Source organism: Pelodiscus sinensis, chromosome 10 (assembly GCF_052426305.1).
Source record: "Pelodiscus sinensis isolate ZL-2025 chromosome 10, ASM5242630v1, whole genome shotgun sequence".
Lineage (NCBI taxonomy): Eukaryota > Metazoa > Chordata > Testudines > Trionychidae > Pelodiscus > Pelodiscus sinensis.
In genome coordinates, this window is record NC_143061.1 from 5,749,525 (window position 1) to 5,819,712 (window position 70,188).

General features: G+C 55.3%; 1 protein-coding gene across 3 annotated transcripts; it reads left to right on the forward strand.

The window, feature by feature from the left end:
- Nucleotides 1-23,104: 23,104 nt before the first annotated feature.
- On the forward strand, nucleotides 23,105-53,080 carry B3GNT7 (UDP-GlcNAc:betaGal beta-1,3-N-acetylglucosaminyltransferase 7). 3 transcript variants are annotated; one of them, XM_075938159.2, is made up of 3 exons: nucleotides 23,187-23,251; nucleotides 35,709-35,849; nucleotides 48,716-53,080. In XM_075938159.2, exons 2-3 carry the CDS (start codon nucleotides 35,842-35,844, stop codon nucleotides 49,902-49,904), a joined length of 1,197 nt encoding a protein of 398 aa, XP_075794274.1. In that variant the 5' UTR covers nucleotides 23,187-23,251; nucleotides 35,709-35,841; the 3' UTR covers nucleotides 49,905-53,080. The 3 variants fall into 3 exon arrangements, with proteins under 3 accessions (XP_075794273.1, XP_075794274.1, XP_025045351.2); XM_075938158.2 differs by lacking the exon at nucleotides 35,709-35,849 and having other exon boundaries at nucleotides 23,105-23,251; XM_025189566.3 differs by lacking the exons at nucleotides 23,187-23,251; nucleotides 35,709-35,849 and adding an exon at nucleotides 23,775-24,351.
- Nucleotides 53,081-70,188: the final 17,108 nt, after the last annotated feature.

Below are 70,188 nucleotides of genomic sequence, written 5' to 3' on the forward strand. Positions count from 1 at the left end.
TTAATCCATTTAAAAATCAGCAGCACAGTGAGGGGCCTGGCGTGAGCTGGAATCCACTGTCCTGGCTTCCACTGGGTCCCCCCTGCTGCGCTTTAGCCTTTTAAATGTATTAAGAACCTGCAGGCCCTCTGCTGCGGCTGCCCCACTTAACGACTAATCAACAGAAAATCCATCAACTGGTTGATTAAACTAACTTGAACATCCCTGCTATTAGGATGGCGTCGGTTCATTCGTTGTATCCACTGCGCTCCTGGTTCTGCTCTAAGCGAACCATTTGGACTCTGTCAACTGGTCTCCACCCCTTGGGGTCTTTCTCTCTCCAGTGTGCATCTCCCAGGCTTGTTTCCACAGAGACATTGTCTCGCTGTGATTGCTCCTCTGGGGTGAGCAATGATCTCCCGGACCAGCGCCTGCCCGCTGCCAGCTTGTTGGGCCCCCTGTTGCAGAGAGCAGAGGTAGACGACCCAGTACGTAAGACACTGGCAGCTGCCCTGTCTGGACCAGAGCTCCCATTATGGCTCTCACTGTTGGGGCTGAACGGTTGGTAGTAGCCATGGGCGGTTTTAGCCTGACGTGACTCACAGCAGGAATTGGTTCCATACATTGTCCATTGCAGCCGACACTATGACTTCACTGCGAGGCCAGGCCAACAGGAAACATCCTACCCTGGAAGCCAAACCTCAGGAATGCAGATGAGTGTGGCGCCTCTGTTCTCCCCCCTGCCAGGGCTCCTTCACGGCTGAAAGAACGCTAGACAATCACAGGCTAGTGAATTGTCACGGCCACCTCCTTCGAGGATCCACTAGGACATGCCGGGAGCTTCCTTATCACAAGTACAACCTCCACCCCACGCATGGAGGGTTCACCTACTTGGAGGGACGAGGGTTGGACAAGGAAGGGGAGTTGTCCCCAACCTCCAGGACTTCAAAATTGTAGCTTGTATGATCACTTGGAGGATCTGACCTTCCTCCCTACTTTTGGAGACCCTCCATTTGTGGCCGTGAAGGAAAGATCTCCTCTTCCAGAGTACTCTCCTCTGTTCTGAGAGTGACCATTTCAAAGACTTTGCCCCCAGTGGAAGGCCCCTCTTCTTCAATCCTAAGTGGATCCGTGCCACTGCTGTTCTCCAGCTCCAAGAGCAATTCAAACATCCGCAATCTAGGTCCTACAAAGACACGTGACCATGCCAGTTGAGGCTGGAATCCATCTTGAGTCTGGTATTTTTGCAGACGGAAGGAGGAATGTTAAACAAAGGATTCCCACTCTAGGGAAAGTCTAAGAAACAGAAAGTAATCCATCTTTTGACTTCAGCTGGCTTTTGAGATTGCCACCCAACCCTAAGAGATACACAAGAAGAAACTTCAAAACAAAGATCTCGAAGGACACAAGGAGCTGTAGACCCAAGCCAGAGAGAAAATGACATCCTTATATTGAAGGATGTTGCCAGGAATAAGGACTAGGGGACAAATATCTTCATAATGTTTGTCTGTGTAAAACTTTTATGCAGAATAAGATGGATTTATTTGGGGCTTTGGTCCTTTTCTGGGGGGTTGGGTTCCTGGATGCTGAGCCGGTTCAGTGTCTGCGTTGGTCTGCTGGGGGCGTTACCCCAACTCTGTGCCTTGGCTGGGGAAGTCCAGAGCTTCTGGCCCAACAGGACAGGGCAGTGGGGAGCCCCAGAGGGCAGGTAGGCAGGCTCTGCAGTGTGACCTGCGCACCGGGGAATAGCCCTAAGGGGACCCCTGTGATCTGACCCGTCAATACCTACTTTGAGTGATGGTCCCTACGTGTATTTCAAATGCAGGTGAGTACAAAGCAGTGATCTGCTCAGAGCAGGGTGTGAAGATGCAATAGGTCGAGCCCACTGCAGGATGGCACAGCCCACGGTCCCAGCTGCGGCTGGCTGCTGGCATAGTGCACTGTGAAGATGTGGACAGAATGCCAGGTTGACACACGCCAGGTTGACACACGTGCAGCTGATCTCATGCCAGGGTGCTGGAGGTGGTTGTTTGGGCCCTTGTGGAATGGGCTGTGATCCTGCTAAGTGGTGTAGCATTTGGATATGGGCTGGGAGGAGAGGGCCTGCCCTGCTGACCACGCCACAGTGGCCACGAAGAGGCGTGGAGAGGCGCAGAATGCGCTAGTCCTGTCCAAGGAGAAGACCGGTGCCTTGTGGCCTGGGAGTGCAGAGTCCTGTCCCTGGGAGGAGCCTGCGACTTGAGAGGAAAGACCAGGAGATGGATGGACTCAAAAGCAATCTTTGGGAGGAATGTGGGGAGAAGGCACAGCAAGACGTTGTCCTTGTGGAAGGTCGTATACGGGAGGTCAGCCATCATGGCCGCCAATGTGTTGACCCGCCAGGCAGAAGTGATGGCCACAAGGAAGAAGACCTTCATGGATAGGTGGGTGAGGGAACATGTGGCCAGTGGTTTGAAGGGAGATCTGGTGAGGGAAGATAGTCTGAGGTGAAGGTGCTGGGTGGGGGGATAGAGGGGAGGACCAGGAGAAAACATTTGGTCAGTCCCTTCAAAAAGCTGGCTGTGGTAGGGTGGGTGAACGCCAACTGTCTGTCTGTGGGAGGGAGGTTCTAAGTCAGGACTGGGCAATATATGGCCCACGGGCCGAATCTGTCCCATCAAGCCACTGCATCCGGCTCCCCTGCTTGCCCCACATGCTGCTCAGAAATGCGGTGGCCGGTCCCCATTTATGTTTCAAAACCGGAGGGGAGGGGGCAAAGCTTCAGGAACTGCTTCCGCCCCCAGCACAAGCCCATTGGCCAGCCAGAGACTGGCCAATGGGAGCTGCCTGTTTGAATAACAGGCAGCCATGAAGAACCACACCCCCTCTCCTCGCCTCAGTTATTCACATAAGCACATGGCCAGGCAGGCTGGCTGACAAATGTTTTAAGCTCTGCAGGCAGGCAGACTGGTTGGCTGCTGGCTGGTAAGTCTCTTGGCCAGAGCCTGCCCCGGCACTCCGGCCCCTCATTGCCCCAACCCTCTGCCCCCCATCAACATACCCAAACCCTGTGCCCCCCTTCCAGATCTTGCCCCCCAATCTCCTGCCCCAGATCGCAATCCCTTCCTATCCTAGGCCACATCCCAAATTCCTGCACTCCAGTCTCCTGCCCTAGGTCACAACCGCCTCCTTCACCCAAATTCCCTCCCACACTCCAGTCTCCCTCCTGTACCCCAATTCCTTAGCCCAAGCTCCCTTCTGCACCCAACCTCCATCCCAGACCCCGCACCTTCTCCATTGATACCATGGAAGAGTGCAGCCCTCGACCACTTTCCAAATTCTTGGAGTGGCCCCCCAACAAAAATAATTGCCCACCCCTGCTCTAAGTGCTGGGAGGGGGACTCACACCGAGCTACGGGCAAGGTCTGCGTTCTTGAGCTCCAGGAGGTGGTCTAGGATGACAAGCCTGGAAACAGCCAGGAAGGGAAGGTGGACGGGGGACAAACAGGCTGTCTCCATGCAAGCCCCATCCAAAAACCAGGCCTTGTTGGGGTGGGGGCTGAGGGCTCCAGGGTGGGGTGGGATTTGGGGATGAGGTGTTTGGAGTGCAGGCAGGCTCCCCTAAGACTAGGGCCAGACAGGACAGCCCCCCCCATTCCTCGCCAGCAGGGGCTGCCTTCATACGTGCACCTCATCCCCTGCTGCTCCCCTTCACTGTCACCTTGGTGGGGGTGGGGGGACTCCCTCAGAATCGGAGTTGCCTCCTGGTGGGTGCTCAAGGCGGGGGGGGGGGGGATGTGGATGCCATCACATATGGGCCCCCTCCCTCTGCAGGCGCAGCAACTGCCTCAGCCTGCCCACAGAGAGGGCACGGGGCCGGCCTTACCATGAGGAGAACTGAGGCAGCCACCTCAGGTGCCAGACTGTTGGGGGGAGGGGGCGCCTCTAGGACCCAGAGAATCGAGACCTTTCCAAGTTTTGGCCCCAGCGAGGGGGCAGGGGGGCGTCGTTTGAGCTCCCCCCCTCAGGGGCCAAAATGTTGTGGGCCGGCCCTGGGCAGAGGGGTGCTCCAGGGGAGGTGCTTGGGGGCAGCACTCAGAGCAAAGGGAGAGTCCCGCCCCCGAACGTCGGTGAAGCCAGGCCCTGAATATTGCTGGAGCGTGGGCCCATGCAACTCGCCGCCTCTGGTTACGGTAGGTAACCCCCTGCTGTGGTAGTGGCCGTCGTGCCGCGGGCACTAGGGGGCTGCCGGCACGTTGGGTGCGAAGATACTTCAACGAGAGCGGACCCTCCCGTGCGCAGGGGAAGCCGGAGGGTAAGTGTGCGACAGCCCAGGCCGACAGCACTAAGAACAGCCGTATGTTCTGCTCGGGATGGAGCCTGCCTACATCTCTCGGCACTGGGGCCCCAGCTCCCTGCCAGCAATGGCTTCACGGCTCTATTTTGTGCCGTAACGCAAGCTCCAGGCTCCGAGACATGCTGCGGCGCCGGCTTGCCGCCATGTGGCTGCACCCCCGCGAGCGTGCGCCTCGCTCTCAGATTGTTCTAGCCAAATAAGGAAACGGAGGGTGAGTATTTCTGTGCCTCGGGAGCGGGAGGGGGCCCAGCCGTGAGCCGCTGGGGCCCGGCCAGCAGTGGCGCTCTGCCGTGGCTGTCTGTTTTTCCGTGTAACCAGCAGAGCTGGCTCGTGCACAGCCGACCGTTGGTGCGCAGGTGACGTGCGAGCCCAGCTTTCCGTCTGACTCAGGAGAAAGTTGCACGTTTCCCCCAGTCCGATGGAAATACATCATTGGCCCTCCCTCGCTCGGCGGGTCCTTGCCAGCCCGGGAAGGGAGCGCCCAAAAGGCAGCAGCGACTGGCAGCAGTTCAGTGACATGCCTGTAATGAGTGTGGTAGGTCTCGGGCCAGTGTCAACGGTGAGCTGACACCCCAAGAATCCCTCAGCCACAGCGGCTGGCAAGCTCAGAGAGAGGGCCCAGGAGCACGGGGATCTAGCAAGCGATTCCTCCTAGCGTCTGTTCTCCCCATCCCACGAGCTTGTTCTGTGAGGGGGTCAAAAATGAGAACCCCTGTGGCTCCTTGGGCTAGCCCGGAAGACCAAAGTCTCAGACCTTAGGGCATTTTTTTTTCTCCCACTTCAGTGCTGAGAAATGGGGGAGGCATAATCCCTCACATTGCTGGGGATCCCTAGCATCTTCCTGCCCTGTGTGCAGCAAGTGCTTTGGCTCCTGCGATTCCTTGGATCCCACAATGTCTCAGGTGGGGGAGGCACCGGACGTCGGCACTACCGGCAGGGATAGCCTGGCGAGCCGATGAGACGCGCCGTTGGGAAAGTAACTGAAATACTTTTCTAACCCAGCCTACCCTCAATTCTTACCTCCTCCTACCTTCACTGGCAGATCTGCCTGATTTCCATAGCCGGTGCGCGGCGTCGCTGTCCATGGGTCACGCACCCGCGTAATGGGGTGCGAATCACTAAACGGCCTTGTAAAATGCATCCCCCTAAAGGCGGGTGATTGCTGATTATGCGCCATCTGTATTTTTGACTTTTAAAACAAGTGTCCGATGTGCAACGCTGCATGGACAGACACACTTTGCTGGGCCTGGGTGTTAAGTAACTGCTTACCCATTGCTTCGATAAAATGTTTAAATTTTAACTGCTCCCAGGCCTGCGGACGCAGGGGAGAATCGCACCCGGCACCCGACGATTCCCAAGGGACCTGGGACTCCCAGCCACCAGTACTGTGGCGGCGGTGGCCAGAGTCCCAGGTCCTTTAAATTGTCACCGGAGCCCTGCATGGTGCAGTCTGGCCAGCGTTGAAGAGCTGGTGGGGGGATGCCAGCCCCAACCCTGCCCCTTGCAGGAGGGTAGAGCCAACTTTCCCCCTACTTTGCCCAGGGGTCTGGCAACTCTGTGGTCCCCCCCGACAGAGCCATCCCTGTGCCTGGAGGCGGCAGTGTCTTTGTGTCCCCCTTTGGTGCCGGGGGGGGGGGAGGATTCCTCGAGCTGGGCTGCACAAGCTGTGGGATGTGAGATGCGCCCCAGGGACATGCCTGGCAAAGCTGAAGGGCAGGCCCGGGGGAGGGGCGGGGGCCTAGCCCTTCCTCCACATATCCCGCTATTTTAGCAAACTTGATCCGCGCTCGGGTGGGTACGTGTCCTTGAACTGGGCCCCCCCAGCCCAAAGTATCCATCTCCCCGGCCTGCAGAACAGGGAGCAGGTGGGACTCTTGTTGCAGGAGGCTCCAGACAGGCAAAGTAGCTGAAACACAAGTCCGAGGCCTCCCCTCCACAGGGTGAAAGAGTTTTTACGTTGTCCCACGCGTCACCTGGCGCGAGCACTTTCCTCCAGAGGAGCTCCAAGCACCTTAGCAGCACCAGTCAGCTGGGCTCACAATTCAGCCCAGGGTTGCAGGCGCTAACCTTGTGGGGAGGGGAAACTGAGGCACGCAAGGGGCCCACGAGGTCACACAGCAAGACGGGGACAAGCGCACGCACAACCCCTGGCTCCAGTCTTTCACCCTGTGTCCATTCTGCCCTCGACACTGGGCCTTGCCGGCATCCAGCCCTCTCGCAGCTGCTCTGAGCCTGGGACCCCTGCAGCCTGCCCACCGCACCGCGTTACTTCAGCACAGGGCTGGTTTTGATCTGCCCGAGGGGAAATGCTTGCTGTGTGTGCTCCAAGAGCCAGTGTGAGCCCAATTTCCCCTGCCCGCGGCAGCCAGGCGCTGGTGGGGCTGTCTGCGCGCGGCTGGAAAATGAAGACAATGACTCGGTAATGTATGCTGCCAGGGTCACGGGCCGGCCCGGCTGAGGATTTAAAGAGACAGCTGTGCCAGGCTGGTGTTTCTTCAGGGCAGCGAGAAGCCCCTTGAGAGAAAGCCAGGAATGCTGGGGGGAACCCTGACAGAGCTACTGTTGGGAGGGAGCCCTGAGGGGGGAACGCAGGGGAACCAACCCTCACAAGAATCCATGCCCTGAGGAGGAGGCCAGGCAAACTCAGCCCTGACTCTCCCTTGCTGGAGCAGACCTCGGCTCAGGCGAGGTTTCTGGGCCCTGCAGTGTTGTGCACCAAGATGCTGGAGTGGGCGAAACTCATTCACTGGGAATCCCGCAGCCGCTCCAGTCACGTTCTGGGTACGGACGTTAAATATCAGTGAATTGAAGAGTCGAGTAACCACGTGAATTCTTATCGGTTACTCGATTATTCTATAGTTCCCTTGGGCGGAACCGGCAGCCAGTGCGCTCTGGCCCCACGAGCGCCCTGAGCCACTGCCTCTGTATCGGGCAGCAGCGCGGGGTGCCAGGCGGGAGCTGGTCCGTGAGGGGAGCCTGTTTAAAAACTGGCTCCCCTTGCAAATTGGCTGCCTGTCATACAGGGGTGGCAGCAACCCCTGTCCGGCGGGGACAGGGGGGGCGAAGATGTCTGAGCTCCTGGACTTGGCCTGAGCCAGAACTGAGCCGGGCTGCCTGCCCACCTGGCTCCTAATACACTTAAAATGCAGAGCCGCAGCGGGGGCAGGTCCCGGACCCATCGCAAGCCAGGACTGAGACAGGCTGCTGGCCAGCCTGCTAAAAAATGCACTGGCGAGGGAAGTGGGAGAACGCGTGTAGTCTAGAGCAATAACTGATTAGCTTTTGCTTATCGGTTAATCTGGGTGCTGAGCAGCGTTCCCTGTGAGAGATTCAAATGCCGCCCCGCTGATTAGCAGAGCGCCCACTGCTGACAGCGTGCGCTTCTGTCGGTGGTGCACATCCGCACATGTCTTGGTGCATGTAACAACATGTATTCCGCACACGGATGGGAAAAAATGAGGAGGAACGTTGGTGCTGGGGAATCTGGGGTTTAGCCACAAAGGCTGGGCTGGGTTTGGAGGTTTGCACATGGCTGTGCTGAACCAGCAGAGTTTGAGGGAGATTCCACGGCTGCCCTGGTTTGTGAGGAAACATGTGACACTCGGGGGAGAGGGGGGGTTAATCCCAAAGGGGGAAAAACATGCTGGGTCCAGCTAGGTTTTGCTCTGATTTCCTGCAGGCCGCTAATGCAGCTTGAGGAATTCAGCGCGACGTGGAGCTGGAATGGAAGGCAAACAACCCCAAATGCATCCCTTAGCACCCTGTGAAGGGGGAGAACGCCGTGCCAAAGCCTGACAGGAAAGGGCCCTGACAGTGGGGCTGTTGGTATGTAACAGCCCTTTGGTTCTGCTTGACGGAGCAGAGAAGAAGGTTTCGGTAAAGATGCTCTTGACTGTCATAGAAGGCCCCACGCCAGGGTGACGTCAGCCCAGCTGCCGGGACAATGTTATTCCAAGGAGTCTGTTACCACGGCTCAGTCAAACCAGAGAGAGTACTTACGCCGCTGAACACTTAGCTAGGGCTGGTCATCTATTGACAGAGCCCTCCTTACCCATACGCGGAATATGCAGAAACGGCAGCTGCAGTGTAGGGCACCCAAAAATCTGGGACACTGCTGGGTCTTAATGTCCACCCATCTGCCTCTTCCACTCCCTGTGCTGTGGCTCGGCTTCCTCCGGAGAGGATCTAGTTAACTTTACAGTGGAGAGGCCTGCCAGACGTGTTAGCAGCGCGCCGGCCCTGTGAAAGAGCCATTCAAGTGGTCATGAAGCCAGTTCATAGGCATTTCCCAAGCTCAGCTATATACTCCGAGCGTCTGAATTTACTCACGAAAGCTCATGACCTCATAAAGCGGCTAGGCTCCAAGGTGCCACAGGGCTCCTCGCTGGTTTTACAGTTCTAGACTAACATATCTGCCCCTCTGAATTGACTGTGAGAGTTGACGGGACTTTTGTTTAAAGTTGGCTTTAGCGCTGATTCATCAGTGTGTTGCTGGAGATTATAAAATCACATCTCTAAAAAAATTCCCCCTCTCCTCCCCAGCACCCTCAGCTGCCTTAGCAGGCATGCGGGCACCGGTTTAATAGTACTGCGTAGGGCCCCAGACATCCTAAGGACAGTAGGGATGTAAAAATAGATACAAATATTAACCATGTAACCGATAAAAATTCTATCGGTTACATGGTTAACCGCAGGGCTCGGTGGCTGGCTCTTTGCCCTGAGCGGCTGCCGGGTCAGCTCCCAGCCCTGCCGGCTGCCGGTCCCAACTTGCGGCACAGTTTCCCCGGCTGCCCACCAGCGGCGCGGGGCCAGGCGCCAGTTAACTGGTTACCAGTAAGCATCACCCAGTAAGGATGATGCTCACCAGGTAAGCTGTTAACCAGTGACCCGTTTACATCCCTAAAGGACAACTCTGTGTGTTGAGCTTGCAACTGAAGATGAGCACTACTAGCCCCTACTTGCAAATGGGGAAACAGAGTCACAGAGCGGCACCTGATTTGCCCAAGCTCACGCAGGGAGTCCGTTTTCGGAATTGCGGGAATAGACTGCAAATTGTCCGATGCCCAGGCCTCAGTTTGGATGGAGAACCTCGGGTCCACTGAGGCTTGTAAGAAACTGATACAAGTGTGATTTTAACGGGCAGTGTGAGGTGTTGCCTCAGAGGCACAAAATTGTAAAGATTTATTCTTGTGCTTTTAGCATGGATCTGTCACTGCTGTGACTGACCAGGCATCGCTCACGCGTGTCTGGACTCAGAACTGGAAAGCTGAAACAAAGGGGTGTTATTTTCCTTGCTGCTAGCTCCGGAAAGTCCAAGACCTTAAGTCTAAATTCCGGATCTGTGGGTCTTTACGTGAACTAAATAAATAGGGGCATCCGTGTGCCTGCGAGTGCTTACGTGGTATTGGGAGCAGTCCCGTAAAACACCAGGAAAGAAGAAAGGTATTTAAATTAAGCAAGACACAATGAAGCAGGGGGATAGGGGTGGCCTATTTCAGAACTCTCATGTGCCACAAGATACAAGGCGGAAGATAAAAATCCCAGAGCGTCAGGTCAACATTTTTTAATTAATTAAAACATAAATGAGGTTTAGAATGGTCATAAATGCTGGAAAAGCCTTGAATGCCCCAAAGCATGTCAGACTGGAGAGTAACATAAAAACGGCCGTATTGGGTCAGATAAAAAGATCCCTTTAGCCCAGTGTCCTGTCTTCCAACAGAGACCAATAACAGATGCCCCAGAGGGAATGATCAGAACAGGGAATCATCATGCAATCCCACCCCATTGTCCATTCCCAGCCTCCGACAAACAGAGGTTAGGATCACCATTCATACACATCATGGCTAATCGCCATTGAGGGACCTAACCTCCATGAATTTATCTAGTTCTTTTTTGAACCCAGTTAAAGTCCTGGCCTTCACAACATCCTTTGGCAAGGAGTTCCACAGGTTGACTATGTGTTACGTGAAGAAAAACTTCCTTTTGTTTTAAACCTGCTGCCTATTCCTTTCATTGGGAGACCCCTAATTCTTATGTTACGGGAACAAGTAAATAACTTTTCCTTATTCACTTTCTCCACACCAGTCGTGATTTTATAGACCTCTGTCCTATCCCCCTTAGTCTCCTCTTTTCTAAGCTAAAAAGTCCCCGTCTTTTTAATCTCTTTGTACAGCAGCCGTTCCAAGCCCCTAGCAAGAGTGTGTGAACACAACTACCTCCCTCTCGTGGATGGAATCAGAACAGCTGTCCATGTGTCATAGTTCTTACTCTGCCAGTAGCTCTTTAAGCCTAAGTGGAAGGAGTGGGCATGGCCTGTGTGAGAAAACGCACCTATTGAAATGCTAGTCCACTTTGGCGTGTCCATCATCCGCCTTGACCCCAGCATGATCTCTCGCCCCAAGGAGCTTTGCGGGCGACCGGCGGAGGAAGAGGTTAAGTCAGTGACTTAGAAGAATTCTGTTTGTGCGGAAGCTGGTGGCAGCCACATTCCTGCCTGGAAACTGACCCCCCCCCCCACCCACGGAGAAGGGAGGGACAGAAGAACCACTTCAACCAGTTCTGGAGAGGCCAGGCCGGTGGTGGCCGCATTCCAGGGACAGTCCCGCCCGTCCGAAATGCTCCTGTCCCCATCACCGAGTGGGTTTGCGCAGCAATGCCAGCTGGGTGAGGGTGCTTGGATGGCTTCTGCCCGGGCAGGACCGCACCAAGGAGAGGCGTGGTGCGCTGCCCCCAAGCTGGCTCACACCCCCAACCCTTGGGGACTTTAGGGTGACCGTTCTGTCTGGGATCTGCATGGGTGGAGGCGGGAGACTCCCATTCCTCCTCCTCGGCCCTTCCTGGGATCTGCGCCGGGCAAGTCTAAACCACGGGAAAGAAGAGGGCAGGTGGGGCTGCCTTCTGCCAGAACACCCTTCTTCTCCGGGTCTCAGACTTTGCACTGGGTTTGCAAGCCTGCTCCTTTGTTGTGAGCAGGGGCTCTGCTCGTGCGGGTGTAGCTGGCAGGCCCGGCTAATCTCCCTGCTCCCGTGGCTTTTGGGGCCCAGGTGTTCACGTACTTAAACGGGTGTCACAAGGAGGCAGGAGAAAAATTGTTCTCCTTGGCCTCTGAGGACAGGACAAGAAGCAATGGGCTTAAACTGCAGCAAGGAAGATTGAAGTTGGACATTAGGAAAAAGTTCCTGGCAGGGTGGTTAAACACTGGAATAAATTGCCCAGGGAAGTTGTGGAATCTCCATCACTGGGGATATGTAAGAGCAGGTTGGACAGACACCTGTCAGGGATGATCTAGACGGTGCTTGAACCTGCCGTGAGGGCGGGGGACTGGACTTGGAGGCCTCTCGCGGTCCCTTCCAGTTCTAGTGTTCTGTGGTTCTATGCTGGGAGCCACGATTTTCACTTGCAAACCCGGCTGTTCCTTCCCGTTCTTCAGTGGGAGTGAAAGGAGCTGGACTGGCAACCCCGAACAGTCACAGTGTGGGCAGCTGCAGGGCAAACCTCGCCCTCGTGCTGCCCCACCCTCAAGCCTAGGCTTGGACATGGGAGGGCGATCTCTCAGTGGGGGGACGGGCACTCATTCCAGGCGCCCTTTAGGGTCTCAACCTGATCGAGAGGGGGAAGGGTGATGCTAAATGGGGGCAGGGGGTGTTAACCCATCGCTAAGCTGAAAAAGATGCCACTGGCACAGAACGGCCTGTTTCATGCCCCAGTCAGGACACTACTTCTCGGCTCTGACAGGCAGAGTGCCTGGCTGCCAGCTAGGTCAGGCCCCAGTGAGCCTGTATAGGGCCTATGACACACGGCAGAGTGGTGCCGATTCTACCCAGCAGAGGGCAGAACTAACCTACCTATTAGCCAGTTCCTTGTTACGCAGTAAGGACAGCCCTCCCACTTCCAAATTGCTGCAGTGCCGGGGGCGCCAGCCATCCTGACCCCTGTGGTTGGCTCGTCTGAAGCCCATCTTCTCCTCCAATCCTGCATCTCTTCCGTCTTCAATTGCTGTCTGGTGCCTCCCTCCATCTGCCAGCCGGGCAGGCCTGCTCCTTCCAGTGCCTTGGCTGAAATATCTCGAGCAAGGGGCCATTCCCCGTCTCACCGTACTCGCCATTCACAGCGTCTTCCGGACACCCGGCCCACATTTTCCCTGGCACCAGGTCCTCCCCTCAGTCCTCTCCCTTCCCCTGCCTGCTGGCAGCCCTAAGGCCAGCAACAGCCATTTCTGTCGCTCCTCCCTGGGCTCGCGCTATCTGCCGATGAATTCCCTGTGCAGACGCAGCGGCGCCGCAAGAGGAGGGTGACTCGCCGCCCCTGTCGTGGGCCGGGCCTCGAACATCCACCTCTGGGCTTCAGTCCACTGCTGCTTGTGCGCCCGTCTTCTGCTCTGAGAGCAACCCCCTTCCTAGGGCCCATGGGGGGCGGCGTAGGAACGGGGTGGGTGCTTCTCTACTGCACACCACAAAGGCTCAGATGCAGCGTGTTCAAACGCCAATCTCCACCGCCCCACAAACCCAGGGTGTGCTGGCCAGCCAGGACTCTGGTTACGAGGAGAGGCAGGCATGGGAGGTCATGCGGCTGAGCAAGGGGGTCATGCCAGTCCCAGAAGCACTGGAATGTCCTGCATGCTGGGAATGCTTGAGTGGCCAGCTTCCAAGCACGCCTGGTGTGAATTAGATGTTTCTAGAAGCCTCAGGCTGATTGCTCGTGCCGTTCAAAGAGGACAGCACCTTCTCTCTCGTCAGCCTGCCTCCTGAGTACCTCTAAACATGAGCTCTACCGCACGGGCTAAAAGAAACTCTCCATTAGTTGATAGCAGTATAGGGCCTATGACACACGGCGGAGCGGTGCTGATTCTACCCAGCAGAGGGCAGAAGTGACCTATCTATTAGCCACTTCGTTGCTACCCTGAACGCATTTAGAGGCAGCCGTTGTGATCCAGACCTGTCGCTATCAAGAGGGTCCGTCTTTCCGTGGGTATTTTCTCTTAACCTTGTCTCACATGAGTTTCCTGCTTTATATGTCCTCTAGCTGTGTCTGCTGGAGGCTGTCACAGCGCTGCTCTCCCCACAGTGCGCTGACGGAGGGCGGTTCTTCCAGCCCCTTGAGAAGTCTTTTTGGCAGGGACACCGCACGGTGAGCTCCTGTCTCGTCTGTGACTGCCAGCCCTGCTCGTGGGCACTGTCTACACCGCGGCCCGGGTGCGACTGTAGCTTGGGAGGAGGTACCTGCTCAAGCATGGCGGCCACTCGCTGTGTCGATGCGACAGCGGAGGCCTCAGGTACCTGTGCTCTGGGCACTGCTGTTCTGCGCTCTGGGAGGGCCGCACACCTTGCAGACATGCCCTGGGGCTTGCAGCAGTCCCTCTTGCAGGGCTGTGTGGGGTCCCTGCCTTCGGAGCCATCCATACAGGTGGCCTGTTGTTCTGACTCACGATTCCCGCTATTCTAACCCCACTCTTCGGCGGGGGTCGGCCCCATTCTCTGACTGCTCCAGAAGGAAGCACAGGCACGGAGTGATTCACTCGCCAGGAATGCCTGGCCCTCCTTGCTCTTGCATAAGGGCCATTCATTCACCTCCCAGCCAGGGGAGAAATCAGGTGCGGAGATGGATGATCTCAGGAGCATTCGCCCCCCTGCCCCTGCACACCGGCACAAAACCAGGCCATGCTCCTTGGAGCTCCTCCAGCCTGGCTGATACGGGAGCTTTGCCCCCGGGGCTGGGCGCACTGCGGCGGGTTTCTGTCTCTTGGGCTGGTTAGACAGGCCAGGGAGGAATTTCCTGAGTAGGTGCTTTGGCGATTGGATGGAGGGGGAGGCGTGTTCTTGGGTTTGGCTCCCTGGGGGGCGTGATCCCGGCCTCCTCCCCCAGGGCGTGGGGGGGGGGGGGGAGATTTAGCCTCTAAGGTTGGCTTGTGACACCTGCCCTTTGGGAAGAAAGCGGGCAGGGAGGCAAAGGGCAGGGAGCTAGGCCAGGGTGTGAGAACCCAGCCACCACTGCTGCAGAAGGAGGCCAATTTCCTTGCTTTGGGGTGGGCCAATCCTCCCTCCCCATGGGGGTTCTGAGTGAGGCTATTCAGGGAAGGGCCCTCCCCCCCCACATGACGTAATGTCATATTCTTACCCTCACCGATTAAAATCTCCAGGGTTGCTTGCGATAGTCACGGGGAGATGGGTGCCGATTTCCGGAGACTGCAGGCCAATCCTGGAGGGTTGGCAACCAGTGTTCCCTGTGCGCTGAGCACTTGGACAGCCACCCAAGAGAGATTCCAGTGTTGCCAGGCTGATTAGCAGGGCGCCCACCACCGGCAGCCTGTGTTTCTACAGGTGGTGCACATCTACACATGCGCCAGTGCACAGAACAACATTTATTCCACACATAGGTGAAAAAATTAGAGGGACCGTAGTTGGCATCCCTACCTCCTTAGGCCTTTACTCCCTAGATGAAGAGGAGGGGTGGATACTGGGCTAATGGCCTCTCTCCCCCCAGCTGGGCAGTAGTCATGAGCCATGCCTGGCCCTATGGGTCCAATGCTCTTATCATCACCAATCCCAATGCAGGTGAGGCCTCTGGGCTCTAGCTCTCTAGCTGGGGAACTCAATTAGGGCAAGGGGTAGGGATGGGGTACTAGGCTCATATTCCAGTGCAGATCTGGGTTCATGCAACAGCCCAGCTGTTGGCGTGAAGTGACCCAGCTTAGTGTGACAGACACCTGGAAAGCTTTGCATCCTTCAGGGAAGTGTTTGTCAGTTACTTTTACTTATATGGCTTTGCAAACAAGAGTAACAATAACTCACGAGATCACGCTGCAGTGTTGTTTTATTACCAGACTTGTCTAATCAGCTCAGATTTGGTTTTGTTAAATGTGTGTATCAAAGAATAGCCTGCTGGCTGGCCTCAGTGATGAGTTTATATAAGGGTGTGGGTCTACTGTCCAGTACAAAACCACTACCCTGTATAACAGTTAAGGTTCAAGTTAAGGACAAAAACGATCTACCCAAACATTAAAAGTAGAAAAAATCAAAAGTTATGGCAAATACATGACACAGCAGTGCACTGAGAGAGCCTAATCTTCAGCCATCTCTGACCAGCAAAACCTTATGCGAACATACCCGCAAAATAACCTTAACTCTGCCCCTACCGGTATAACATCCATTATAACACTTTCTTACCTAGACACAAAGGTACTATGATCATGGGATCAATGTTTTGTGTATGAGAGCATGCCGCAAGTCCACCCAGATCCTTTTCAATCCATCTAACAAAGAGCTTTTCAAAATGTGGAGTGTGCAGGAATAGTCTGGGGAAGAAGGTGCAAGTTGCCAATTGCGCAAGCTGGTGATGTCTGGGGGCTCAAGCCAGCCCTGTGCTGTAGGGCTTAGGGAGGACGAGCCACCTCCATTCCCTGATTTGGGTCACCTGGCCCATCTGGGTATGGGGGGAGGTTCAACCAAGAATTGTAACTCAAGGGGCTGGACTTAGCTCTAATAAGTTCTGAAAACTGCTGATCTAAGCCCACCTCATATTCTATCTATGTTTCATGAGTTTGCAGATAAACTATTTAAAAGCATTTTAACCAATTGATTTTGAAATCCTTCTCAGAGATTGTTTTGGTCAAATTTTTTCACCAAAATGCTTTATTTTTCTACCAAAAAAATCAAATTAAAATGCTTTTTTTTCATCGTAAGGTGGAAATTGTTGTTTTCTTTCTTTCTTTCTGCCTAAAAGAGGAAGAAAATTTAAAACGTGGATAAAAAGTGATGGGAAAAGAGGTTTTTATTTTCCCATTTGTATTTCTCACTCTCTCTCCTTTTTGCTTCCCCTCCCCTTTCCAGTGAGGGACAGAGGAAGAAATACAGAAGCAGTGTATAAATAAGAAAGTGTATTTTTTTAGCTTTCAAAATGAAACTTTTGATTGAAAAATAAAACGAAACAAACAAAAATAAAATATCATTTCCTTTAGAACAATGCTAGGGTGGAAGGTGTTTTTGGCAGAATTGAAAATGTTCCGTATAAATGTTCCATTCTGATAAAAAAAAAAGCCAGGTTTTTAAAAAAATGAAAACCAAAAATTCAGCTCGGATGTGTCGGGCTGGTTTGATTTAGGGGCTCCGTGATGGATCTTGCGTGGGTTTGAATCCCATGACCTAAAGGAGCAGCTGTTTTAGTTCCTGTGTAACAGCTGCCCTGTATTTCTGATCATCCCTCTGGAAAAAACGATCGTGCCACGACTTTCACCTCCTGATGGTGTGTTCCCTGGCTGGGTACGATGACCACACTGCGAGGCCTGAAATAAATACCTACTGTGCTCCCGGGCCAGCAGGACGATGTCAAACGCAGCGGAGCAGCCTTCAGTTTGCTGCACCCTGTGCTGGGGGCTTGAACTGCCCCAGACTAAAGGTGGTACAAAGGGGACATGAAGCCCTCCCCTCCCCGATATGTGCTTGTGCTGGGCACAGTTTGGCCAAACAGGCATTTCGTGAAAGAGTTGTGAGCTCCCCCTGCTAGGTGTTTTGTTTCTGCTGGTGGTGCACATTCACATGTGCCTCTGTGCACGTAAAATTATTCCGCACGTGGTTGGAAAAGATTAGAGGGAACACTGGTTGTGTCCCTCTTCACCCTGCTGCCTTTCTCCAACAGGGGCAGGGCACAGAGCAGGGGAGCTAAGACCCACTGAGGTAGCTGGCAGTGGCACTGCAGTGAACTCCCCAGCTCCTAGGGATGGCGTGGCTGCTTCCTGGCTGGCTGGCTAAGATTGAACCCAGCCCCAGAATCAGTGTCACAGCTAAAGTCCCACAGCTGAGGGGGGCTGGGCTCTCTAGCACACGGGGCCCTGTGTCTGTCCGGGCATTTCAAGTCAGGCAGGTTCCCTCTCCCTGTCCTGGCAGCCTCAGGGGCTGCCTCGAGCCTGGCTCCTTTGTATCTGTGAGGCCAGGTGGGTTAGTTTTGGCCCCTTGGGCAGAGCTAGGAGAGGAGAGCGACTAGGCTACTGTAGCGTGGGGTGTTTGGGGCTGGGTTTATCAGCAAGGAAGTCCCATTCCCACTCCCATTGGAGGGAAATACATGCATCTTTCCCCCTGCTTGTGGGGCTGTGCTCTAGGGGACAGGGCCGGGAAGGGACAAGGAGGGAGAGCCCTTTGTTCCCTGTGGGGAGAGTCTGACAGGAGTGGCAGGTGCCCTGAGGGAGTCTGGGCCGTTCCGGCCAGCGCCAGGGGCACGTTCAGCTGGGAGAGCACCGAGGCTGGGAACGGCCCGGCCCGTCTGTCTGTGAGTGATGGCCCTGCTGTTGCCAGGCAAGTGTGGCAGGCCGGGGTGTGGTGTGCAAGCTGCGGGGGGGAAGCTGGAGCGGGCCACGGTATGCTGAGCACACGCTGTTCCCAGCCTGCCAGAGGCCGCGTTGTATGGAGGTGAATGCTCGTTGCTGTGGTTAAGAGGGTGTCACCAGTTCTAGTCTGGCCCTGGAGTTTCAGGGGGCTAGGCTCCAGGGAGATTCGGCTCTGCTGGGCTGGCTCAGTGAAGGCACAAACGTCAGGAGGTTTGGCCTAAAGCAAAGGGAAGGTGCTGTTAAATCCCAGGCTCTGGTTTGCGGCTCCCCTTCCCTGGAGCGGAACCTCAGCTTTTTATCTGGATAGGAGAGCACGGTGAGCTTGTGGAACTCCTTGCCACAGGAAGTCACTGAGTGTAGCAGGGTGCAAAAAAGAGGTACATGTTCCTGTGAACAGCGAGAACACCCCTCCACCAGTGCAAGCTCTTTCTCCGTATCACAATGAGACTTTTGCTAAGCTCCGAGGCGGGGAGCGAGAACAGATCAAATGCCACCGCGGTGTAACATTCCTCCTGCTCCTCCCTTTGCACCAGGCCGCTAGAAGCGTGTGTTTGCCTAGGGCCCCCTGATCCATCCCCACCCATCTTCCCAAGACCCAGGGGTGGGTTGGGACCCGCATTTGGGAAACATTGTTCTCAAGGGACAGGGCTTTAAACCAGCCTTCGATCCGCCGCAGCAATCTCCCCCTGCTCACCGAGGTGCAGGGGGCCTGCCGGCAGCTGGGAGCGGCGCGAGGAACGTGCGGGGACTGCGGAGCTGGGTGGACGCTTGGAGCCAAGAGGCAGCTCTCATGGGGACAGCCGGGTACTGGTGAGTCCTGCTGCTGCCTGGATCCTTGCTTGCCAGCCACCCGCCCACCAGTGATGAGTGGGGGAGGGCCCAGTGGCTGAGGATGGGGTGGGTGCGCATGGCTTGTGGTCGGGCAAAGCTGCAGCACGTGGGACCAGCTGCTCCCCCTGCTGGCCCATCAGTGCAGTCCCTGCGGCGATGCCTCCTCTTGGCCTGCCCCCCTCTCCCCAGACATTGGCAGCCCGCACTGGCTGCCTGCTGCCGTGGCTGAGGAGTGTGGGCAGGGGGTGGCTGGTTACGTGTTGCCTCTGCTCCCACGGGCCCCTCTCCCCGCTCTGCCCCTTCACCCCCTCAGCCCTGCTGCCCCTCCCCCCGGCAGGGGGCGTCCTGCTGCCAGCGCTGTGCAGAGACCCAGCCCTGGTCCGGTCACTCAGCTCCCCAACAGCCTGGCTGGCCGGCTCCTTCCTCCCCCCGCTGCTGCTGGCTGGGCTGGCACCAGGAAAAGCTCAAACCCACTGGCCTGGGGCGCTGGCCAGGAGGAGCCGAGTCCTGCGTGTGTCAAAGCCCCGCACAGACGCTTCTCTGCCCCTCAGCGAGGCTCTGCAGTGGTGGGGAGGGAGCTGTTCCCAGCCAGTCTGTGCCCCAGCCCTGCAGCCTTCACAGCAGCAACCCTGACCCCCACTTCTTCCCCTCCCCCCACCTGCCACACCACCCCCTGCCCTAGATCCTGCCCCCAGGCAGTGCGGAGGGGAGGGGGCTGCTCTGTCCTCTCCGTACCCTCCCCTGCTGAGCAGCTTCTGTTGGCTGGAGCCCCTGCAGCAGGCTCCCTGGGCCCTGGTGCACAAGGCATCCCTAGGGATTAACCCCTTCTTGCCCGCGCTGTAGCCAGGGACAGGAGCTGGCTGGGTTAGATCAGGGCTCAGCAGCAGCTTGGAGGTGAGAGCTACTTTTCTATGAGCAGGAAGGAACAAGCTGCTTCTAGCCATGGGGGGGGGGGGGGGGCTGGAAAGGGGGAAGAGATGGCCTCTGCAAAGACAAGGGCCAAGTCATACCTCCCCCTACCTCCATCCCCTCGTTCTCCTTGGCCTCTGAGGATAGGACAAGAAACGGGTCTGGACGTTGTGACTGGAAACAGGCGACAGGAGAGGGATCACGAGGATTCCTTGGTCTGTTCATTCCCTCTGGGGCATCTGGCATTGGCCACTGTCAACGGACGGGACACGGGGCTAGGGGGACCTTTGGTCTGCCCCAGTCTGGCTGTTCCTCTGTCAGCCTGAAAGATGAGAAATAAGGCCGAACTGGAGTCTTTATATTTACCTTCTGAAGAGGGGCTCAGACAACTTGATATTAACGTGAAGGTTTGTACTGAACCGTTCTGGCTGATTGCCATTGAACTCGCTTGAATACGAGTGATTGTACCGGGTGTCCCATAATCAGCAGAGGGAACGAGGGTCACCCTACCTCCCTCCCCAGCTTCTCATGGAAAAGTACAGCGTTCACGATGGGTTCCAGGACCAGGGGACAGGGTCTTTTCTTCACAGGCAGACCCACAGTCCACAGGAAGGCTAAACTCTTTTACAAGTCGTTGTTTCTTGCTGATAGGCCCTCAAGCATGGCCCTGTCAGCATGGGGAGGGACCCACCACAGCCATTATGAAATTATAGATGCACAGGTCGATATTCCAAACTCCAGCTACAGAACTGAGCCAGACATCTGCGTGAGCTAATCGCATTCAGAGACTCACCCCCTTTCCATGGGTGCGCTACGCCGGCTCTCTTGCATAAAGCATCTCTCATAGAATCATAGAATTATAGGACTGGAAGGGACCTCGAGAGGTCATCGAGTCCAGCCCCCCGCCCTCAAGGCAGGACCAAGCTCCGTCTACACCATCCCTGACAGATGTCTATCTAACCTGTTCTTAAATATCTCCAGAGAGGGAGATTCCACCACCTCCCTTGGCAATTTATTCCAATATTTGAACACCCTGACAGTTAGGAATTTTTTCCTAATGTCCAATCTAAACTTCCCCTGCTGCACTTTAAGCCCATTACTCCTTGTCCTGTCCTCAGAAACCAAGAGGAACAAATTTTCTCCTTCCTCCTTGTGACACCCTTTTAGATATTTGAAAACCGCTATCATGTCCCCCCTTAATCTTCTTTTTTCCAAACTAAACAACTTAGTTATGATAAAGTCTCAGAAGCATGTTGTCATGAGCAGTACGTACTGCCCCACCACTACATCATTTGCTTGGGGTGTGGAGATCCGCATCCGGGAGCAACACACTTACACCCACTTATGTGTGTAGTAGAAGTCTTAGCCCCTCTTTCCCATGCGGCGTTACAGCAATGCGCAGGTTATGACTATTACCTGATCACATCCATTGTTTATTCATTACCGAGGGGCTCGGTTCATTAAACGATCACATAAGAAAGAGCTGGGAAAGGAACTGCGTCAGTTTCATGGTCACATATTTGCTTATTACCTGAATTGCTGGCTGAAACTTTGCCAGCACTCGGGCTTTCATTTCACTGGGAGACTGTTTCCTTGTGGGAGATTATATAGAGATCAGCTAGATTACCTATCCAAACACAGAGGGAACATACATAATAGCCATAGCTATGCTAGCGAACACTTAGTCTCACAAGCGGTTGCACGCTAGTGAGCAATGTTAGCTGGAGAAATGCTAGTGGAGCTAAGACAGCTATGCTAGCGGCATTCTGAGCCTGTCAGTGGGTGGAGCCCCCCCATAGCTGAGATGCTGAACATCCTGGGAAGAAAAAGCACTAATAGATTGTTCCTCTGATAGAGAACTAGGTTTGCCCAGTGGTGCTCGGGTCATTGAAAGGCCCTGCTCTGGGGTGGGGCTGGAGAGGAGAGTTCAGTTTGCATGCTGCCCAAGGAGCGAGGACAATACCAGCCCTCTCTCACCGCAGCAGCTTGGGGCCAGGTGAGAAGCGCCTCTCCACGGCCTTTGCAGCTCCAGCAAGCACAGCTGGGGGAGAGGGCAATGTCCCCCAGCTGGGGAAGATCCAGGTTCATCTGTCCCTCTGAGCTTCTAGAAGCCAGGGTTTTAGGGTTCCTCAAAGCATAATGTGTCCCTAACCATCTGGCTAATAGCCATTGATGGAACTACCCTCCAATAACTTTCAGTTAGACTTTGGTCATCACAACATCCCATGGCAAGGAGTTCCACAGGTTAGTTGGGCAGCATGTGTGAAAAGGCACGTCCTCTTGTTTGTAATAATCCTAATTTCATCAGATGGGTTTTGTATTGTGTGAAAGGGTAAACAACACTTCACTATTCACTTTTTCCCCCACACTTCTCATGCTTTTATAGACCTCCATCATATCTCCTCTTAGTTGTCTCTCTTCTAAGCAGAACAGGTCAGTTTTTTTTTTAATCTTTCCTCATAGGGAAGCTGTTCCAAATCCAAAATCAATGTTCTTGCCCATTTCTGTACCTTTTCCATTTCTAAGACATTTTTTTTGAGACAGGATGGTCAGATCTACATTCAGTACTCAAGGTGAGGGGCACCCCATGGACTGATTTACATAGTGGCATTATATTTTCAATCTTATTTTCTATCCTTTTCCTAACATTTACCCTTTTTGACCACTGCTGTGTATTGAGCAGGAATTTTTAGAGAGCTCTCCCTAATGTCTCCAAAATCTCTTTTTTGGGGAGCTAATTTAGAACCCATGATTGTGTAGGAATAGCTAGTTTTTTCCCTCCAATATACTTTAATTTGCACTTATTTGCATGGAATTTAATATAGCCAGAGATAGGCACCAGTCACAAAACTGGGACCCCGAGCTCTGCTGAGATTTCAGCCATCTCCTCCCAAATTCTCTTGTGTTTGGCAGTCGGATCTTGGCTCAGAGAGAGAGCAATGTTGGATTGCGGAGTAGGTTTAAGTACATCTCTGCTGTTTGTGGGAAGGTGATTTTAGAGGCCGCCGGATTAGACCATGTTCCCAAAGGTGGAAAGCATATGGCTGGTTTGGCAGCATGCTAGTCATCTGCCTGCTGAACCTGTTTCTGAGGCAGTGGCCACTGCGGAAACTGGGCCCCCTGGGAAGATGTTAAGCGAGTGTATAATATTGTAGGATCTATAGACAAAGCTGCTATCACGCCAGCCCGTAGCCCGGGTGTCATTGAGGACTCCGTCTGGATGTGAGGACCTATAGAGGGGTCCAGGTGGAAGTCTGGCCTGCTCTTTCTGCACCCCCTCTCTGAGGGCTGGGGTACACTAGAAAGTTGGGCTGACCCAAAGAAGTCACTCAGGGATGTGGAAAATTCATTCCCCTCCCTGCCCTGAGACATAGTTAAGCCCTAGTGTAGACAGCGCTGGGCCGGTGGGAGAATTATCTGGGCCCAGGGGTGCCCGTCCACGTAGGCCAGTGCCAAGTGAAATGGGGCACCCAATGGTGGTGCCATATCGTTGAGGGGTTTGGAGGTGGGGGCGCCGATTCCCTGGTTCGCCTACGGTACTAATTGCTGGCAGCTCGCCTAGGGCCCCCTCCCAGGGGGTGACCCACTTAGGGCAGGCGGGCAGACCCAATGGGGATCGGGGGACTCAGTCCCAGTGCTGGGTGGCCCAGGGTGCCCCAGTCCTTGCTTGGCAGGGCCAGGTGGCTCCCTGCGGCAGCCCAGCAGCTGAGGGGTTAACCCTACCTGTTGCCAGCCCCCCCCCCCCGCCCCGCGGGAAGCCGGAGGGGGAGGAGGCCTGTGCCAGCCCATAGAGGGCTCTGTGTGCAGAGCGCGGCAGCCTCAGGACCAGGCAGGCGGGCTGGGGACCGGCTGCAGCGCCCCAGCCCCAGCATGTCCCAGTGGTGAGTGGCGGGTCCGGGGGGGGGCAGGCCGCACCCACCACTTTGCTCTCCGGGGCAAGTCGCTTCCTGCCAGCCCGGCGGGGCTGCTCGGGGCTCCGCTGCCCTGCGGGGGGGGGGGGGCCCGGCCGGTGGAGGGGGAGCGGGCGGGCTGCGCCCCCCCCCAACAGCTGTCAGGCCGGGGAGGCTCAAGTTTGCGGGGGACGCGCGGTCGGTCTCTGGGGGCTGCGTCGCTCCAGGGCTCCTCCGAGCAGGGGCGCTTGGAGATGGGGGGGACCCCGCCACCCCCCCTAGTTCCCGCGGCGCTTGTCCATTACCTCGGCGCTCAAGGGAGTGTTCCCCTGGGGGGGTCTCTCCCCCCGCTCAGCTGCCGGGTCCCCCCCTCCTTCCTTGTCCCCTGGACCGGCGGGGAGCAGCCCGGCCCTCCGGGGACTGATCGCGGCTGCCCTGTTGCTGGGGGGGGGGTTCAGCCCAGCAGGGGCGATGCATCGGCTCGCCCAGCGCGGGGCCACTCCAGGACTCGGCTTTTTTCAGTGCAAAAGTCCCCCGCAGGCAGGCAGGCAGGCAGGGAGCCCGGCTTGCTCCCGGGCCGGCGGGTGCCTGGCTGAACGCCTCCCCCCACCCCGGGAAAGCGACACACTCACCTGCTGCGGGGCTCGAACTGCTGACCTGGCACCCGGGGTGCGGGCTAGAGAGAACCCCGCGCGCTCCCCGGGCCGGACTGTCTGGGAGCCCGCCGGGTTCCCCGCGGCAGAGCCACCGTCCTAAGGGACGGCGCGTGAGGCTCTGGAAGGGAGAGACTCCGGCCCAATGAAAGGGGCTTTTTCATGGGAATCAAAACCCTGCCTGTCCCGCCGGAGTCTGCCTTTATGGATGCACGGGCGCGGGTGTGCGACCTCCCGTACGCACAGGGCCAGCGCCCCGAATGGGGATTGTTTGTTCTTAATTAGGCAATTAGAGGGATAAAGGCTTGGACCAGATTCAGAGGCGGCTGTGACTTACCCAAGGGGGAGCTGGTGGAGTCCGCAAAAGGGGCCAGTGAGATCCGAATTGGGCCAGCTTCAAGTACGCACCTTCCTGGTTTGAGCCAGTTTCCCCCTCAGGTTGGTTTCAGTGATTTACACCAGTGTGGTTGGGATCCGGATCGGGATCCGAATCTGGCCCCCTCCTTCCAGTGGCTGCGTTTCACCTGCGGGTTTTGTAGGTTTACCCTGACTTTGTGGGCCGGTTGGGAGGGGGTTAAGTAACACATCAGTGAGCAAAGGAGAGTTTCGGGAGCAGACATTGGTGTCATTTGGGGCAGTCCACACAAAGCCAATGCTGCCAACTCTTGTGATTTCTTTTTCCCCAATATTTGAGGTTTTTTCTGAAAGCTCCCCGAGTCCCGTGATGGCAGAATTTCAGCTTTCCTTTAAAGCAAAGCTACATTTTTGCCTGAAGAAAAGCATGAAAACGCAGGCCCAAACTCCAGACAGGAATCCAAGCGGTTTTACTGTGCAGCACAGAATTTTTAGGTCCAGTTCATTGCTTGGAGCCACCTCCTGAGTTGTTTGCATGCTTGAAGTTGGCAATGTCGAAACTGGGAGTCGCTGGGCAGCGTTACCCAATAGCTACCCATTGCTTCCTTGTTGCATGTGTGCGCGTCTCTTCCCATAAACACGGACTGTGTGGGAAAATTGTGGGTGATTCTGCAGTGAAAGGACACTGGTATTCAGGGAGAGGGGTGAGATGGGAGATTTGGATCCCAGGATTCCTTTGGGTTTATGAGATAGAGGGATCTGAGTCTGGATGTTCAAATCCCAGGTCCGTGAGGTGTGTGGAAGGAACTTTTGGCCTAAGGGCCCAATCCTCCCTCAGTCTAATTTCCCACGTGAGAGTTCTGCACGGCCAAAGACTACAGCACCGGTGCCTAGGTCTGTACAAAGTGTTAGATTCATACAGTGAGGCAGGCTCGCAGCTGGCGTGAATGGTCATAGCTATAAAAACCGAGGAGTAGGCCTGTGGTACCTTAGAGACTAACCAAAATATAGAGGGTCATGAGCTTTTGAGGGTAAAACCCACTTCATCAGATGAGCTGGAATGGAAATAACAGAAACCAAGATATTTATTATGCGGGGTTGGGAGAGGAGAAGACTGTAGGACTGGTGCTAATGAGGTTAATTAAATGGGCTGGAAGCCATTCTTTACTTTAGATGTGAAAATGCAGTTGTTAGAGGCAAGGGAGACTGGCTGTATAACGCGACGTCTATTAATGGCTTTGTTTAAGCCCAGGGAAACAGTGTCAAATTTGTAGATGAATTCCAATTCTGCAGTCTCTCTCTCTAGTTGGCTGGTGAAATTCCTCTGTAGAAGGATGGCTCCTTTTAAAGCCACGACAGAGCACCCAGGCAGGTTAAGATGTTCCCCTGCAGGTTTGTGTGTGTGACCATTTCTGATGTCTGGCTCGTGTCCGTTAATCCTTTGTCATAGAGACTGTCCGGTTTGTCATAGCGATGGCAGTGTGTATCTGCTAAAAATCTGCTCCCATCAGTCTATTTTGCCTCTCTCCTACGTGAACTTCAGACACGTACTTTCTTGAGCATCAGAGACTTGAGCTGTAGGGGAACCAATGCAGAGCTGAGATCTATGCAGCTACAGGCTAAGCTCGCTTGTGGCCACTAACATTTCACTGGTTGAACAGAAGGTGTGAGTCAAAACCAGTTTTAGTTATACACCCTGTCTCCCCTCCTCCCCCCATGTGGACACTTTTCTTTTGCTCTAGCTTCAATCTATTAGAAACCAGTTTGCATCTGAAATAGGGGGTTTTACTCCAGGTCAACTAATCTTATCGGATATTAAATCAGAATGAAAGGAATTAAACCAGAACATGTAGACAAAACTTCAACTTGCTAACTTCCTGGTATGTCTATGGGCTGGGTATCTGCCCATCCATTTACATGCTGTGCAGCTGGATGCTAGATAAAGGTGTAAGTTACACCAGGACTTTGTCACCCCTTCTGGAATCCTTCCCTTCGTTTCTTCTCCTGCTGCAGCCCTTTCTTCTTACCCTACGGAGCCAAATTCAGAGGTGACCAGCTTTGGGGAGGGGGGGTATGAATGTGAGTGTGAAAGCGGCTGTGTTGGAAAAGTGTTACCGGTGTAGTTGCATCAGTTTACTATTGAACAATTTCCTTGTTGCACCTCTCTGCTGGTCACAGTGTGGCTCAAACTAGTTCTAGGACGTCTACATTAGGACTTGGCAATGGTGCAGCCAGAGCAATGTCGAAGGGATCCAGCGAAACAGTCCCAGAAAAGATGGTCAGTCTCTGGAATGGACTCAATGTACTCCCTGTGGGTTCCCGGGGGGTGTATTTGGCACCAGGCCTGGCTCCGTTACAGTCCCTCACAATGCCTTGCCTCCGAATTCGGCCCCGTCTCTTGCCTGTTACACTCAGGTTCAACAGAAATGGATTCCAGAGGCGCTCGCTGGTATGAACAAGGGTTTTACGACTGTTTGTTAAACGCCTCCTGGCTGATCAGACAAGCTCTCTGGCGATATGATACTGTCGTTAGAAAAGAGTGACGGAGCAACCACGAATTCAATTATCCCACGATCTTTTGGGCCTTCCTGGAGGTTTGTTACTTCGGGGAGAGGGGAATCATCACTCCATTAATGAGTTGACCAGGGCTGCCAACAGGGGGCAGGGCAGGCAGAAGGGCAATTGTCCTGGGGCCCAGCAATCTAAAAAGGTCAGGACTTTGGGCTGCCTCTGCTGCTACCTCGACAGCAGCGGTGGCTGGAAATCTAGGCCCTGTAAATCGCTGCTGGAGCCCTGCATAATGGGGTCTAGGCAGTGTGGGGAGAGGTGCAGTATGGCCCGGACAGCACTGAAGGCTAGCTGCTTGTAGGCCCCGCCCCTTCTGCCAGAGGCCCCGCCCCTTCTGCCAGAGGCCCTGCCCCCTTCTGAGGGGTCCGGAGCCTCCCCTCCTTCCACATTGTCCAGTGTCCAGTTGACACACTTTTGGGACAGGGACTTTGTTTTCCATGTGTTCTGCAAAGCACGCAGCACCCGCTTGGGTGTTGTGAAAACAGCAAAAGACCATAATGCTGGAGCGGGGGCAAGAAGGGACTGGCCAAGAACAGGCAGCGTTTGGAGGCTGTGAGCATGAGGTCCTAGGAGAGACAGGCAGGCAGATGAGAGAAAGGACCGGAGTTGCCTGGGTTTATGGAAGCCCCGGTGTCTACAGGGATGATACTGAGAGTCCATTGACACTGGAACTGGAGGTGTCTTTAAAAGGGTGCGTAATGGGTTCCTATTTCAGACCCTCGGAGAGGGCAGGCGTCAGCCCCCCCACTTCTCAAAGCCCCTCCCCCAAGCCTTGCAGGAAGAACGATTGGACCCAGGGCTCAACTAATGTCGGGGGTCAAATAATGACAAAACAGGGTCGAGGGGCGTGGATCGAAGGTTTAAAACGAGAGCCGGATGGGGACACCGAGCAGAGAACCCCAGACCGCACCCACTGCTCCTCAAAGCTGTCAATGGAGCTAGGGGATGCCGCCCAGAGGAACTCTGCCCGGACACGTGACACTAGGGAGGAACGGCTGTAGGCCCCACAGGTGCAGAGAACCCCTTTATCTAGCATCCTCCTCCTGGTATTGTAGATAGCGGCTTTCGCCAGGGCCAGGATGAAGTTGGCGGGGAGGTCTTGTGACTTTGTGGAGCCACGGATGGGGGGTGCAAAAATAAAAAGGTCGGGGAGAAAAGTGCAGCCAGCATCTCAAGAAGAGGTTCTGGAGGAGCCGGAACAGGAGCTGCAACCTGGCGCATTCTAGATATGCGTGCGCCAGGTTCTCCCTCACGCCGCAGAAAGGACAGATGTCTGGGATAGGGGTGAACTGTGCCAGGTACATGCCCTTGCTCATGGCTCCATGAAGGAGCCGCCAACTGATGTTGTGGGATTACGGTGGGATACACGCTGGCCCGTTGGGGTTCCCACCCTCAACTGGTCGTAGCTAGTCCTGTCACTTAGGGTACGTCCAGACTACATGCCTCCGTCGACGGAGGCATGTAGATTAGCCAGATCGGCAGAGGGAAATGAAGCCGCGATTAAAATAATCGCGGCTTCATTTAAATTTAAATGGCTGCCCCGCTCTGCCGATCAGCTGTTTGTCGGTAGATCGGGGCAGTCTGGACGCGCCGCGCCGACAAAGAAGCCTTTCTTGATCGGCACAGGTATGCCTCGTGAAACCAGGTTTACCTGTGCTGATCAAGAAAGGCTTCTTTGTCGGCGCGGCGCGTCCAGACTGCCCCAATCTGCCGACAAACAGCTGATCGGCAGAGCGGGGCAGCCATTTAAATTTAAATGAAGCCGCGATTATTTTAATCGCGGCTTCATTTCCCTCTGCCGATCTGGCTAATCTACATGCCTCCGTTGACGGAGGCATGTAGTCTAGACACACCCTTAGTGTCGGGGCGGGACACAAGGGTGAGGAAATGTATTGTATGGAGCACACGCGTGTACAGATGGGCCCTAGGCACAGTTTGGAAACAGACTGGCTGCAGATCTGGCAGCCAGTCGGGGGTCCACAGATCAGGAAGCGGGGGGCGCCCCCGGAACAGGGGCCCATGTAAAAGAGCCAGAGGGCTTGCAGTGAGTGGGGCGTGGGGAGTCCCCTCTTGCAGGGCTCACTGCAGGAAATTGAGAGTGGGCTGTGACAAAGCCGCCTTCACCTCCTGGAGTATGCGCAGGAGGGTTCGGGGGTGTGACGGTGCATCAGGGAGCCCCCTGACCTTGCACCCCCGTCCGCAGCCAGACGGGCAGAGTAAAAATGGGTTTGTCGCTTCTCCAAGATACAGCACAGAGTAGGCTTGAAGTAGGCATAGGATAGGCCAACAACCCGAGTTCCCTTGAGGGAAAGGGGTTCACAGGCCCCTATACTGGTTTTTAGTCTCCTTCCTCCATGGTTTCCCGTACTCTGACTGCCCAGGTCCTAGGCCCTGCCCCCCAGCCAGGTGGCCATCTCTGCCTCCCTTCCTTTGTCTCTCCCTCTGGGACGTGCCTTAACTGCTCAGGCTGGGATTAAGTGTCTGAGCCAATACACATGTGGGTGAGTCAGTGGGAATCACATCACAGCGCAGCCAGGTGGGGACACTGGGTTACAGAACAGACAGCACCTCTACTACGTCACAGGGGCTGTGTCCAGACTCAGGGGTTTTTTCGGGAAAAGTAGCCTTTTCCCGAAAAAACTTCCCCTGCGTCCAGACTCAAGTCGCGTTCTTTCGAAATAATTTCGAAAGAACGCGGCTTTTCTTTCGATGGCGGTAAACCTCGTTTCACGAGGAAGAACGCCTTCTTTCGAAAGTTCCTCTTTCGAAAGAAGGCGTTCTTCAATGTAAATAGGGCTTCCTCGAAAGAGAGCATCCAGACTCGCTGGGTGCTCTCTTTCGAAAAAGCGGATTGCTCTTTCGAAAGATCCGCCTGCAGTCTAGACGCGATCTTTCGAAAGAGGCTCTTTCGAAAGAAGCCTGCAGTCTAGACATAGCCAGGGAGATGGAGAGCCGCATGCACAGAGTGAGCGCTTGGGGATCCACCCAGTCCCCCCGTCGTAGTCCAGGAGGTCTCTGACCTTGGTGGTTTCTGCCAGGATCAGTCTCCGGCGCACCGAGGAGACTCCGCCACCTGCACGCACAAGGCTGGATTGTGGAGCAGGGGCTCCGCGAGGAGGTCTGCTCCCTCGGTGACCAGACCTGGTCGCTGAGAACAGCTTCCGAGTCTGGAGGAGGTCCTGGTAGAATTTCAGCAGCTCTGAGAGGTCTCTTGGAAGACCCCTCGGGTGGAGGAAAAAGAGCTGCCGGTCGTATCGGAGCCCTCAGAGGCGACGGAGGAAGGTGTGCACCAAAAGGCTCCACGCCGGAGTACCTGCACTAGAGAGGAGTCCCTACAGGGCTTGGAGGTGGAAGGTCTGGACCTAGCTGAGCATGCAGACCAGGCCCTGACCCCCCCCCACAAGACCTCTGCAGACACCAAGTGCATTCCTGGCTAGAAGAACTCCAGGACTATGCTCTGGAGTCTGGCCAGGACCTCCCAGGCCGGGCTCAGGGTGTTGAGCTGGTGCCAGAGCATGGACAGGACTAATTGATTCAGCACCAGTGCCCTCCCCCACAGGGAGAGACACTGGAGAAGTCCTGTCCATCTCCGCAGCTGCTCACTCACCCTGGCCTCCAAACACTGCCAGTTCTCCGGGGGAGAAGGATGCATGGTGGATAAAAAAACGCCCAGATAGAACAGAGGATAGAGCTCCACCTGATGACCTGAAGCACAGGTGGGACGGACTCTGCCTGCCACCCGTTCCTGACCACCAGGCTAGAGCTCTTAACCCAGATGACCTGGGCGGAGGAGGCCGCCAAGTAGACTGCTTGGCAGGCCTCCACCTGCACCAAGGCGCTCGGGTCCTGGACCACCAGGAGTAAGTTATCAGCATACTCTGAAAGGACCAGCCGCACCCCTAGCTCTCGGAGCACCAACCCCATCAACCTCCACTGGAGGAGACAGAGGAAGGGCCCGATCGCCAGAGCATACAGCTGGCCCGACAGTGGACACCCCTGACGTCCTCCCAGGGCTGACCCGAGCCCTTTTGGGGCCCCGGGCCCGGGCGTGTGGCGCCGCCCCCAGGGTGCACAGTGCATGCGCAGGACTTCCCCTGGGGCACACGGCGCATGAGCGGGCTGGCCACAGCTGCTGGCGTGCAGCCTGGGGACTGCCCCCGGGGCGCACAGCGCATGTGTTGCCCAGCCTGGCCCGGCTACCGCTGCTGGCCGTGGCGGGAAGGGCGCTGCTAGCCGGAACTGCGGGAGCCGGGCACGCAGTGCCTGATGGCAGCTGTAAGGGATGCCGTGTGCCCCTTACAGCTGCCATCAGGAGCCCCCCATCGGTTGGCGCTCTGGGCAGCTGCCCGGCTAGCCCATGCCTCCATCCGGCCCTGCATACTCCCCACCCAAAGCTGACTGGATCAGTCAGGGTCCAGTTGAGCCTTATAAAACACTCCACAAGGACGTACAGCACCCAGAGAAAACCCACAAAAGGGGGCCCGAAGCCAAAGGCCTGCAGAGTGCCCAGGAGATACCAGTGGTCCACCCTGTCGAACGCCTTCTCCTGGTCCTGGGATAGGAGGGAGAATGGCAAGTCATCCCTACACCCGAGCTCCAAGAGATCCCGGACCAAGTACAGATTATCACAGGGTATGTCTACACTACCCCGCTAGTTTGAACTAGGAGGGTAATGTAGTCATCCGCACTTGCAAATGAAGCCCGGGATTTGAATTTCCCGGGCTTCATTTGCATGAAGCCGGCCGGCGCCATTTTTAAATGCCGGCTAGTTCGAACCCCGTGCCGCGCGGCTACACACGGCACGGAGTAGCTAGTTCGGATTAGGCTTCCTAATCCGAACTAGCTGTACATGCCAGTTGTGAAGGTCGCGGAGGTCCTCCTTCTTCAGTAGCAAGGTGAGCACGGCTCACCTGCATGACAGAGGGAGGACCCCGCTCTGCAAGGACTCAGCCCAGGCAGCGATGAGGCCTGGGCCGAGGATGGCCCAGAACACATGGTAGAACTCCACGGTCAGCCACTGACCCTGAGCGGGAAACGTCCCTCCCTGAACCTTGATGGGCAGCACCGGACTCTAATGACTCACATGGGAGGAAGCCAGGGGGCGGGGCCAGGGATATAAAAGGCCTGCCCAAAAGGCCAGTCAGGGCCCAGCTAGCAAGGGAGCCAGAAGCCTCCCCAGTCCAACGCAGTGAGGAACCAGAGCCAGAGGAAGCTGATGACTGGCTTGAGCTGCCAGGCCCGCTGCTGGAGGACTATCTGGAGGGTCTGCTTATCTGGCTGGAGCATTCCAACACTCGCTGCCCAGAGGACCTGCCCCGGAGCCAGGCACAACCCGAGGGGGGAGAAATGGAACCGGCCCAGGGATAACCAACCTTGGTCTGGCAGAGGATCAATGGGCTGCGGTACGGACCCCCGCTGGCCCAGCAACAAAAGGTCAGTCCATTTTGGGCACGGATCCCCACTGACCCAGCAGCCGAGTCAGCTGGTGTAGGGCCCTGGGCTGGGACGTGGTGGTGTAGGGACGGCCTGCGTCCCCCCTGCCACCCACTAATCAGGTGGCAGTCTCCCGCCCCCCCTCCCTCCTGCTACCACAGGCAGGGTGCCTGAACCACTCCTGAACAAGGAGAGAGTCTCTCTCTGTGTTTCTTAAACTTTTTAAGACGGAGGAACACCAAACAATACTTTTTTTTTATAAGGAACAACAAGGATTTTTTAAAAAAACGACAAGGAGTCCTGTGGCACCTTATAGACTAACTGAAGTGTAGGAGCATAAGCTTTCGTGGGCAAAGACCCACTTCGTCAGATGCATGTAGTGGAAATTTCCAGAGGCAGGAATAAATATGCAGGCCAGGATCAGGCTGGAGATGATGAGGTGGATCCAATCAAGGAGGATGAGGCCCACTTCTAGCAGCTGATCTGGAGGTGTGAATTCGAAGGGAACAGAAGCTGCTTTTGTAGTTAGCAAGCCATTCACAGTCTTTGTTTAATCCAGAGTTGATTGTGTCAAACTTAAAGATGAACTGTAGCTCAGCAGTTTCTCTTTGAAGTCTGGTCCTGAAGTTTTTTTGCTGCAGGATGGCTACTTTTAGATCTGCAATTGTGTGTCCAGGAAGATTGAAGTGTTCCCCTAAGGATTTTTTGTTGAGGGGGAAAAAAAAAGGTCGCTTGCCCTTTAAGGGCGGTCATTTTGAACTCTGTTGTTCTCCGTGGCGCACCTCCGACTGCCTGACGGCACACCGGTGTGCCACGGAACACAGTTTGAGAAACGCTGGTCTGTCTGCTTGTGTTTACCTGTGGGGAATTGGTTCTAAAGCGCTTGATCACTGCAGGGCAGGGCTGCACCAGGACTGGGCTACAAACTACCTACTGTTGCAGCCCTGTCCTGCACTAGGACTTGGCTACGAACTGATTACTGCTGCAAGCCCACCCTGCGCTAGGGCTGGGCCATAAACTTCTACTGCGGCAACCCGGCTCTGAACCGGGGCTCAGACTTAGACCGCGTGTAATGGGTTGGAGTGGCCAGCCACTGACCCCGAGGGGGACACCCCTCTGGTGCACCCCCGCAGGCTACAGGGTGTTACGAGGAGGAAGGAGAAAAATTGTTCCCCTTGGCCTCTGGGGATAGGACAAGAAGCAATGGGCTTAAACTGCAGCAAGGGAGGTTGAGGTTGGACGTTAGGAAAAACTTCCTGCCAGGCTGGTTAAACGCTGGGATAAGTTGCCTGGGGAGGTTGTGGGATCTGGAGATATTTAAGAGCAGGTTGGACACACACCTGTCAGGGATGGTCTTGATCAGAGGTGGGGAAAAGGGCCTCCACGGGCCAGATCCGGCTCACCGAGTGGGTTAATCCGGCCCGTGGAGGCCCTGCCGTTCCCCCGCCCGCAGGCCAATTAGGGCCAATTAGGGCTTGGGGACGGGGGAGCTGCGCGATGCTTCCTTCTCCCTGCCCTGGTCCTGCGAGGAGCACACAGCACTTCAAAGTGCCACGTGCTCCTCACAAGGTGGGAGGAGGCTTCGAGTGCTCCCCTGCCCCTAATAGGGCTGGGGGGGGGGGAGCGTACAAAGGGCACAGCACAAGGGAGTGGCATGGGTACCTAGTGGGAAGGGGGGGGCAAAGGGAATCCCCCACCCCGAGACCAATCATGGTCTGTAGGTGGGCTAGCCCACAAGCATCCTGGCCCCGCCCCTTCTGGTTTAGGCCCCGCCTCTTCCAGGAGGCCTGGGGGCTCCTCAAAAATTTTTGAAGGGGCCCCCGGCTAAAAATGATTGCTCACTCCTGGTCTGGATGGTGCTAGGTCCAGCCGCGAGTGCAGGGGCCTGGACTTGATGACCTTTTGAGCACGGTTCCTTGGAAGGGGCATGCCTACACAGCCACGCACAAAACATCCTTCCCCCACCCACCACCTCTGCAGAGCCACGCGGCAGGCGGCCGCTCTGGTGGACGGAGCTGCCACAAGGCAGGGGAAGTAGGGGCCTATTCTGGTGGCTGGGGCTGGGAACGGGACGTGTCACATGGCAGGGGCGTGTGTGTCTGCTCCAGCGGCTGGGAGCCGGACTTGCTACGTGGCCAGGGAGGGGAACGTTCTGCTTTGGCAGCCGGGAATGGGTGTGTGCTAATAAATTGGGTGCCACAGTGGCACCCGCCCAAGCCCGTGACCTCAATATCCGATCCCAAGCCAAAACACCCTCTGCTCATGGTTGGAAAATCTTAGCGGGACCCCTGCTCTCGAGGCTCCTTCCAGTTCTGTAATCCTGTGACTTCCAGCTCTGCTAGAGATCTGTGTGCTAGCTTTGACGGAGCTACTGTACTAAAAATAGAACGCGGACAGCCAGCTGTTCCACCTACGATCGTGGGCAGGATCGTAGTCGGGCGGCGAGCCCGTCCCACCAGCCGTACTGCCTTGGCTGCATGTTGTCTGGACCATCCCCCTCCCAATCACAGCACCCGTTGCAGGGCAGACCTATCCGACTACATAACTGGGAAATGCCAGGTGCCAGGGCTTTACCCTGGTAAGTTACCAAAGCTTGAAGCATGGTTGCTGCAGATGCTCCTATATGCATGTTGGGAACTGGATGCCCCTCGCCTTTTTCCCATAGACTCCGTGGCACCTTGATTGCTGGAGCCTCAGAAGTCTTAGTCACCGGACCTGGCTCCTGGAATAATATTGGGTGGCTTGGCTGCTAGGGCTGAAATGTAATGGACAGAGGCAGCATTGTCATGAGGAGGGTCAGTTCGTAGTGATGATGTATCATGTTTGTTACGAGGGGCCACCGGGGAAGGGGGCCCCGTGGTGTGAGATGCCGCCCACACCTGCCACGTGGAGTTTTGCCATCGAAACAGACCAGACAGACACAGCGTGGGGAAAGGGACAAGCCGAGGGGACTGTGTGCTAGTGGCGAAGGTCACGGCCGCGCTGCGATTGCAGCGTTGTTTTGTTATTTCAACCGGTGCAGCGGTTGCCGGAAGGGGTGAGTTGTGTGGAAAGGCAAAGGAAGGAAGGGGAGGGCTCATTTTACGAGAGAGCCCAGGGATTCTTCTAACTATCTGATTGACATCCAAAGCTGAGAGACGATGTTGCTCGTAGCTGCCCACGGCTCGCAGGGCAAAAGATTAGCAAACAATCCAATTAAGTTAATTTGGAGGCTATGCTTGCTCCTGTGTATGGGACAGGAAGGTTTTACATTAAATATAGCAACACTGTTGAAGCATATGGGAGTATGGAAAGGAACAGTTAAGGGGAGAGGTAGCTAAATGTTCAACTATGTTCATAGAATCTCAGAAAAATATAGAGTATCACATAGAATATCTACCCCTTGTCCCTTTATACTCAGCACATTTTCTGGGAGGATGTCTTTGTTATGAATTCTATAGGTCTAATGCCGAGATCAGCTGTTCTAAAGGATCCAGATCCCTCTGGCTCACGGCGGAGATCATGCTTTCTAGAATGTCCCGTGGCTGTGTTTTCTCAACCGAGATTTGACGATGCCCCGATGGGGCCCTGCGGATGCTAAGGTTCCTGGTTTTCTTCTGCTTCTTCTGAGCCTTTATGAAATGACTCATGGGCTAGACAGATTTTATAGCACCTGTCACTTTATCAGACAATAAGGCCAGCTTTTGTAAAGCATTGTTCTTTGTTTTATCTTTTTTTTTTAATTCAGTTGCAGTTGACTGTATGCAAAACCTAAAGATTTCCAATCAAACACTGTTTAACTAATGAAAACCCCGGGACTGTTCGTTAAGCCTATAACTTCTTTGTACCTAACTCTTAATAATATAAACAAGACCCACAAGACAGCCCTGACCTTCCAAATGACAATTACAATACGGGTTGAATCTCTGTGCTCTGGCAACATCCGTGGTCCGGTTTGATTTGAGTTGGCCAGATGGCCACTTATCATGGGTGTTGCTAAGTTTCCTGCAGTCCCATAGAGTTTGTTTACAGCCACTCGTCCTGGGTCCCAATATTTTGTGCTGTTATTTAGCTATAGTTTATCCCTAAAGTCTTCTCGGAGCCCAGTAAATGGTGGTAATGCAGCTAGACAATATTGACCTCCTAGTCAGGCCTGGAAGGTGCCACACTAGGGAGGTTCACCCAGTACAATCCTCACAGGATTGCTGGCAAATTATAGATGGAGAACAGAGCAACACCCATCCTTGACCTGTCCTACTTCTTTTCATTATAATAATTCAGATAACTCAGCATTGCTAGCCAATGGCATTATGTCCTCAAAAGGAATCAAGGATTTACAGTGCTGTCACCTCTCATGACTTGTGACAAGTATTGCAACATGGGCTGTTTTACAAAACTTTTACTTCAAGGCCTAGACTGATGAATCACAGTTTATATTTCCAAAGTACATTTCTAGCCCAGGGCAGTGGAGGAAAGCTTGAACTTGGGACCTGAGTACTTCCCGGAGGCTCAAACCAAAGGCAAAGGAAAGGCACCCCGAATGGATTTAAAAAAAAAAAAAAGAGCTCATGATTTTGAAGCTAATCTTGTGGTTTTTGAGAGGTGTGGCTTGAGGTTTTTGTATGTGATGTTGTTGTTGCTGTGCTGGTCCCAGCATATCAGAAAGACAAGACGGGGGAGGTAAGATTTTCTATCGGACCAACTTCTGTGGGTGAGAAAGACAAGCTCTCAAACCGCACAGAAACTATGTACGCTACCACTCACATCAGTACAAGCTATGTTACTCTGCCGTGTGAGTAAGGCCTTGTCTACACTGGCAGGTTTTGTTGCCAAAAATTCCCTTTTGATAACAAAATAGTAAGGGTATACACACTATAATGCAATTTTTACCAGGCAAAACACCCAGCTTTGGCAACAAAAAACTTCCAGCCCTGCAAGAGACTTTTGTCTTTCCCCCTCCCTTTATTGTCAACAAAGAGCCAGTGTGGACTCTGCTGTTTGTTTTGTCAAGAGACCTGACTTCCGCCAGGATCCTATCATGCCTGTCCTGATGGATCGGCCCAGTGTTTTGTGATCTCTGCTGCCCTGCAGGCATGCACCCCTCCCCTTTCAAAGCTCTGAGAAGTATCTGACAGCTGAGTGAGCTGCTCCCTTTGGGGAACAAAGAAAGAGCAAATCATTGGAAAGCTCCTGTTCTGCCCTGTTAGGAACACAGTGGCAGGCAGGCTGCTGCTGCTGAGGGAGGGCTGGAGAGACGGCCGTGCTGCTTTGACGTTCCTCAGCACTGAGAGCTCTCAGAGTAAGGAGGGAATCTCAAAAAGTGCAGGGATCAGCTCTGCCTTCTCACAGCATTTCACTGTGGGATGCTTACCCACAATGCTTTGCTGTCTCTGTCAACAGGGGAGCTAGCAATGTGGCCAGGTAATGTCGATAACGGGAGGCAGAAAAACTGGTTTGACCGGTTTCCACTTTTGGCGACTTCTGTGTATCGACAGCACTTCCATCGCCCAACTTTCCCCGTGTAGACAGCCTGAGCCATTCCTCCTGAACAAACATACATTATGCTGATCTAAGCCTCAGTGTGGGGCTGGGGCTATGTTGGTGGGAGAGCTTTTTCTGATGCCTTAGCTACCGCCGCTCGCCCGGGCTTAAGAGCATCTGCCTTGATGTAAGCTGTGTAATGTAGCCACAGCCAGAACTCTGTCTCAGGTCTGGGAAACATAAGCTGAGCCTCACCGTGCAAACCACGGTGGAACAGATTGTTTGGCAAAGATAGCTGATGCCTATTTTAAAGGACCGTTCGTAGTGGAATGTCCCATTAATACTTCTGCAGCTATAGGACAAAAACGTGTCGTGGGTTATAGATTGTTGTAGTAAGCCCTAAATCCGGTGTCTGTCAGTCCATGATTTCTAGTGTCCAGCAGAGTTATGAATTTATGCTCCCAGACTCACCTTTTGAAGGTGATGGGCAGGTTTCCTTTGAGGCGTCGGACCCGGAGTGTCTGTGCTGCGAAAGTGTTTGTTCACCGATGACGGGGTGGTTTTGTTTTTTTTTCTCATTTAACCTGTGCAAGTGGACTCGAGCGTGTCGTGTGCCGAAGGAGAAACACCACATGTTATGATAGGCATTGGGGAGGTGGGGTCCCTGCATCGCGAGGTGGGCGTTGTCGATCAGTGTCATGGTGGAGATGCGTCTGCAGGCTTCGCAGGTCATGTTGTGGGAGCATCTGGCGCCACGGGGTGTGGGTGTGTCCTGATCTGTGGGGAGCTCGTTGCTGCGGCGGAAATGGCATAGATTGGGAGTTGTCCAAAGGTTGGAACTGGGGGTGAAAGAAGATTTTTCAGAACTGGGTTAAAGTTGTTTGGGTATGGACCCCGCTTGTGTAACTCACACACCTACTGGGTGTGGGTCGCTGTCACTGAGACTGCTTACAGAGAGAGCGAATAATCTCAGAGGGGTGGCCATGTGAGTCTGTAGCTTTAAAAACAATGAGCCATCCTGTGGTGTCTTGGAGACTAACAAATACATAGAGAGATTCATGAGCTTTTGTGGGTTAAATCCACTTCCTTAGATGATCAAGATCATCTCTACTGAAGAAGTAGGTTTTGCCCATGAAAGCTCATGATACTAATCTGTGTTTTTGTTTGTCTCTAAGGAGCAACAGGACTACTCGTTGGTTTTAGAGAGACCGAGTTTCCTTGACAGCTTTAGCTGAGAGCCGGTAGAGGCTTGTGCACTAAGCTCCAGAGGTGCCAGGTTTGGTTTTTCTTGTCAGCCTTACGCATGAATTCCAGCATTGGCCGGCAGATCTCACAATCTCTGAACTCTTGGGGGTGGCGATACTGAATTTACCTCAACCAACCAATAATTGCCTGCCAAACAGGCCATATCCAGGAACAGAGTCTCATTTGCCCAATTCCCAAGATAGTTTCCAGAAGAATTCTCATGCACCCTCACATAATCCCAGAAATACTTTTGTTGCACGCCGGTGTGCAGGGGGCATGGAACGGACTCTACTGTGGTCAACATGGTAGAAACCCATTGCTGAGACGAGCCTGCTCGTGATGGCCGCTCTGGAGCTACCGGGGAGTAGAGTTTGAGGTGTTTCCTTAGAGACGTGGGGGAAGTTTCTGCAGCTCTAAGGAAATGACTTTGTGGTTCAGCCAACAGCACTTTTGCAACCGAATCCGTGGTTAAAATCAAAGAGCGCCGTTCAGCCCTGGAAAACGTTATCTCCCAAACCCCTTTGTTCACGGGTGAAAGCAGAGCAGTGCACTTATGTTTTCTCTAGGCTGCAGCCGGCAACCCCACACTAAATTGCTTGTTGGCTAAGTCTGCAAAGGCCGCACGTTCTGCGAGGTAACCAGGGGGGCTGACAGACTCGCCAGCCAGGCCTCTGGGTAAAGTGGGGAGCTGGCTCCATGCCCTGGGAGGGATGGGGGCTTGGATGGAAGGGGCAGGGCTGGGCCTAGCCTCCCACAGGCAGCCCTCTCATTGTGCGGGGCTCCGGCAGAGATTCAGAGGACGCTGGGCTTTGCCTGCCAGCACTGCTGCAGGAGCTGCGGGCTCTTTTGAACTGCCAGGCGCCAGGGAAATCCTCCTTCCCTCCCCCATGGCAGGCGTGTAGGTGGCTCTTCTCTGTTTGTAGTGTGACAGCTCTTGAAGGGCGCCCCTGGTCCATTCCAAAATGCCAGGGAATGTTCTAGGCACCGGTGGCCAGAATCCCATTAGAGAGAACATGGAAAGGGGGAATCATGTGAGCTCCAGGCCCTCTGACTAGCCCAGCCGGGGAAAGGGGGGAGCCCCCGCTGTGGAGAGGCGAGTGGGGGGAGGTGCAATGCAGGGCATACAAAAGCACCCCGCGGGGGGGGGAGGGTTGGAGGACTCGTGAGGATGGGGGGGGGTGCAGGGTCCTGGCAAGGCAGAGGATTGTCCCTGAGAGAGAGGGGGATGGGAGGGTGGTAGAGGGGCAGCTGCTGGGTTGGGCACACACAAGGGATCCCATCAGTCGGGGTAACAGGCACCCTTTTGTGGGTCCCTTTTCCTCAGACGTTGCCACAGCGCTCTCCCGTCGCCTTCGGCCCGAGCCTGTCCGTTCTCGGCTCAGACCAGTTCCGCTAGGCCAAGTTCCGGGAGCAGGGAGGCCAACAGCCACCGCAGGCCCTAGGGCAAGGGCTGGAGGGGGGCCTGGCTCCATGCCCCAAAGGGGGGGGGGGCCTGAGGCAGAGAGGGCGGGGCCTGAGCCAGTCCTCCCTGGCACCCCCAGACTGCAGGGTGCCCTTCCCCCAGCCCTCAGAGCTATGCAGAGCGGCACTCCGGTGGTAATTTAAAGGGGTCTGAGGCTCTCTCCGGGCCCTGGGACAATTGCCCCCTCTGTCCGCAGGCCTGTCTGGGAGTGAGGGATAAAAATCGGGTGTCTAATGGGGCGTTGAGGGTCACCGTGCCAGAGCAGTGGAGAAGCAGAGGGATACGAGAGGGGGCAGAGCACGGGCGCTCGGTAATGTAGGCAAGGAAAGGCAGAACCTTCCCAACATGGCCTACGTGACCGACCGCCGAAGGCTGGGGCTGTGGGGCAGCAGCCTGGCCCCGGCTGCCATTGCCCCTGGCCGCCGAGGAGAGCTGGGCCAGGGCCAGAACAGCGCAACGGTGGCTCTCCACGTGGCCCGGAAGGATCAGGCGGGGAGTGGGAGGGGCCTAGGTCAGAAGGGGCAGGGCCTAGGTCAGAAGGGGCGGGGCCTAGGTCAGAAGGGGCGGGGCTGGGCTTGCCTTCCCCAGCTGGCCTTTCATCCGACGCCCATGGGGCAGAGGTTTTGTGGTTCTCAAGCAGAACTGTTGTAGCCCCCTAGAAATGCCCCCGTGGCCTGGCCGTGTGGGGTCAAGAGAGGGAAAGGGAGCGAGGTGGCTCAGCGTAACGAGCCTGCATGACAAGGGAGAGCTTGGGGGTGTGGTAATATGAGGGCCTAACACAAAAGCCCAGGGGCATTAGTGGGACTGGGAATGAAGGGAGCAGAGCAGGCTTGGGAGGGAAGGCCGGGAGCTCTGGTTGCAAGCCCACCACCCTGGAGGACAGAGGGGCAGGTTGGAACGAAGGCAGGTCGGGGCCAGAGGCGGATCAGTGCAGGCCTGCTCGCTGAAGCTACGTGAACGGGTGGGGCCATCTGGGGAGAGGGTGCAGAGCCTGGGACCCCGCCTGGAAGTGGGGAAGGACCCAAGGAGGAGCTGCCCAAAGAGAGGCGGGGATATGGCCAGAGGCAGAGCGGGAGGAGAACCCGAGAGGCTGGTACCCGGCAGGCCGGGGGACGAGCCGACTCCCAGGAGGAGGATGCAGTCAGCAGAGAGGGGACCCAGGACAAGGAGGGAGGAAGGGTGAGGCTGCTGGAGGCCAAGTGAGAAGAGCCTCAGTTGGGGAGGGGGGAGGCCCAGGCTGGCGCTGCAGGAGGGGGCCTGGAGGCAGCAGTGGTAGGCGTGTGTTAGATGACGTTTGTGATGAGGGGGATTGGGCGGCCGGGGTGGGGGAGGTGGAAGCCTAGATGGGTTTCAGGGGTGAGCAGGAGGCGGACGAGTCTGAGAGGCGGAGGAGGGGAGAGAAGTCGGAGGCCCTGAGGGGCAGGAAAGGGGGTGAGGTGGAGAGCAGGGAGCCAGCTGGGTGTGGGAGGCGGGAAAGGTGTTGGAGGGGGCAGGGAAGCATCTTAGGCAGGGGAGGGGGAATGCAGCTACCGACGGGGGCGGGGAGGCGCTGGACGGGGCTCTGGGCGTGGGTAAAGGCCGTATTGCACGTCCCTGGGAAATGCTCTTACAAGCGGACAAAGGGGGCCTGGGCCCGGAGAGAAGCCCTGAGGTGCAGGGGGCAGTGGGGTGGGCAGAAATCGAGGCCGCGGTGAGAACAGCAGCACCACAGGGCCGGAGCCGCTTTGGGAGCGACAGAGCAACACAAATACCACAGTGCGCCGCAGGGCTGGCAGAGAGCTGGCTGCCGCTTAGTGCTCCGGGACAGCCGCCCTTGGAAGCGATGATGGCGGGGGAGCAAAGGCGGCTCTTTCCCCCATCCAGTGGAGAGCAGACTTCCTAGTGTCCTGCCTTAGGCAGATCCAAAGGGGCCCAGTGGCAGTCTGGTATTGCCCCCTCCCTCTGCCAGAAGAGAAAACGTCCCTCCACAATTCATCTGAGGGATCGTAGCCATTAGATCTGTGGTCTGTGTCAGGTGGCTGGTAGCATCCTTTGTTTATGACGGTGTCTAGGGAGGAGTGTGTAGGGGGCTGGCTGGCTGTGGATTGACTGGTGACTCTCCACCTCCAACGGTTATGTCAGGGAGAAAGTACAATAAGCATGTGAGGGTCGGAAGAGGTTGAGTCCCCATTTTGAAAGTACAGAAGGTGAAGATGTTGAACACTGAGAAGAATTAGCCCCCCCAAAAGTTTGAAAACAAATGTTTGGTGAGAACCATTCAAATAACGAAAGACGACATCATCCTGCCCTCTGCAGGACTGCGCAAGTCAATGGGATGTACCGAGATCTCGGCAGAAAACACATTTTTTTCCCATGAAAAATTGTGATTGACATTTTTAAAGCTGAAAAGTTCCACTTCTTTCCCCAAAGGGAGTTTAGAATGGTTTCAAAACGTAGATTTTTGTTCAAGTCCCTATTTTTAAAATGAAATGGCCACTTTTCTTTTTTTTTCAACTTAAAATATGAGTGGGGAGTGGAGTGGATTCTTTTTTTTTAATGTCAGTTTAAAAAAACCTCTAAAAACAATTTAAGTGGAAATGGAATTTGATCTTTTGAACTGACATTTTGACATAACATATTGCTCTGATCTGCCTTTTTTCCCTCCTGCATGGAAAATGGTGAAACAAAATGACACTTTAAGGTGCTTGGAAATTAATGTTTATGTTGCCACTGATGGTGAAAAAATAGAAAATATTCATTGGAATTGACATTGCAAAAAAATTTGGCTTTGATTAAATCCTGCTTTTCACCAAGAAAACTTACTGCCTTCCCTGTTGTAATACAGGTTGGACCGTCCTGGTCTGACACCCCTGAGACCTGACAGGTCCTGGATGAGGGATTTTGCCAAACCAGGGGAGGTCATATCTGGCCCCCCTGCTACCCACCCCCCCAGCTCTGCCCGGCTGCTGGTCTCCCACCCACTCCCCTCTTCTGCTGGTCTCTCCCACCTTCCCTGCCGGACTCCCCGCCCCATTGAGCAGCCCAGCTGTGGAATGCTGGGTTCTTACCCCACCACACGGTCCTGGCCATGCACTGGACTCTCATAAACTTGGGGTCAGCTGGGGTGACCAGGCTCCAGGGCTCCTATCCACCAGTCCTTCACCAGGACTCCCTGGTCCTGGACCATCTGTGGTCCTCCCGGACCATGGATGTTGCTGGCCCAAAGAGTCCCGGTACAGAGAGGTTCCACCTGTAGACCGTTGCTTTGTCTCCGATATTTTATGTGGTGAGGATTAAACCAGTTAAAACTTCTTAAATAACTTACCAGATAAAAATGTCAATTGTCTTTACACATACCCTGGAGTGTAGCTGTCTTTGTGTCATAGAATCCTAGAGCTGGAAGAGACCTCAGGAGTCATCAAGTCCAGCTGCCTACCCAAGGCAGGACCAATCCCAACTCAATCAACCCAGCCAAGGCTTTGTCAAGCCGAGACTTAAAAACCTCTAGGCATGGGGATTCCACCACCTCCCTAGGTAACCCATCCCAGTGCTTCCCAGCCTCCTAGCAAAATAGTTTTTCCTAATATCCAACATAGACCTCTCCTGCTGTAACTTGAGACCATTGCTCCTTGTTCTGCCATCTGTCACTACTGAGAACAGCCTCTCTCCATCCTCTTTGGAACCTCCCTTCAGGAAGTTGAAGGCTGCTATCAAATCCCCCCTCACTCTTCGCTTCTGCAGACTAAACAAACCCAAATCCCTCAGTCTCTCCCCATAGGTCATGCGCTCCAGCCCCCGAATCATTTTGGTCGCCCTCCGCTGAACCCTCTCCAATGCGTCCACGTCCTTTCTATAGTGGGGGGCCCAGAACTGGACACAATATTCCAGATTTGGCCTCACCAGAGCCGAAAAAAAAGGGGAATAATGACATCTCTGGATCTGCTGGCAATGCTCCTAATGCACTCTAATATGCCATTAGCCTTCTTGGCTACAAGGGCACACTGTTGACTCCTATCCAGCTTCTTATCCACTGTAATTCCCAGGTCTTTTTCTGCTGAACTGCTACTTAGCCATTCAGTCTCCAGCCTGTACCAATGCTTGGGATTCTTCCGTCCCAAGGGCAGGACTCTACACTTGTCCTTGTTGAACCTCATCAGATTTCTTTTGGCACAATTCTCTAATTTGTCCAGGTCATTCTGGACCCTATCCCTGCCCTCCAGCATGTCTACCTCTCCCCCTAGCTTAGTGTCATCTGCAAACTTGCTGAGGGTGCAATCCATCCCCTCATCCAGATCATTAATAAAGATGTTGAACAAAACCAGTCCTAGAACGGATCCTTAGGGCACTCTGCTAGAAACCAACTGCCAACCTGACATTGAGCCGTTGATCACTACCCGTTGGACCCAACAGTCTAGCCAGCTTTCTAGCCATCTCACATTCCATTTATCCATTCCATACTCCCTTAATTTGCTGGCAAGAATATGGTGGGAGATGGTATCAAAAGCTTTGCTAAAGTCAAGGCATATCACATCCACTGACTTCCCCATGTCCACCGAGCCAGTTACCTCATCATAGAAGCTAATCAGATTGGTCAGGCATGACTTGCCCTTGGTGAATCCATGTTGACTATGCCTGATCACTTTCCCCTCTTCCAAGTGCTTCAAAATGGATTCCTTGAGGATCCCCTCCATGATTTTTCTGGGGACTGGGGTAAGGCTGACTGGTCTGTAGTTCCCTGGATTGTCCTCCTTCCCTTTTTTAAAGATGGGCACTGCATTTGCCTTTTTCCAATCATCCGGGATCTCTCCTGATCTCCACGAATTTTCAAAGATAATGGCCAAAGGCTCCGTAATGACATTTGCCAACTCCCTCAGTACCCTTGGATGCATTAAACCTGGGCCCATGGCTTTGTGTACGTTTAGCTTTTCTAAATAGTTCCTAAGTTGTTCTTTCCCCACCAAGGGCTGTCCACCTCCTTCCCATACTGCGTTGCCTAGTGCATTTGTCTGGGAGCTGACCTTGTCCTTGAAAACAGAAGCAAAGAAAGCATTGAGTACGTCAGCTTTTCCCATATCATCTGTCACTAGGTTACCTCCCTTATGCAGTAAGAGCCCCACAACTTCTCTGATCACCCTCTTATCGCTAACATACCTGTAGAAACCTTTCTTGTTATCCCTCACATCCCTTGCCAGCTGCAATTCCAATTGCACTTTCGCCTTCCTGATAACTCCCCTGAATTCTCGAGCAATATATTTATACTCCTCCCTTGTCATCTGTCCAAGTTTCCACTTCTTGTAAGCTTCCTTTGTGTTTAAGCTCACCAAGAATGTCCCCGGTAAGCCAATCTGGTCGCCTACCATACTTGCTTTTCTTGCTGCCCATCGGGATGGCTTCTTCCTGTGCCTTTAATAAGGCTTCTTTAAAATACTGCCAGCTCTCCTGGACACCCTTCCCCTTCATGTTAGCATCCCAGGGAATCCTGCCCATCAGTTCTCGGAGGGAGTCAAAGCCTGCTCTTCTGAAGTCCAGGGTGTCTATTTTGCTACTCTCCTTTCTTCCTTTGGTCAGGATCCTGAAATCTACCATCTCATGATCACTGCTTCCCAGTTGTCACCCACCTCTACTTCGCCTACTAGTTCCTCCCTGTTTGTGAGCAGCAGGTCAAGCTGCGCACGGCCCCTGGTTGGTTCCTTTAGCATTTGTACCAAGAAGTTATCCCCAACATTCTCCAAAAACTTCCTGGATTGTCTGTGTACTGCCTTATTGGTCTCCCAATAGCTGTCAGGGTGATTAAAGTCGCTCATGAGAACCAGGGCCTGCGATCTGGAAGCTTCTCTCAGTTGTCCAAAGAAAGCTTTGTCTACCTCATCCACCTGATCCGGCGGTCTATAGCAGACACCAACCACAACATTCCCCCTGTTGCATGCACCTCTAAACTTAACCCATAGACTCTCAACAGTCTTTTCTCCCTCTAAGTACTGGAGCTCCGAGCAATCCTACTGCTCTCTTACATACAATGCAACTCCTCCTCCTTTTCTCCCCTGTCTGTTCTTCCTGAACAATTTATACCCTTCCATGACAGTGTTTCATTCATGCAAGTCATCCCACCACATTTCCGTTATTCCAATCAAATCATGGTTCTTCAGCTAGGCCAGGGCTTCTAATTCTTCCTGTTTGTTTACCAGGCCTCTCGCATTGGTGTACAAAAACCTTAGATACCCAGTTGATCGCCCTGCTTTGTCCATCTGAATCAAGGGTCCTCCTTTGTTGCTCGTTCTGCCTTGTGATTCTTCCTGGCATCCGACTTCTTCACTTACCTCAGGGCTTTGGTCACCATCCCCCAACGAACCTAGTTTAAAGCCCTCCTCACTAGGTTTGCAAGCCTGCCCGCGAAGATGCTCCTTCCTCTCTTGGTTAGGTGGATCCCATCTCTTCCTAACAATCCTTGTGCCCGGAACAGAGTCCCATGGTTGAAGAAACCAAAGCCCTCTCTCTGACACCACCTGCGCAACCACACATTCACTTCCTCAATTCGATGATCCCTACCTGGACCTTTTCCTTCAACCCGAAGGATGGACGAGAACCCCACTTGTGCTTCAAATTCCTTGATCCTTCTCCTCAGCGCTACATAATCTACTGTGACCCGCTCAAGGTCATTCTTGGCCATATCGTTAGTTCCTACATGGAGAAGCAGGACGGGGTAGCGATCCGAAGGTTTAATCACTTTTGGAAGACTCTTGGTCACATCTTGAATGCAAGCTCCCAGTAAGCAGCACACTTCTTGAGATTGCAGGTCTGGACGGCAGATGGATGACTCAGTCCCTCTTAGGAGGGAGTCTCCAACCACCACCTCTCCGTCTTCATCTTTTGGGGGTGGTGGTCATGGAACCCCCATCTCTAGGACTACGCATCCCATGCCTTCCTGTAGATGTGTTCCCTTCTGATTTCTTCCCTGAGAGGTTCCTGCCAAAGCATTCTCCATCGCAGTGCCTGTGGAGAGAGCCCGAAAGTGATTACTTACCCTACAGGAACGGGGGATACCTGAGTTGGGTGCCTTCTCCTTCTAGAGGTTACATGCTGCCAGTTTTCTTCCTTGTCCTGTACTGCCCAGACTGGCTCTTCAGCCTGCTGTGCCTGTAGGATTAAACGCTGCCTTCTATTGTCTTCATTCTTTCTGATAGAACGTAGGGTTGATACTTGGGCTTCCAGTCCTCTCATTTTTTCTTCCAAAATGGCGACCAGCTTGTACTTAGTGCAGATGAAATCCCTTTTTTCTTCTGGGAGGAAGACAAACATGACACAGCATGTGCAGGTAACAGCAGCAGAGCTATCACCATCCATACCTGCCTTCCTCCTGAGAGATTCCTCAGACGTTATTAAATGCCTCCTTGAAGGGCAGGAGTGTAGTGAAAAGATGTTAAAGAATGGCGATTGTATCTCACCCCCGTCCCAACTCCCTCTCCAAACTCCCTGTTAACAACTCCTGTTCACAAGTTCTCTGGTCACTGACTCACTCCTTTACAAAGCCCTGGACTGCCTGATAGCCCCTCCCCCTGATTAAATGAATGGAGATGCCTATCTTCTAGAACTGGAAGGGACCTTGAAAGGTCATCGAGTCCAGTCCCCTGCCTTCACAGCAGGACTAAGTACCATTTGATTAAGGCTCAACCAATCAGCAGAGGTTTCTAGATTTCAAACCCTGATTAGAAGCTCACAGCTTCCACATGCCAGCCATAGCACACACTCCATGGAGGGCGAGGGGAGGGGGAAGGGGAAAGAAAAAAACAACAACAACCAAACAGCCAAACACAAGCTCAGCACACAGCAAGAAAAACACAAACACACACCACAGACAGACCACTTCCCTTAAGGGTGCTGTATTATCTTCCTCCTTTATCTGGAGAACTCCCTCTCCAAACTCCCTGTTAACAGGTCCTGTTCGCAAGCTCCTGTCGTCCCTCCCCACTACTCCCCATCTCACCATTCACGGGCGTTTGTTTTAGTCGTTGGGTGCTTTCCGCCTTCCGGTTTCATTGTGCACCATGGATGTGTGCCTATCACTTGATGGGGACTTATGAGTCCTGGACACCTGCTATTTTTTTCAGTGGATGCTTAAGCCGTACAGCACCCATGGATCTACCTGTCTCTCTGCGTCCTGGTCTTATAGGCATTGTCTGGCATTTCCAGTGGCACCAGTGTGTGTCTGATCATATAAGAGTCTCACAGGGAGAGTGGGGCTGACTTCTGACAGTCCACCCTTGCCAACCTTTTTTGCCTTAACTGTACATCTTGTCTCTCTAGGAAGAAGATGATCTACAAAAGCGTCTGCCTGTCCTTTGTACTGGTGATCATGGTGACAGTGCTGCAGAGGGGCACGGCTCCAAGCCATTTCCTGCCGGGCCAGCCGCAGAAAGAACCCCCCCAGGAGCCCGTGAAAGCTCAGAAGAGAGATGGCGTCTTCTCCAAGACCGGCAACTTCTGGAAGAGCAGGAAGGAGAAGGCCCACCCGGAGGCGGACACCGAGCCCCAGGTGAAATCCTGGGATGTCACCACTACCAACTGCACGGCCAACCAGAACATCAGCAAGATGGACTGGTTTAAAGGGCTAGAGCCCCACTTCCGGCAGTTCCTGCTTTACCGCCACTGCAGGTACTTCCCCATGCTGATCAACCACCCGGAGAAGTGCAGCGGTGACATACATCTGCTGATCGTGGTCAAGTCCATCATCACGCAGCACGACCGGCGGGAGGCCATCCGAAGGACCTGGGGCCAGGAGAAGGAGGTGGATGGGAAAAGGATCAAGACACTTTTCCTGCTGGGCACAGCCTCCAAGGAGGAGGAGAGGGCCAACTACCAGAAGCTGCTGGATTACGAGAACCACATCTACCGGGACATCCTGCAGTGGGATTTCTTGGACAGCTTCTTCAACCTCACCCTCAAGGAGGTCCATTTCTTGAAGTGGCTGAACATCTACTGCGACAGCGTTCGCTACATCTTCAAGGGGGATGACGACGTCTTCGTTAGCCCCGGCAACATCCTGGAGTTCCTGGAGAGCAAGAAGGAAGGAGACCTCTTTGTGGGGGACGTCCTGAACAAGGCCAGGCCTATCCGGAAGAAAGAGAACAAGTACTACATCCCCAGTGCCCTCTATAACAAGAGCAACTACCCACCCTACGCGGGGGGTGGAGGTTTCCTCATGGACGGGCCCCTGGCGGTGAAGCTCCACAAGATCTCGGAGACCTTGGAGCTGTATCCCATTGACGACGTCTTCCTGGGGATGTGCCTGGAGATTCTCAAAGTGGCGCCCATCAGACACGAGGGCTTCAAGACCTTTGGCATCGTGAAGAACAAGAACAGCAAGATGAACAAGGAGCCCTGTTTCTTCCGGGACATGATGGTGGTTCACAAACTCTTGCCCACGGAGCTGCTCCAGATGTGGGACTTGGTCCACAGTAACTTAACCTGCTCCAGAAAAGTTAACGTCCTTTAGCGTGGCCTCCCAGAGGAGCCGTGGCTGGAAAGGCTGGAGCAATTGGTACCTTGGCCTGGAGGGCGAGAATAAGGAACCTAGAACCAGATGAAGGCAACAAACTCTGTAGGAGCTATTCCAATACCTTCCCTTCCAGCGACAAGAGGACAGAGATTGCGTTATGTGGAGGGAAGGTTTCTAATGGGGTATTTTGTACTGTATTTGTGGTTTTTTTGTTTATCTCCAACTGGGTTGGGGATCACGGGAAAAGAAAAGGGAAAATAAGATAGAATGGAGATTATCTTGGGGAAATTTCCAGGTGCCACATTTCAGGAGAGATGTGGACAAATTTTGAAAAAATCCAGGGGAGAGCAACAAAAATGATAAAAAGTCTAGAACACATTACCAGTGAGGGAAGGTTGAAAAAAATGGGGTTTGTTTAGGCTGGAGAAGTCTGAGAGGGGACATGACAGTAGTATTTCAAGTACAGGCAGTCCCCGGGTTACATGGATCCGACTTACATCAGATCCCTACTTACAAACGGGGTTGAGGCAACCCCGCTCTAGCTGCTTCCCCCCAGCAGACTAGGGAGATGTGAAGCTAGCGTCCCCCCCAGCAGACCAGGGAGACGTGGAGCGGCTTTTCTCAGCAGACACCTCAGCTTGAGAATAAAGGACTGAGGGAAGTGAGGGGTGGGAGAATAAAGCTGAGCTCTGGAGAAATGTTTGGCTAGAGTTTCCCCTACAATATGTACCAGTTCCCACTTACATACAAATTCAACTTAAGAACAAACCTACAGTCCCTATCTTGTACGTAACCCGGGGACTGCCTGTACATAAAAAGTTGTTACAAGGAGGAGGGAGAAAAATTGTTTTTGACCTCTGAGGATAGGACAAGAAGCAAGGGGCTTAAACTGCAGCAAGGGAGTTTTAGGTTGGACATTAGGAAAAACTTCCTCACTGTGATAGAATCATAGAACACTAAAACTGGAAGGGTCCGTGAGAGGTCACTGAGTCCAGTCGCGTACCCTCATGGCAGGACCTGCTACCCTCTAGACCATCCCTGAGAGATGTCTGTCTAACCTGCTCTTAAATATCTCCAGTCAGGGTGGGACTGGAATAAATTGCTTAAGGAGGTTGTAGAATCTCCATCACTGGAGATTTTTAAGAGCAGGTTGCAGAAAATCCCATCTTGGATGGTCCAGCTAATCCGGCTGTGAGTGTAGGGGATTGGGCTAGATGACCTCTCAAGCGCTCTTCCTACAATCCCTGGGGTTGTGCAGCCTGGGGTGGGGGTGTGGCAGCATGTGGCACAGGTATTTATTTTGCTGCCTCTTGGAGAAGGAAAGAGAAATCTTCCGTTTGTTTTTCTTGTGTCTGGACTGTTCCAAAGCGAGGCTGGTGGGAGGCCTGGGCTGGGCAGGAGCACATGGTACGTTGGGTGTTCGCGATGGACGGTTGGAGCAGCCCAATGTAGCGATGGGGGGGGGGGGGGAGTTCACCAGCACCGTGTGGGCAAGCATCTGGGATGGGCTTCCTTCTCTGAAGCTGAAGCAAGTGAGCGGAGCTGGGAGGCCCTGGGGATGGAGGGGCCCCCAGACAGGCTGCAGCCTTCATGCCAGGCCGCCGAAGCACCCGCAGAGCGCAGGCTCATGGAACGCTCAGCTCTGCTCCAGACTGGGGTTTGCTGTTGAGTGGCAGCTGGCTCTGTGGGCACCCATGGGTGTGGTAAGGCCAGGCAGGGGCAGCGGGTACGCTAGGCAGGGGGAGGCGTTGCCTTCCCAAACTACCAGCTTGGCTCCGCCCACACTCCGCCCCCTAGAACGCCTGCTGTAGGCAGTCTGGGGATGGCAGGAGGGCTTAGTGTGCTCCTGGCTCACGAGCTTTGTGGTATCAGCTCTACAGTGGCTCTTCGTTTCCCTCCCTGGGCCAGCGACCAGGCAATGTTGGGGTTCACCCCGGGAGTGCCCATCAGCACCCCAAGAACATGTGGCTTTGACAGGTCACCTGCTAACACTCCAGCAGGCAGCATGGCCCCAGAAAAAGCAACATCCGTGGGCAGAGGTACACGCGGGTCCCCGCACGCCCTCACTTCCCTGCTGCCGTGACACAGCAACGTCTATGCAGCCCTGGGGACGCAAACCTGCCTGTGCACAGACCCATGGTGAGGTGCACGTTATACAGACGTGCACAGGCCCGGGTCACACATGTTTACACGCCTACCTACACACAGGCATGTTCATGCCCATCCCCTGGTCTCCGCAAAGACACCAGCGTGAGCCTAGCGCCTTGCTGCAGACACCCAAGAACATACCAAGAACATACCAAGACATACCAAGAACATACCAAGACACACACACTGCTGGGCAGGCACGCAGCCCTACCCATGCCCCGAGCCTGCAGCGAGACGTGCCATTTCTCCCTGGTGCGAGCCACTGCAAGGAAGTTACTCATCCTACCTCAAAGGGCTGCGGGGTAGCACCTTTTGAATGTGCCCTGGAAATGTGCCAGTTTCATTCACGCCAAGGCTGTAGGTTCCCCAGACTAGAAAACAAACAAGAAAGGGGGCAAGCCAGCCAAAACAGCCAGCGCCATGCCAGGCCTCACCACTTACCCTCGGCTTGTGCCTGCCTTCTCCGCCGACGCCTCGCACGTTTGGAAAGGGGCGGGGGAGAAGGCGGGAAATCCAGCGCTGTTCATTTGGGAAGTAGACGACCAAGCAGCCAGCCTGCTGGGATTGGGGGGGTGGAAAAGTTTAACTTTGTTACTGTGAACTTTTATTTAATGAGATTGCTGGGGGGGAGAGGGGGAGAAAAGGGGCTGGACATCGTTACACTCCCCCCCCCCCCCCCCGTGCACGTTTCACTCCCGCTCTGGTGTGCAAGCACGTTGCTTGTTCAGCGGGACTTACAGGCCAGGGCTCATCTCCTCCGCATCTACCCGCAGCGTCCAGAACCCGCCTCACATGAGCGCGACTGACTCTGACATGCCCGTGTGCACACTCTATATGTCTGGGTCCTGTGTCTGTGTCTATTTTTGGTGTCTATGCTAGACAGCTGTATTTCGTGGGCATGTGGAAGGAGATAGTGACACTTCAGGGTTGCGTTTTGCCATGGTGGGAGCTGTGCAGATCCAGGGGGTAGGGTGGAGGATTATTTTAGTTTCTCAATAAAGGTTTGGTTGTTTGTTTTTTTAAAATTGCTGGCGGTCATTCTTAGCAGCTGGGGTTCTGTGGGGGTGAGCCTGTGGGTGAGGCTCAAGGGAGAGAGACTTTTGCCTGAAGTTAGATGATGGCCCTGGAGAACTGATCGCCGACCTCTGGTCTTGGCATGGTGATGTTTTGGTTCTGCCCAGGATAGCCTGTCTAGGTTACTCTCTGACCTGGAGGAGTGTGGTGTCCAAGCCCAAGGCCTGGCCAGAGCACCTGAGGCAGGGAGCTCAAAGGACGCCCCCATGCCGCCTTGCTTGGGTCAAAACTTTGAAAGGTGTCATCTGGGATCGGCCCTTGTGCGCCCATACCCCCTCAGACTGCAGTGTAGACATACCCTCCCCTAGCACACAGCGGGACGAATGCGGAATACATTTTATCGGGACCGAAGTCTGTGTGGATGTGCACCAAACACAGGCTGCCAGCTTTGGGTCTCTGCGGGTGCTTTGCCAATCAGCGGGGGGCATTTGAATCTCTCCTGGCTAGTGCCATAGCTGCATGGGGGGGGGGGGGGAGGTTAAGCCAGTTCAGTGATGAGCTGAGCTGCTTTTAAAATGAGTTGGGCCCCCATCCCCCATGTAGACAGGCCTGGTGTTGTACCCTCAGCGCCCGAGGCTGCTCCTGGCGATCGGTAGCTGGGGCAGGGCTGGAAGTTGCTCCCTGCTGCTGCAGCCAACCTGAGGAATCTTTCCCCAGTGCAGTGTCCGTCCCCCCCAGTCCCCTAAATACAGTGCCCCCCTTCCCCCCCCCCCATGCTGCTGCTCTAGGTGCATCTTCACTGCGCTCAGCCCGCCCAAAACAATGAGCACGCAGGGTCACCACACATGGCCTCGCAGGGCCCTTGGCTCGGGGCCAAGCCCTGCAGCCAGCTCTGGTTGGGCGCAAGAAGGCAGGCGGGTGCGCCGTGACCGGGGTGGCTTCTAGCAGGCAGCAAATGGCTAGCACGCTGGCGCCACCTGCTGGGCAAATGCGCCCCGCGCCTTCCTGAGGTCCTACCGCTGTGCCAGCTCGTGCATGGGTCAGCAGCTTGGCCAGGCTCCTTGGACCCACGATGGAGGGTTGCTGCTTTGGGGGTGGAAGCGGCAAGGGCTGGGGGGGAGCAGATGGCAGCACCAGCGGAGAGCTCACGGAACAGGCCACCTCCCCAGAGGCAAGCGCGGCTGAACAGCTGCTCGGCTTGGCTCACTGCTCACTGCCTCAGGGTGGCAGGGCCTGGATGGCCCGCTCAGACCCCTGAGCTGGGGTCCACGCTTCCAGGCAGCTGCTGGGTGGGTGACTGCGCCTCTGTGAGCTGCTGCAAGCGCTTTGCCCTGCCACGGCTCATGCCAGGCCCTTCGGGATGTGTGAAAGCCAGTGCCACAGGCTGCACAGCATGGCAGTGAGACCTACTGGTTAGAGATGGCACTTCCTTACTGTGCCACTGCTTATTTGAGGTGACCTTGGTCAAGTCACTGGCCCATGCGGTGCCTCAGTTTCCCTCTTTGGAAAAAGGAGCGTATGCTACTGACCCAGTGCCCGCCTCACCCAGTGTTGGTGTGTGTTATGTGTATGGCACGCGGAGGCCAAGGCCTCTCATGGGTTCAGTGTCACAGAGGGCTCGGAGTTGGACATGGCAGCTTCCTTCGGGGTGCCTCCGGGGGTCGCCCCTCCACGGCGATCAAGCCATGTTCATGAAAGGTGTGAGCAGGCCTTGTGTCTCACCCACAGGGCAGGAAAGGGAAAGCGGGGACCAGGGGCAGAGGAGCGGGGCATGGCGGAGACAACAGAGGGCCCCTTTCAGAGAGCTGGTGACAGCACCAACGGCAGCAGAACGGTGACCGATGGCAGCGTAGGGAAATGCTAGGGCGGCAAAGACACCATGCGGCTGAACAGAGGCGCTGCCAGGGCCTAGCCTAACACACCACACCACACCCCCCCCCTCCGGGATGGGCAAAAACCCTCCCATGGCACCAGAGATGCTCCAGGACCCCCAACCCCAGTCCCCTTACCCCCCCGCTCTCCATAGCCTGTCTGTGAAACCAGAGCCCTCTCCTGGCCTGCCATCACCCGCCGGCACAACCCCATGGAGGGCAGCGAGCGCTGCAGGCCAGTTTCAGCGCGGGGGGTCAGGGCCGGCCCTAGGCCCACTGGCTTCCCCTCCCCCACCCCGGCAAGGAATAGCTCCGGCGCCCTTCCGGTTTGGGAACCGTCCGAGCACCTCATGTCCTGTCGCAGCACCGAGGCACGTGTGGCGTGCGACTGAGGCGGGGCTGCGCGCTGGTCACGGGGAGGCCGCTAAATCCCCTCCACCGCTCACCGCTGCACCCTCTCCCCCCTTGCTGGGGCGCATTAAAACATGCAGTATGTGGCCCGGGCCTGCCCACGGCCAAGTGGCATCCCAGGCAGGCGCGTGGGTCACCGCCCGCCCCACATCCGGCCTCTGCAAGTGATGGCAGGTCATTTGGGAGCTGTTCATTATTGACGTAACTCACCTCCGCACTGTCCCCGGGCACTAGCTCTGGCCCAGCACCAGGCGCTAGGGTGGGAGGTGGGGAAGGGCCCTTAGCTTGGGTGACCTCTGTTTATGTGTAGGAGCCCCCCCTCCTCCACCCCATGGGCCAATAAAGCCCTTTCAGCGCGGGCCCTAGACCAAATGGCATCCCGCAATCCCACAGGTTTAAAACTAGGTAGCAGGTTTAAAACTAATAAAAGAAAGTTCTTCACACAGCGTGTAGTCAACCTGTGGAACTCCTTGCCAGAGGAGGCTGTGAAGGCTAGGACTATAATAGCGTTTAAAGAGAAGCTAGATAATTTCATGGAGGTTAGGTCCATAAAAGGCTATTAGCCAGGGGATAAAATGGTGTCCTTGGCCTCTGTTTGTCAGAGGCTGGAGAGAGATGGCAGGAGACAAATCGCTTGATCATTGTCTTCGGTCCACCCTCTCTGGGGCACCTGGTGCTGGCCACTGTTGGCAGACAGGATACTGGGCTAGATGGACCTTTGGTCTGACCCAGTACGGCCGTTCTTATGTAGGTCCTTGACCTGCTTCGCTAGCTCCTGAGCTACACACGCACATCACTGCTTGGCCCCGCTGCTGGGCACCTGCAAACAACCCCACAAGCGCCAGGGCCAGGGGGTGACACATTCACACCTTCCTCAGCACCGGGTTCTCCCCCACCCCTCGGCGCAAGCCCTGATTGCCCCCAGCTGCTTTCCACACTGACCTGCAGCCTGTGAGGAAGCAGGAAGCAATTAGGAGTTGACGGGTTTTCTTGTCACTGAACAGGCGCAGAAAGACAAATACCAAAACTATTCCTTGACGTCAGCGTTGCGCTTGCCGCTGTTATCTGAGTCTTCTGCGGAGTTTAGAACCCAGGCGCTCGGCTTCCCGCTTTCTCACAATGGGCCCTTTGTGGCGTGGGAGTTGGGTGGCTAGTGAAACGCTTGTGGGGCTGGCAGAGGCGGAAGTTTTGTGGGGCCCCAGCACAGAGCAAAAGGGGTGTGTGTGTGGGGGGGGGGGGGTCTCCTTCCACTGACTCCCTCCTGCTCCCATTGTGAACCTTCTGCCTGTGCCCCCCCCACAACCCCACCACCGTACCCCATTCTGCTCCCCCACCAAGCCCCCCATGTTGCACCTTACGGCCCCCACCCACTGGGGCCCCAACACTGAAGCAGCTCTACTCTCTGCCCCCCCCCCCCGGGCTCCGGGGCCACAGTGGGGTGAGAGCTCCCCTAGCCCTGCGGCTGAGGCAGGGAGCCAAGGGTGCAGCCGGGTGGCCCCCACCTCGTGCGGCCTGGCTCTGCTGCTAGGAATTGGGACGGGGGCTTCCCTCGCCTTCCAGGTGCTTGTGTGCTGGGCACCCATTTTTCTGGCCCCCCCCCCTCTCCCCCCAGTTGGCTACAGCCTCAGGCATGGTCCCATTGGCTAAGCCGCCACTGGGTGGAGTAACCCCGCATCAGGCCAGGGCTGTGTGACAGGAGCTGTGGGGTGACATGCTGGTCCCTGAGGGACACACGGCCATGTTGCTTGGCAACTTCAGCCGGGAGGGACCCTGGGGCCCTCGGCCCTACAGGCGGCCGCTCAGGCAGAGCTAACGAGAGCGTTTTGTTCTCCGGACCGGCCACTGGCACCTTTTAAAATCCAAGAGTAAAGCCCCAGACCCGGGTCGTTGGCAGGTGGGAGTGAACCTGGGACGCTAAAGCCACAAGCCGCCACAGCCGGCTCCTAGCGAAGGCTGCAGCGCAGGCCTCACGTGCCCGTCTCAGCGCCTCCGGGCTACACACGGAACGGGACCGTCTCCAGCAAGCGCGAGGACAAGCCCATGTTGAACTTGGCTCGCTGCAGCCTGCCTGACATTCAGCTCCAGCTGAGTCATGCGCCCAGCCCGGCCTCGCCGCGAGGTCCGGGGCAGACGGGACGGCCCCGGCGCTGGCTGCCCCTCGCCAGCCGGCCGGCACAAGGGCGCTGGCCTGGAGCAGGTGGAGAGGGTCAAAAAGCACCAATGGGCGCTGAAATGGCGCAAGGGGAGTGGGGTTTCTCACACCCTGTCCAGCACAAAAGTACCTGGGGGGGCTTTGAAATGGCCCTTTTCAGGGTTGTTAAGCTGAGACCAGGGTCTGGGGGCTGCTGGTTCACCCCGGCCAGGCCCCGCAGGTGCGGTGAGCGACACGCAGCCGGGCCCTCCCCGGCCCCAAAGTGACCTATGGCTGGAGGCTGCCAGTCGGACACCAACCCCAGCAGCCAGGCGGCCCCAGAGCCAGCCTGTTCGGTGCCCACGCCCACCCCTGCTGCTGGCTCGTTCCCGCCAAGACCACGGCTGTCCACGCCCCAGCCAGAGAGCCCACATCCCGAGCCCCTCCCCAAAACCCGCACTCCACAGCAAACCCTGTACCCCGACCGCCTGCCCCAGCCCTGGGCCCCCCCAACCCACACTCCACAGCCCACCCTGTACCCCGACCGCCTGCCCCAGCCCTGAGCCCCCCCAACCCACACTCCACAGCTCCCCCTGTACCCCGACCGCCTGCCCCAGCCCTGGGCCCCCCCAACCCACACTCCACAGCAAACCCTGTACCCCGACCGCCTGCCCCAGCCCTGAGCCCCCCCAACCCACACTCCACAGCTCCCCCTGTACCCCGACCGCCTGCCCCAGCCCTGGGCCCCCCCAACCCACACTCCACAGCAAACCCTGTACCCCGACCGCCTGCCCCAGCCCTGAGCCCCCCCAACCCACACTCCACAGCTCCCCCTGTACCCCGACCGCCTGCCCCAGCCCTGAGCCCCCCCAACCCACACTCCACAGCTCCCCCTGTACCCCGACCGCCTGCCCCAGCCCTGAGCCCCCCCAACCCACACTCCACAGCTCCCCCTATACCCCGACCGCCTGCCCCAGCCCTGAGCCCCCCCAACCCACACTCCACAGCTCCCCCTATACCCCGACCGCCTGCCCCAGCCCTGAGCCCCCCCAACCCACACTCCACAGCCCACCCTATACCCCGACCACCTGCCCCAGCCCTGAGCCCCCCCAACCCACACTCCACAGCAAACCCTGTACCCCGACCGCCTGCCCCAGCCCTGAGCCCCCCCAACCCACACTCCACAGCCCACCCTATACCCCGACCGCCTGCCCCAGCCCTGAGCCCCCCCAACCCACACTCCACAGCCCACCCTATACCCCGACCACCTGCCCCAGCCCTGAGCCCCCAACCCACACTCCACAGCTCCCCCTGTACCCCGACCGCCTGCCCCAGCCCTGAGCCCCCCCCAACCCACACTCCACAGCTCCCCCTGTACCCCGACCGCCTGCCCCAGCCCTGAGCCCCCCCAACCCACACTCCACAGCTCCCCCTGTACCCCGACCGCCTGCCCCAGCCCTGAGCCCCCCCAACCCACACTCCACAGCCCACCCTGTACCCCAACCACCTGCCCCAGCCCTGAGCCCCCCCAACCCACACTCCACTGCTCCCCCTGTAGCCCGACCGCCTGCCCCAGCCCTGAGCCCCCCCGAACCCACACTCCACAGCCCACCCTGTACCCCAACCACCTGCCCCAGCCCTGAGCCCCCCCAACCCACACTCCACAGCTCCCCCTGTACCCCGACCGCCTGCCCCAGCCCTGAGCCCCCCCAACCCACACTCCACAGCTCCCCCTGTACCCCGACCGCCTGCCCCAGCCCTGAGCCCCCAACCCACACTCCACTGCTCCCCCTGTACCCCGACCGCCTGCCCCAGCCCTGAGCCCCCCCCAACCAACAGCCCACCCTGTACCCCAACCACCTGCCCCAGCCCTGAGCCCCCCCAACCCACACTCCACTGCTCCCCCTGTAGCCCGACCGCCTGCCCCAGCCCTGAGCCCCCCCGAACCCACACTCCACAGCCCACCCTGTACCCCAACCACCTGCCCCAGCCCTGAGCCCCCCCAACCCACACTCCACAGCTCCCCCTGTACCCCGACCGCCTGCCCCAGCCCTGAGCCCCCCCAACCCACACTCCACAGCTCCCCCTGTACCCCGACCGCCTGCCCCAGCCCTGAGCCCCCCAACCCACACTCCACTGCTCCCCCTGTACCCCGACCGCCTGCCCCAGCCCTGAGCCCCCCCCAACCAACAGCCCACCCTGTACCCCGACCGCCTGCCCCAGCCCTGAGCCCCCCCAACCCACACTCCACAGCTCCCCCTGTACCCCGACCGCCTGCCCCAGTCCTGAGCCCCCCCCAACCAACAGCCCACCCTGTACCCCGACCGCCTGCCCCAGCCCTGAGCCCCCCGAACCCACACTCCACTGCTCCCTCTGTACCCCGACCGCCTGCCCCAGTCCTGAGCCCCCCCAACCCACACTCCCTCCCAGAGCCCCTACCCCTTTTTGAATGCCTGGCCCACAGCCTGGAGCTGCCTCCAAACCCGCCGGTCCCAGACCAGAGCCCGGTGGCAGGGCTGGGGCTGGCGTGAGGGGTGCGGCGGAGCCTCAGAGCAGCGGCAGGGCAGGGAGTGGAGCAAGAGTGCTTGGTCTGTGGGCTTAGTGTCCCCATCCGCCCCACTCCCTGCCCTGCCCGAGACAGCTGGGCTCCCTAGTGACTCACGGCAGCGGGGCTAAGCCCAGTGTCTGCCCAAGGGCCCAGCCTGCCGGCCAGGCGCCCAGACACCTGCTCCCAGCACAGCATGGGGCAGAGCCCGCTCCCGCTTCACGTACTCCGCCGCCTGCTGCAGCGCCCTGACCTCCTGGGCAGGCAGGCGGGGGGGCCCAAAGGCTGTGAACCAGGGAGGGCTGGAGACGTGCAGCTGGCAAGCTGGCTGCTGCAGGCAGACACCTCGAAGGAAATGCACGGAGCAGCTTGCAGCAGGGCCGGGGGGACGCGGGCAGGGACGTCGGACACGGCCGGGACCAGGCCCGTCCATCCGGGCACAGCAGCCAGGGCAGAGGGGCCCCAGGAGACAGACACAGCCCTGAACCTGGCCTGGAAACTGGCTGTTTGCGCGACTAGACGGGACTGGAGTGACCAGCCCAGGCAGTGGGTGTGAAGAGCCGTGTGGCCAAACCACGCCCTGCTGTGGCTCCCTGTACCTGTGGACCGGCTTCCCCACCCGGCCTGGGGAAATCCCATATAGACGCGATCGCAAGCCTAATTTGTTTGGTCAAAAATGATGCAGGAAAGCGCTGGGCTCGGCTTACGGTCCGGTCATTGCATTTTACCGATTTTCTTTTTAACGGGCAGCGTGGGGTGTGTGTGTGTGTGTGTGTGGCTGGCAAATGTCCGTTCCCAGCAGCAGGACAAATCATTGGTGCCCCGGGACATTTTATGCCCCTTGAGTGTCTGCAGGCCCGGAGCCCCTCAGCGCCCAGTGGCTGCTGTTTGCCGTTCCGGGTCGATGGGCGTGGCGGGACGTGGCAGCCAGCAGTCCCTTGGTCCACGCTGCTTCCTGCAGCTCCTATTGGCTGGGAATGGTGAACAGCAGCCAATGGGAGCTGAGAGGCTAAGGAGGGGGCTGGAATCAAGGGGTCTGAGGCATCCTGGCCCAGACGCCTGTAACCACATCACGGCTGTGCTGGGCTGTATCCTGGAGAAGCAATAAACCCCCTCCGTGCTGTTGAGAGCCGTGCAGGCAGGAGCGCTGATCGCGCCTTCCGCATGGGGTGCAGCTGCCACAGCCGGACTCAGACCACTGCTGAAGGGCTGGCTAGGGAAGGCTAGCCACCTCAGCCCCGCCCCTTCCGGCTGTAGCCCCGCCCCTTCCAAGGGCCTGGCGCTCTCCCCGCCTGCCCACTTCAGCGAAGTCTGTAGGCCGCCCTGATCGGGACCCCCGAGCCTAGTGCCTACAAGGCCCAGTTGCTGGCATGCTGTCTGTGCATGCCACTGAGCCGTGGCACGTGGCACCATCAAGGGACGGTGTACCACTGCATGGCACCTCTCTAGACTTACACTGCTCCCGGCGCAACAGAGGCATCCTGAGTTCAGCACGTGCTGGATTTTGCTCTGTGGTTTCTTTTGGCATCAGCTACTGGCTCAGGCATCAGGAGAACCAGTGAGCATGCTGCACCCATGGGGGCTCAGGAGCGGGACTAGTGCAGAATAAATTTCATTTGCGCCAAAGCATGTGTGGCTGTGCACCACCAGCAGAAACATACTCCCTGCTGGAGTTTCCTGTGCCTGAGAACAGCCAGCCAAACCCGCTTCACCCTTGCAGCTGCGCACAGGGGCCCAGGCACCAGAAAGCACATGGGATCCTGCTGAGCTGAGCCACGCGGGCCGGGTGTCTTTGGTGTCACGTGCTGGCCGGGTTTGTCGCCTCACACGCCTGATGTCACCGGTGTGTGGCCTCATGGCAGAACCGAGGGCCCCGCCGGCCTGCCCAGCGCAGTGCTGCGGCCGCCATGGTTCCCAGCCACCACCTGATTCCCACAGGCCAGCAAGCAGCCATCAGGAACAGCTTCTGAGCACCATCAATCAGACGCCTCGTTGAGCCAAAGGCCCGTTTGCCTCACGGCCTTGTCCCCTGTATATCCTCTAGGGACGTGAAAGGCCAGTCGGTACGATCACCCTGAATGGGCGAGGTTTAGTGGTTGCGATTAACTGCAGCAGCTCCCCCCCACCGTTCACCAATGACCTGGGATTTTACATCCCTAAGCACCTCCCAGCGCCTTGGGGGCAGGGCAGCGGGATTGTCCGCCTTTTACAGACAGGGCACTAGGGGGTGGGGATTCTGCAATTGCTGTATTTGGAGCCCTCGCAAAATTGCAGAATTCGCCCCGGGATGGGTTTAGACACCTAATTCCCATAGATCTCACTGGGAGTTAGGTACCTACACAGGGGAGCCGACAGCCTCCACGGGCCCCTTTGATTCACTGGGCCCCAGGGCTACTGCCCCCTACATACCTTTGAGGCTGTGGGGCAAAATGACTTGGACAGGATCACACGGGAAACTCATCGGCTGCCTGCCGGCGCCCCCTGGTGCCCCTACCCTGCAATCACAGCTGGCTGCAAAGACCCATGGGTCCGCACAGAAGCCCAAGGATTTCTCTAGGGCACCTGCTGGGGGGCTCTGGGTGCAGGAGCTGGGCCTTAGTGATGGGGGATCCGCCACTCCCAGGCCTGAGCGCACCACGGCGGAGGAAACGGGAGCTTGGTGAAACGTTACAAAGCGGCACCAGCAACTGCTGCCGTAAGAGCAGCGCCTAAAACCTGCAGCCCTCTTTTCGCTGGTACGATGGTCCGTTATCCACAGGCCTGTACGTGGGGGGTGTGTGTGTGTGGGAACCCCCCCCCCCCATGGCCCTCCAAGCAAGTGTGAGGCTGGGGTAATGCGTTGCCCCAGCCTCCCTCCCCCATGCCCCAGCAGGCTGGGAGAGGGGCCGGGCCGAGGAGGCAGGGCAGCCACCAACCCTCCCCAGGGCTCATTCCCCCCACCCCAAATTCCTGCCTATGGGCCGGCCACCCTCTGTGGAGCTCCATGGGCCTGACGCCTGAGTCTGTGGTGTGCCTCGCCGTGCACTAAACGCCCCCCCAGCACAACCAGGGGCGTGACACGAGACCGTCGCGACGCTCTCGAAAGTAACGTGCCAAACGCCCAAACCATGGCGCTCACAGGGGGCCCCTCGCACGCGCTGCGGCAGCAGGAAATGGAACGACCCGCCCCCAGCGGCTCCTCTCAACCGGCTCACAGCGGAGCAGGTAGGGCTGGGTCACTCTGTTCCTGTGGGAAACCCTGGCCCTGGCTTGCCTGGATCCGGCCCCCGAGGCTATGGGGTCCCCCCCAGTATTGGGGAGCCTGCATTGCAGGGCCAGCTCCTTGCAGTGGGGGGAGGACATGGCTCCATGAGCTGCTGCTCTCTCTCCCCCCACCTGGAAGCAGTAAAACGCTGCCTGGAGGCTTTTCCCCATAAAATCTACTAGCCCCCCCCAAGGCTCTGCTGTGCAGGGGAGCGTCTTTCTGCTTCTCACACCGGGACCATGTGAGTGATGGCAACTTTTGGTTTTCTTTTGCTTCTCACTTGTGTGCGGCCCCTGATTGATTTTTTCTGTGGGTCAGCGGCCCCCCCGACCCAAAAAAAGTTCCCTGGCTCTGCTGTGTGACCCCTATGGCCAATACCAGCCCCCTTAATAGTCCCCCAGGCCGTCCTGGGGCCCCACAAAGCACAGAGGCCAGGGTGGCTGCCCCAACCGTCCTCTGACCGGGACCAAGGCTGTTGCGGATAAAGCCACACCTGTTTGAGACGCGATTGTTAATACCACGAGCCCCGGGAAACAGCCCCACCCTTACACCTTTTATAGTAGACCTGGGCTGACGTTGGATGGCCCTATCTCCGTTGCTGATGGCTGTGAACTAGTTTGAAGTCTGACCCAGCCTCCGCAGACATGACACTGATGGAAAAACTGTTCTGTCCATCTAGACCCCGCCTCTCCGAGAGATGCATTAATTACGCTGTCAAAAGAAAACAACCCTCCCATCGCCGTCGGAAGCGGCTGTATCGCGGCCCAGGTGCACAGCTAGAGGTAGCAGTAGTCCAGACACCTAGCCCCAGTGCCCCTGCCAATCCCATAGCTTGGAGCGATGTTTTTAAGTCAGCTCCTTAAGTCAGCTAAACACAGCACCTGTGTCCTGAGCTGGTTCCTTTGTGTCTTCTGCTCGGACAACGCCCAGCGTTTCCCATCTCGTGGAATTCTGGTTCTTGGCACGTAGTCTTCGGAGAGCTTTTTATCATCAGCTCCCGGAGTTTGGAAAGTACCTGAGAACTTCAGCTTCCATTTAATCTACATAGTAAGTGTCCCAGGCTGCCTTTTTTTTCCCCAGAAAAGCTGGAACATCTGGCCCTGTATAGGTGCAGACACCAGAAGCAAAGAAAGGGGACGGATCGTTCTGCGACTGGGCTGTTCATTCCTTCTGACGATCTAGCATGGACCACTATGGTTGCCAGATGGTTTCAACAAAAATACCAGACACACTTGACATGACATCACAATCGACATGACATCTTAGTTAGAAAATACCGGACATTTTTATTTTCTCATTTCTATTTTCTCAATTTGTTTCCCAAACAGAAAACTCAAATACTGAACTGTCCGGTTCAAAACAGGACACCTGGCAACCCTGGTCAGAGGACAGGACAGCGGCTCGATGGACCATTGGTCAGCCCCACGGTGGCCATTCTTACGTTTTTAAAAAGAACCTAAACATTCATTTTTCATCTCATTTCTACAATTGGCTGATGATTTTCAGAGAGACGGACATTTCTGAACCTTTGGGGGTGGCAATCCCGTGTCTCTTTCATGGGATTGGATTTTTTAAACCCCTCCACCTCCTGCAAAGCACAGTGCAACTTCTCGCCAGCATTTGAGAATCAGAAAACACAACAAGGGCTCCAACCAGTCCCAGGCTCCGACACAACTTCCCTTTCCCCGCCCTGCCTCCTTGGCTGTCTACCTGAAGCCCGCCACCCCCTCAAAGCCCTCCCACGGGGTCCCCTTGAGAGCTACGACCTCGGATCTCACATGTGCCAAAATCCTTGGAGCAGCTTTCGCTTGCCTTGCTAAGAGCACCTGCTGCCATCTAGTGCCTTGCCGAGAACAGCAGCAGCGCCTCTTCGACCATTTGAGGCTATTGCTTCTCTGCCGCTGAGCATCTTCTAAAATGGCTGAAGCCCAAATTAAACCACAGTCACCAAACCCTTCTAGCAGCCCTGTACTTGGCTGCTGGACTCAAACAGCCCTGTGCTATCGAGTCTTTCTGCTTGCCTGCTAGGACTAGGAGCAATACAGCCAGGATACTTCTATGTAGTGAGCTGTTGTGCACCAGGGAGGCACAAGACAGGGAAATGTCCGCACTTCACAATTCCCCCGTGGGTTTTGGACGGGAACGGCACTTTTGGGGGCAGGCGTTGCTTTTCGCTGCAGCTGCACCGTGTCCCATCCGACAAAACCCATTTAAACTGGGCGCGATGGGCACCACTAATACAGGAAACCCTCTCCATTCGGGGTGGAACAAAAGACACGACTATGCAGCACTTTAAAGACTAACAAGATGGTTTAATAGGTGATGAGCTTTCGTGGGCCAGACCCACTTCCTCAGATCAATTTGATCTTTTGTTTCGGCAAGACCAGACTAACACAGCTACATCTCTTTTACTATTTGGGGTGGAAGCATTCCTGCATCCAACACAAAAGGCGAGATCCACGAATACTGGGAGCTGTGGGTCCCTGTGGGGAACTCTCCACAGCTGCTGTGAGTTCTTTAAGACAGGAGACTCCACAAATAGGTGGAACCACGAAGAGCGATTTTGCAAATCAACAAGGCTCTTCTGTGCAAGCAACAAAGAGATGCAACGTCACCCTGAGGCAGTTCCTCACCTATAGGCTGTGTCTAGACTGGCAAGTTGTTCCGCAGAATCATCTGATTTTGCGGAAAAACTTGCCAGCTGTCTACACTGGCCGTTTGAATTTCCGCAAGAACACTGACGATCTCATGTAAGATCGTCAGTGTTTCTGCGGAAATACTGTGCTGCTTCCGTTTGGGCAAAAGCCCTCTCGCGCAAATCATTTGCGCAAGAGGGCCAGTGTAAACAGCACAGAACTGTTTTCTGCAAAAAAAAGCCCCGATCGCGAAAATGGTGATCGGGGCTTTTTTACGGAAAACCGCGTCTAGATTGGCCACGGACGCTTTTCTGCAAAACGTGTAGTAGTAGTAGAGATTATGGCATTAGCTGGTCAGAATAAATGCTGGATCCTTGCCAGCCCGGGCCGCCTATTGCGTTGTCTTGCAAGGAGGTGCAAGCAAGAATGGCAGCTTGAGATAGGAAGCAAGGAATGATCTGCCTTCGAGGCCAGTGTTTCTCAATCAGTGGTACGAGTACTCAACTGAAATTTGGAGACAACTGAAGTTTTGTTTTAAGTTTTACAGTGCTTTATTATTTTTGTACTTTTTACACCCAAAAACTTCATCGCCTGCCCGGCTACGATGAAGTTGTTTAAAGACATATGTTGTAATGGTAGACAAAAATTGTGTGTGTCTGAAAACTGTAGCTACTGGGAGTACTTTTTTTTTTAGAAAAAGGGGTACTTTATAAAAAAAGGTTCAGAAACAGGGGTCTAGACCATTGCAGTGACAGTGCTTGTAGCAGGAAGAGTTGGACTAAGAGGAATTCCAGAGTGTTTTACAAAGTGCCTTTCTATGCAAGGGGGAGGCGCATTTTTGCCCCAGTGGCCATCGGCTTGCGTTAACTGTCACACCTGAGATGCTGTTTGAGCTCACCTATGTCCCCAAGGACATGCAGAGCACTGCAGATTGTGTGGAGAGGAGGCTCTTCTTGAGCACGTACATCTGCACCCTAGCACCACGTCTACACTGCCTCTTTTTTGCGGAAGATGCAATGCAAATGAAGTGGGCATTAGCAACTTCTCGCGCTTTATTTGCACATTCTCTTCCGATGCTTTTTGTGGAAGAGGTTTTTGTGCCAAAAAAAGCAGTGTAGACGGGTCCGTTTTGTGCAAAACCACTTATTCCTCAAAAAATGAGGTTTGCGGGTTCTTTGGGTTTTCTTTGCGCAAAACGGACGTGTCTACACTGCTTTGTTTAGCGCAAAAACCTCTTCCGCAAAAAGCATCGGAAAAGAATATGCAAATGAAGCGCAAGTTGCTGCTAATTCCCACTTCATTTGCATTGCATCTTCCACAAAAAAGAGGCAGTGTAGACGTAGCGCTAGATGATAAAGAACACACCAGGCCCTGGTGTAACAACCTCCAGCCACACTCTGAAAATGACACAAAGGCTTTTTCTGCGAGAGGCAGTGCAAATGAAGTGCGGATTAGCATCGTCTCGTGCTTCATTTGCATACTCTTTTGTTCCGTTTTTGCGCTAAAACAGGCAGTGTGGCCGTGACCGTTGTGTGCAAAAAGGCCATGGCCACACTGCCTGTTTCAGTGCAAAAACGGAATGAAAGAGTGTATGCAAACGAAGCATTTCATTTGCATTGACTAGTGCAGAAAAAGTCATCGTATAGACCAGGGGTTCTCAAACCGTGGGTCCCGACCCGCCGGGGGTGTTGCAAGCAACTTAGAAGGGGGTCACGGTATCACCAAGTTTGAGAACCCCTGGTGTAGACAAAGCCAAATGATTCAGTCTGGGAATTTCTCAGGCACTTTTTTTCTACATTTCAGAGCTTAGGTACTAGGGACGTTTCCACCCCCACTGCCCATTTCAGGCTGTAGGAGCTTGACTGTGGTTGTAGCACTGCAGGTGCTGCAGTCACTCATCTCAAGGAGAGAAGCATGCCTGGCCCGGACAGCTGCACACAAAGGGTCATGTTCTCTATTCCAAGAGGGACCATTTGTGCAGGGGGCAGATTTCTGGGGCATGAGAAGCTCATTAAATAGACTTAGGCACAAGTGTTCAGAAATCCCTTTGCTCCAACAGTTGGGCTTTTGCACAGGCCTGAGCTGCTGACCCCATGGAGTATTAAGACTGTTACCTTTCCCACAGCACTTGAAATTTACATGGGTGCACAACTGCATCGCTGCCGCACATGGGGTGAAGAGGAGTGCTCCTGTTAACATCAGCTCAACTGCTCCTCTGCAAAAAGCGGTAGCTGTATTTGCACGCGCGCGCTGAGGGTATGTCTACACTTGCACCCTCTTTCAAGAGGGCTGTCAATGCAGCTGCGCAAAATTACAAATGAAGCGCGGATTTGAATGTCCCACACTTCATTTGCATAATTGTGGACCGCCATTTTGAAATAACAAATGCTGCGTAGACGCTGTTATTTTGAAAGAAATCCCTTCTTCCGAAATAACCCTTACCCCTCAAAAAAAATGGTTTACCGCTTATTGTGGAAGAAGGGGTTTCTTTCAAAATAACCGCGTCTACACAGCGTTTGTTATTTTGAAATAGCGGCAGTCCACAATTATGCAAATGAAGTGTGGGAAATTCAACTCCTCGCTTCAGTTGTAATTTTGCTCAGCTGCATTTGTATCCCTCTCTCAAAAGAGGGTGCAAGTGCAGACATACCCTCAGTAGCACTGCTGAGGAGATGTAGGGCTGGCATGTCAGTCGGGGTGGAATTTCCACATTCCAGAGCAATAGTTATACCACTGTGTAGCATAGACCTGCTCCTAGAAGTGCTCTGCCCTTTTTACCAGTTGTCCGGTAACCTAAGGGATAACCATACCACAACAAGTTTACACCCATTACTCAAAAGACTTTTGTGCCCCATGCTCAGCTGAAAACAGCAAGGACCTCAAACGCTTGCAAGATCCGCAAGTCACCCTGCCCTACATAGCTCTTTCAGAGCCACAGCCCAAGCTGCAACTGTAGTAGGAACTGCAATTCTCCAGCTGCACAGAGGCTTTGGAAAGGAAACGTTCTTGGGTACCGAAAGCTAGAGCTCATTCTAGGCCATCAAGTTAAAAATTTCACACGTCTTTTTAGTTCAGTATTTTTACGGTAGCATGTTATAGAATTCATTTTAATACTTACCAATTCTAGCGCTCATGGGGATTTGGCTCATGCCTGGAGTAGTGACATAGGGCCCGCTCCTCATTGGGGCCAGCATATGCCTCAGTTTCTCTCATGTAAAGTGGAAACCCTGCTGCTGGGAAGGGTTACATGTGCTGGTGGTGAGCCCCACAAAGAGCAAGACCACATCTATGCAGTGCAAGCTCACACAGAACTTGTGGCAGAGTGTTTGTGCAAAGTGCTACGGAGGATTGGAGGCCTCCACTTGAACACACAGCAGTCACTATAGGAAATGCCTAGTTTGTCTTTAAAAAAGATTTGAGTACTGTACCAAGTAATCGGACATTACTTGCAGGCAGATGTTGTCTCATGTACACGTTACACCGACATGATTTCGTTTGGGAGTTAGATGGGATATATCAGGCTTCCTATTACCATGAGCAAGATTCTTAGGCACTGGGCCTCCAGCATGTCTCCAACCTAGGAGTGCTCTTCTTCCAGCCAGTCTTATCCATGCCGATGTTAAAACACTTTGAAAGAAATGTAGTTTGAGTCTATCCTGTGCCCTCTCCACTAGTAGGTCTGTAACTTTAAGAACAAGTAGTCCTACGGCCCCTTAGGGCATGTCTACTAAGGATGTTAAGGATCAGGCAGTTGACTAATTGAATAGTCTATGCATTTTTGAATCAACTATGACTAGTCAATAGGGTGCCTCCTCCTCTGAGGTGTAGCAACAGCCCTAGCGGCTGTCCCCAGCTGATCCTGGGCTCTGTGCCACACAAAGTACAGGATGCATCTGGTGCTGCTGCTTAGAAGTATCCCCTCTTCTTCCCTGCCTTGCTGCCTCTGAGAGAGGCAGCAAGGGGCGTGACTAGTGGACTATCAGACAGTGAACTAGCTCTTCACATCCCTAATGTCCACACAAGAAAACTTTTGAAATAATTAAAATCAATTTAATAACTCCTGAAATAAAAAATTGAAATAGCATGTCTATGCTACAAGGATGGCTTGAAATTATAGCATGAGGCAGGCTGTTAACATGGACACACTACCTTGAGTTTGTGCCCCAGGAAGCACTGCTGCGTAATTAGTCTGAATTACTCTGAGTAGTCCTGTTGAAATAGCAGTACTGAAGCATCTATGCTACTGCTATTTTGAAATTAGCATTATTCTGAGGAAAGCAG